General features: G+C 36.9%; 4 protein-coding genes, 1 long non-coding RNA gene and 2 pseudogenes across 9 annotated transcripts; 3 read left to right on the top strand and 4 right to left on the bottom strand.

The window, feature by feature from the left end:
- Positions 1-2,657: 2,657 nt before the first annotated feature.
- LOC147518364 (protein FAR-RED IMPAIRED RESPONSE 1-like) lies at positions 2,658-3,209 on the top strand. The gene has a single exon (XM_086593897.1). The coding sequence runs from the start codon at positions 2,658-2,660 to the stop codon at positions 3,207-3,209; it is 552 nt and encodes a 183-aa protein (XP_086450023.1).
- A 35,787-nt stretch (positions 3,210-38,996) lies between these two features.
- On the bottom strand, positions 38,997-39,975 carry LOC147518363 (protein SLOW GREEN 1, chloroplastic pseudogene; annotated as a pseudogene).
- A 49-nt stretch (positions 39,976-40,024) lies between these two features.
- LOC147518362 (protein PELOTA 1 pseudogene) lies at positions 40,025-42,052 on the top strand (annotated as a pseudogene). Of its 3 annotated transcripts, XR_015211774.1 has the most exons (3): positions 40,042-40,163; positions 40,369-40,468; positions 40,746-42,052. The product of XR_015211774.1 is annotated as a protein PELOTA 1 pseudogene, transcript variant X2 (transcript). The 3 variants fall into 3 exon arrangements; XR_015211773.1 differs by lacking the exon at positions 40,369-40,468 and having other exon boundaries at positions 40,025-40,163; XR_015211775.1 differs by lacking the exons at positions 40,042-40,163; positions 40,369-40,468 and adding an exon at positions 40,275-40,299.
- Positions 42,022-47,647, top strand: KU80 (Ku80 family protein). 2 transcript variants are annotated; one of them, XM_086590213.1, is made up of 12 exons: positions 42,022-42,146; positions 42,215-42,307; positions 42,373-42,424; positions 42,505-42,636; positions 42,710-43,113; positions 43,368-43,654; positions 43,798-43,993; positions 44,103-44,309; positions 45,527-45,694; positions 45,785-46,099; positions 47,067-47,197; positions 47,288-47,647. In XM_086590213.1, the coding sequence occupies exons 1-12, from the start codon at positions 42,135-42,137 to the stop codon at positions 47,346-47,348; spliced, it is 2,058 nt and encodes a 685-aa protein (XP_086446339.1). In that variant the 5' UTR covers positions 42,022-42,134; the 3' UTR covers positions 47,349-47,647. The 2 variants fall into 2 exon arrangements, with proteins under 2 accessions (XP_086446339.1, XP_086446338.1); XM_086590212.1 differs by lacking the exon at positions 42,022-42,146 and having other exon boundaries at positions 42,153-42,307.
- A 998-nt stretch (positions 47,648-48,645) lies between these two features.
- On the bottom strand, positions 48,646-53,709 carry EOL1 (ETO1-like 1). The gene is made up of 5 exons (XM_086590211.1): positions 52,923-53,709; positions 51,136-52,848; positions 50,750-51,041; positions 49,889-50,198; positions 48,646-49,135 (listed from the first exon to the last, which is right to left on the bottom strand). Exons 1-5 carry the CDS (start codon positions 53,045-53,047, stop codon positions 48,915-48,917), a joined length of 2,661 nt encoding a protein of 886 aa, XP_086446337.1. The 5' UTR covers positions 53,048-53,709; the 3' UTR covers positions 48,646-48,914.
- An 8,550-nt stretch (positions 53,710-62,259) lies between these two features.
- LOC147518359 (uncharacterized) lies at positions 62,260-63,295 on the bottom strand. Its single transcript, XR_015214049.1, has 3 exons — positions 63,155-63,295; positions 62,630-63,049; positions 62,260-62,540 (listed from the first exon to the last, which is right to left on the bottom strand). It is a non-coding gene; the product is annotated as an uncharacterized LOC147518359 (long non-coding RNA).
- A 742-nt stretch (positions 63,296-64,037) lies between these two features.
- Positions 64,038-67,744, bottom strand: LOC147518358 (uncharacterized). Its single transcript, XM_086593896.1, has 4 exons — positions 67,569-67,744; positions 65,572-65,637; positions 64,254-64,775; positions 64,038-64,160 (listed from the first exon to the last, which is right to left on the bottom strand). The coding sequence occupies exons 3-4, from the start codon at positions 64,545-64,547 to the stop codon at positions 64,038-64,040; spliced, it is 417 nt and encodes a 138-aa protein (XP_086450022.1). The 5' UTR covers positions 64,548-64,775; positions 65,572-65,637; positions 67,569-67,744.
- Between the last annotated feature and the right edge of the window lie 4,345 nt (positions 67,745-72,089).

Genomic DNA, 72,089 nt, shown 5'->3' with positions numbered 1-72,089 from the left:
GTGAGAGAGAATGCATGGGTTAGAATGGAGAGAGACCGTGAGAAAAGTAGAAGTAAAAAGTGGAGAGAGAGAGAGAGAGAGTAGGTCACGTGAATTTGTGAGGTCCGGATTTTATTTTCTACGGGAAGTCCGCATAAGAGCATTTCTATATATATATATATACATATATACCTTTAGCCCAAAACCCTCGACTACATCTCATTTCTTTTAAACTAATAACATTGTTTATTATATACTAAATACTTTGTTCCTACAATATGGCCCTAACCACACGTACACACCTTTATGCCCCAATTTAAATCGTCATTTTTTTCTTGGCATCAACAGAATCGTCGGCAGAAGAAGCTAGCTGCATCAGCAGCAAAAGGAGGAGGAGCCACGACATCATCATCATCGCCATCGCCAAATCAAGGAGGAGGAGCTGCAGCATCATCATCAGCAAAAAGGAAGAGAAGTAATTTTTTTTCTAGATGTTGTTTTGTTGAAAACTGAATATATACGGCCTACAATATGCCAGGTCCAATTGATTACTTAACGACCAATCTTTATGCCCTAATTTAAATCTATTGATTCCTTAGGCTACATTGTTTTGTTTCCCTCTTGAAAACTGGATACTTAAGGCCTACAATAGACTCACCCCACGCATATTGATTGTTTAACAATTAACCTCGATCTACACTCAATTTTAATAAATAAAAAAATTTCCTCGACCACATCGAAATCTTTTATACTAATATTGTTTTATTGAAAACTGAATATTTATGGCCTAACAGTAGGACTCCAACATAATATTGATTTTTGTTTTTTATTAAAAATATTTGACAGAGAGCCAAAGTTTTATTAAATATTTGCACATGGACTTAAATATCTAAATGTAAGTCGCGATGTGAGATTCATAAAATTTGAAGAGTACTCTAATCGGAATGATCGAAACTGGATTTGGATGTAAATCTATATGGCAAAAAATGAATGCTATTGAAATGTTTTTAAATTAATGCAGTTGAAAATTACTGCCAATTTTTAGTCTGCTTTTAAATAAAATTAGAGGTTTTCTTCAATGCGCAAGCCCTCAAATAAATTCCAATGTGCACTAATCTCAACCCCACATCTGATTTTTGCTTTAAAATCCAAAATCTAAAACAAACTTGCTAACTAGACAAACTGGTTTGGAAAAGGAACAAGTACATGAAATACCAAATTTACCCAAAAACTAATCCAACCTAATAACCATCGAAAATGGAAAATATTGAAAATGGAAAGTGGAAAGGGCTAGTTCGAAAAAAAAAAGGGAAACAGTTAGCGCCAATATGTCACACTTTTCGACCCAGCAGTTATGATATTTCCACTAAACTATTAAGTTCATCTCCACTGTTTCCCTTTCTCACTATCTTCCAAGAGAAATCCTCTGCATTTCAAACTCTGGATTGGGCATCTTTCAAATACTCCTTCAGGTTTGGATATTAGTTTATATAGAGTAGGTGCTGAAATTTATTAGCTTATTGTTAAATTTCTATAATAATTTACCACAATAATTTAAGGTTTTAATATGGGCATAATCTTGTTGTTTTTCATTTTACTGCTAGTTTCTTTTTACTTGCTTCCGTCGCTTAAATTATTGTTACGCATTACTCACCTTCGCCTTTTGTCCATTCATGACACAAAGGTGAATCTTTTAGTTGTTTATTTGTGAACCTAAAATGCTATTGTTTGTTTTATTTTTTATTTTAAAATAAAATTTTAACTTCAAATTAACGTTGCTTCACGTGTATGCTCTTTATTTGTTGTTCATTTTATTTTCCACTTATAGTGCAAGAAGTAATGAATGTATATTTACATTATAGTGATCAAGTGATGGTAGATATCTCTAATGAAGACGGGGATTGGGCTACAAATATGTGTAATGACGCATGTCCGTATGAGGAAATTGATTATTCAGACACCGAAATAAATGTTGGTGAAGGTTCAACCAATGTGAGTTTGGAAGATGAAGATGAATCAGATGACCATAGTGTTAGTGAAATTGAAGGTTTTGAACGACAGTCAAATGAAGCAGATGCAAGAAGTGAACAAACTAATGAGAACGATTTCAATCTATTTAGTGGTAAGTTGGGAGGGGGAAGATCTAGATGAAAATGCAATCATGTTTTCAATGTCTTTTAAAACCAGCAACGAGGCATGTGAGTTCTACAACGAGTATGCCAAGGTTGTTGGGTTTAGTGTACGCAAGGGTGTATACCAATTTCATAAATATATCCCGGTTAAAATAAATTTTGTGTGCTCGTGCCAAGGGGAGAGAAAGGCGAAATATTTGAATATGGAACACAAAAGGAAACAACGTGAGTTGTCTAGATGCTAGTGTCTTGCGATTTTTGAAGTGATTTTTTTTATTTTAAATGTAATATGTGGGTTGTTAATAAGTTTGTTGCTGAACACACTCATCCACTTGTGCCTTATCCTAGTTCGAAATTTGGTCGCTCACATAGAAAGATGGGTAGTAAAGATGCGGCTTTGGCAAAGAGTCTAATTGATGTGGGCATTAGACAATGTCAAGTGATGGATTTTCTTGTTTATAGGGTTGGCCAGTTTTGTAAAATTGATTACATAAGAAAGGATTTGTATAATTATATGACCAGGATGAGGAAATTAAAATTTATCATATGAATGGAGATGCTAGCACACTTGTTTCCTGCATGAAAAACAAGTCGAAGATTGATCCAGAATTTTACTACTCATACGAGTTGAATGAACTTAGCCAATTGGTCAGATTGTTCTGGGCAGATTCAACGTCTCGTGCAGATTATAGTTATTTTGGTGATGTGTTATTGTTTGATTCAACATACCGGACAAATCAATACAAAATGCCAATTGTCGTATTTGCTGGAGTGAACAATCATAGACAAACTATTGTATTTGGTTTTGCAGTTATGACTAGTGAGTCAGAGCAGTTTTACATTTGGGCGTTAAAGCGTTTTCTTAGAGCGATGGGCAATAAGGCACCTAAGTCAGTCATAACAGATGGTGATCATGCAATTTGCAAGGTTATTAAAGCTACCTTACATAGTGCTAAACATCGCTTATGTGCTTGGCATGTTCTGAAAAATTGTATTGACAATGTTCATGTCTCTGGGTTTCAAAGGGACTTTTGTTCACTCATGTTTATGAAATGTTCAGAAGAAGAGTTTGACCAAATATGTGGGAACATTTGTTAGAAGCACACCAGGTCCATGACCATGAGTGGGTGAAGAAGATATACAAAAAGGGATGAGGTGGGCAGAGGCATATCTTCGAGGCACATTTTTTGGTGGTTGTAGAACCAACCAACGTTGTGAAAGCATGAACTATGTTATACGGCTTCATGTAAATCCTGGTTTAAAAATGGTTGAGCTCTATGGAAAAATGGAGCTAGCACTTGAGAAGATCCGGCACCGTGAGCACGAAGAAGAAGTTATTACTCTGACAACCAAGCCGGTAATTGTGACCCACCTGACTAAGTATGAAAATCAGGCGAACTCCATCTATACACGGGCGGCGTTTAATGTGTTTAAGATGCAATTGCAGCAAGAGGCATTGTACATTGTTGATTCAATGAAGGATCATCAAGGTGACAATATTCATTACTACACTTTGCGTCGTCATTTGTATAGGCACTGCAAGTCTGTTGTGGAATACAATGTTGTTGATCAAAACGCTAACTGTTATTGTGGTCTATTTAAGTCATTTGGTTTTCCATGCCGACACATAATTTCCATCTTAAAAAATGAAGACGTCGCTGAAATACCCTCTAGTTGCATTTCATTGAGGTGGACGCGACATGTGGAAACGGTCATTCCTATTTTTACTTCGGTTAATGTTCATAATGAAGCAACTAAAGCTATTTGTTACAGTGAGCTTATGGGGATTTGCAAGAATATTTGTTTGAAGGCCTCCAAAACTGAAGAAGCTAGTGAAGAGTTCAAAGATTTCGTACATTCTTATCTTATGTCAAAAGAGATCCCATCAACTGTTGACAAAAATCCTCAAGTTCCCGTTGAGGAGCCATCAGATACTCACAAAGATGTGGCCCACTTAGAACTGATTCGTGATCCACCCCAAGTAGCACCTAAGGGTCGACCAAGAAGAGTTAAAGGATACAATGAGACAAGGAAGAAAAGTTGCGGCGAATGTGGTGTTGTTGGGCATACAAAAGCCACGTGCTCAGAATTACATCGAGAAATTGGGGGTAACTAGTTATGTTCACCGCTAGCTTTAGTTTTTCTAATACAAGTATCTATATTTTTGAAGAACTATAATTTTTAAACATGTTGCGTTGCTAGTACTTCTATTTTTTTTTAATAACTACAATGTTATGTGTGTGTAATAGGTTCAAGTACAAGCTCAAAACGTGTGAGAAAATGTGCTCGATCAGTTGATTTGAGCGAAGAAGAGGAGATACATTCTACGAGTGGTAGATATTGCCTTTTGCTCAATTTTGGTTTCCAAAGCTCAATATAATTCTCAATTTTTGTTCTAATATAAGTGCATGCAGTTTTGTTGCTACGGAGAATTCTGATAAAAGGAAAGGAAGATCTCGAATCAGCAGGTGTGGAAATTGCAGTGAAACAGAGCATACGAAGACTACGTGTACATGGCCTAAACCTCAATCACAAGGTAGGTACTGTATCGAGTGGTATATAGAAGGAACATGCACTGAGGTGGTTAAAACATATTGAGTAGTTATATTCATTTTATTTACCCTCTTTTACCGTTAATTTCTTTATTTATCTATCATTCATCCATATTCACCATATACCACCTTCATCTCAATATATACCACTTGTTTGCAGGGTAAACTTCTCGATAGGCAACTGCTTGTATCTGCATTTTAGTACATATATAATTCTACTTATTTATTCAATACATAAAATACTTAATAACTTAGTATATAATACTACTGTTTGTGAATGGCCTCACAACTTCTGAAACTTTATCCATATAGTGAAAGTATCATTGAGTATAGAAAGGTATTTCAACATCCCCGAGATACTCTACCTACAAAAAACATCTAACTATTCAACGATTTTTTATTTTATTAATTCCTACTTAATCATAAAAACCTTTACACGAATTTACCTTATATTTTCTTTTCATTGTCTACTTCATCGGTCCAGGAGTGACGGGTGAAGCATCACTAGCAAGTTGTTGCATAGGCACAGGGGTTTGGTTTGGTTCCACTATGTCCTCCGTGAGATCTGTAATATTTGCATCATATGCAAATTTCATTTTTTTCTTTAATCACCTTAATTCTTTTCTCAATATTGTTGATATGGGACACTATGCCAATAAAAGCATCATCAAGGTACTCTTTTATTGCATACAAATTCATCTTCAGACCAGCCACCTCCTCCTCTAGTCGATCCATTGGAATTTGAAAATCTAAGAGAAAAAATAAATAAATAAACATTTAGACCTAGGACAACATCAGCATTGCATATACTATCTGGCGAATTTTTAGCACTGTAAAATAGTAAACTAGTTACTCTATTTTCTAAATTAAACCTTTACTAGTTACAGAGCTAGATTTTCCATTACCATGGTCAATGTCTCTTGTCAAATTGGTCACTATAACATAGACAACAAACTAAAAAAACCACTTACAGAGCTAGATTACATTTTTGGGTAATATGTTATGGTCTTGCATGCATGAATATCAGAATATTTGTAGAGACTAATTGAGGATATGTAAGACCCCTATTTTATTTTTACATTATTTTCATAACAATATTTAGTATGTCTGTATTTGATTTTATTTTCTAGTCAACGTGCTAGTATGTGAGTTTGACTTTTGATAGAAAGAGAAAGGAGGGAATACCAAATAGTAATTTCGAATAATGTTATTATAGGAAACTAGTATTTGAATTTTGAATGTTGGGTATAGATTATATTTAATTTTTGGAAAGTTTTAAATAAGAAGGAAACAAGATATTAATATAAGGAACTTAATAGATATAGTACTTTTAATAGAAAATAAGATTTCTATAGTTAGGAATAAGGATATTTAGTAAAATTGGAAGTTAAGCAAAATATATGGTGTCTCCGGAGAAAGTAGTTTTTCTCAAAAACACAAACAGCACACTCAAGCAAAAACGAATAAGAACGGCGGATTTTGTGAGTTAGCTGGGATTGGTTCTCGCGTAGTCTTCTTCGATATTTCTTTTTCACGATAACAGAGAGGTGAGTAGTTTAGTTTCATTTTTCTCGTCTATACACAAAGATGACTTTACTGTAGTACCATGTTTACTACATGTTTCCGTTCATTTTCATTTTCTGCTCATTTCTATTCAACAATGATTCTTCTCATTAATGTTTAAAACTTGTTAGATTGTAGGACTGTCGAAACCCTTAGGTGGTTGTAAAGGGAGGCGCGAGCCCCAAACCTCCTCCCCTGTAAATATTCGAATGGTAATACTGTGATACTGAGGGGGTGTGGATATTGTATTTTTTTTCGTATTTTTTGAACTGTTTTGTTTGTGTTGCGGGTTGGTTGTTTGATGAATGGTGGTAGGGGGGAGTTTGAGGGTGGTTGAAAGCTTCAAGGGAACGTTAATGGCGGTCGGATCTATGATTTGAGAGGTGTTTCACCCACACAAATTCCGATTGGTTATTTTTGGGTGGTGTGTGAAGGTTTGGGGGTGGCTGGAAACTAGCTGCTGGTGCTGGGAAGGAGATGACCGTGAGAGAGATCTAGTGCTCCCGGTTGGTGTGTAACAATTTTAGATCTATGAATAATTAGTTGGGCCAATTCTTTTTATCTTTTGTTTTGGGCCAGTTTAACATGTTTATGTGGGCTGGTCCATAGAATATTAAGTGGATCACATAGGTCGGGGTACATAATATTAAGTTGGGCCAAATCAGTTTATGGGCCGGGGGTACGGCTTAAGTTATGGAACCGAGTCAGCTTAGCCAAGTCGGTTAGGACCAAAGTTTGAATTGTTTTAAATATGGGTTTGGGTGAGGACCAGTTGGGATGACCACCGATTAGGACTGTTGACTGTTGGGTTTGACTGTTGACCCGTTGACTGTTGACTTTTTCCAAAATGTTATAGATTGAATTTTACGGACCAATCCGACGATAGGATGTTGGTGACACTTGTATAAACTTGTTTGTCAGTATCTAATATAGATTTGACGTTGATCTTGTGTGAATATTGACACGTGAAGAGAGGGAAATTTAAGATGCATAGATGTATACATTTGAATAAATTACGTAACGAAAATCCTAGAACCTAGCTACCACAACTCATGTGATTAACCCTGTGTAGGGAGTGTGCAATTTGATTGGCCCTTCTAGCGTTTTAGTGAATCTGAATGGCCCTTATGGCGTAGCCGAATAGTGGCTTGATTATCTCGTTCGCAAACTTTAGAACGAGACGCGCATTATTTTTATGCCAAATAGTGGCATTACTCATATAATGGCTTCCGTGTGAGGGTTACCCAATATGTGATATCCCGCTTAGGGTAGTTACGCACGGAGTGGTCTAGTATGTAAGGAGAGGCATGTGGATGTACATGTTCGGCATTGGGTAGCGATTGTGGTAGCTAGCCAGGGGAACTAGGTAAAACATAGAGACAACGTGTTATTAGGGGCACTTGATAAATGTTACTGATATGATATTTTCCTTCGGTATGGTTATTGATTTAAGACTTTCAAGTTAAGTTTCATTTTATGCTATGATTATTACAAATTGCTTTGCAGGAGAGTGAGTTAAACTAATTATTCTTGCAGAGAGGACCCACTCTGGGATAGAGCATGCATAAAGGTAAGTACTAGGATACCATACGTTTGATTTACTCTTAGTTAGAAGCTAAGGTGCATTTATGAAGGAACTGACTACCTTAAGCTAAGGCACCTCGGTGGAAGAACTACCTGCCATATAAAGAACGAAATTTTATGTATATCTAAATGGTTTTTCTAAGGCTACTCATACCAGCATTATTTATAATGTTGACCCGATTTGCATGTTTGCTAATCGGGTGTGTTCTTATATAAACATAGTCGATCAGCCTGGACAGGGTTAGCTGATGTTCGAGAAGGTGGCGTGCTGCTCGTGATTGATGTTATTAGCATTTATTTTTAATAAGATGTCGGTTCATTTTTCCTCAGAGATGTAGTGGAATTTGTTGGGGACATATGTTTTAATTTATTTTATGAATTCTTAAGTGAAGAAGTTTGTAACTTAATTTTGATCGCAAGTTTTCATAATGATAAGTTATTGTTAACAATATTTTATTATTTAGATTTTTTTTCCGCATGTGTTATTATTTTCTTAAGGGTTATGTAATAGATTGGGTTTTGAAGTTGTTGTCACATCTCAGATATCGAGGAGTCGGATATATATAATTTATATTATCTGATTTATTGAAATTCGGGGTGTGACAGGATAATTGATAACATGTGTTCATTAATTAAACATGAAGAACTAAAGCATAGAACATATAAAACATAGAAAATATTACCTTTTAGTGTTGACACGAGAGCTGAAAAAGAAACAAAGCAGAGAACAACTATTGACTGTTGATGGTTGATGTCTCCAATTGGGAGGGGAGATAATAAATTGAGCGGAAATAGAAAATGTGTAGATCCATTCGAAAGTGGAGGAGGGAAACATGGTGATCGTGGGTTTGGACGTGGTGTGTGGGGAAGCCGGGAAGATAAATTCTTTAATTTTTTTTAAGTTTTGAAATTTTGAAAATTCAGATAAATTGAAACAAAATTTAAAATTGACTTCATTCGAAATGTGGGCAACGGGGCAATATCCACAAGGCCCAATTTTTCCATATCTGCCGATATTTCGCCCCCACCCAAAACCGAAATATATCGGTATATATCGATATTTAAGAGATTCTAGTTTTTTTTTTGAAATAGTTAAAATTTCGATATATATCATTATATATCTGATATATAACAACATATGTCGGAATTATCTGTCAACAATCAATATAATCGGTCAAACAGTCAACAAGTCAATCGATATATATATATATATCAAATATATCGGATATATTGTTGATATATATTGGCCCAAAAATGAATCAAAATATCTAATTGAAATATCACATTATTTCCATATCGTGTACCCATATTTTGATATATTGATATATCAGACGATATTTTTGGCCTTGGTTGAAGAGAAAAAGAACTAAGTTAGGGGTTCAATAATGTTTTTATTTTTCAATTTTTGGTTTAGGAGGGAAGTAAAATCAGCTTATGTGTTTGCTCAATAATCCCAAATAGATATGAACAATGATTGTTCATATGAACAGTGATTGCTCATAACTCATGTTGAGGTATGAACAGTGATTGCTCATACTCATGTTGAGGTATGAACACTCATTGTTCATACCTAAAATAGGTATGAACAATGAGTCTTCATATAAACAATGATTGTTCATAGCTCAGGTTGAGGTATGAACCCCCCCAAATAGGTATGAACAATCATTATAGGTAGGAACAATTATTGTTCATACTCATAGCTCATGTTGATATGATGTATAGTATGAACAATGAGTATTCATAGCTCATTTCGTCCTTAAGAGTTATTAAATTTTAAAAACTGAGTTCGTGGGCTATCTAAATGTAGAGATTGGGTTTGTGAGTGATTATAAAAAAAAACCATATCCTTAAGACTAGACAATACCATGGTGGTTTCTCAAGCTTGTTGATTGCATTGCTAGCTCTGGTGGAGTCAAATTCCAATTCAACCTCTTTATTGCCTTCTTCAATACATCGACCTAAGTATATATACTTCAATAGCTTTTAGCTCTTGCAAGTAGTTCTTTATGTCTCTTACCTTCTTGTTATAGACAATTAAAGCTGGCTTAGATGTTTGTTGAAATCTTCGAGCATTTTTTTTCCTTCCAAATTAAATGTCGTCCACTGAAGCTCAGATAAAGACTTTATATATCTCTCCTGTAATGACAAATATCCTGGATTTGAAATAAATTTTTTTCGATTTTGCATTTTATGTCATTTTGGTAATTGTTCATACCCAAATAGGTTAACATACTTCATACACTATGTTGATGTATGTTCATACTCCAAATATGTACGAACAATGAGTATTCATATAAACAATGATTGTTCATAGTTCAGGTTGAGGTATGAACCCCCCAAATAGGTATGAACAATCATTATAGGTATGAATAATCATTGTTTGTACTCATAGCTCATGTTGATGTGTAGCTCATTGTTCGTACTCATCGCTCATTGTTTATGAGTGATTATAAAAAAAAAAAACATATCCTTTAGAGTTGTTTTGAAACAAACTTGGGCCCTGGGCAAATTTATTATATTTAGAATATATTGCCTTGGCTTGACCTAATTTGACTAAAGTAATTTCATTATGTAATCAAGTCAATTGTTGTTTGGTAATACTCAAGGTCTCAAACGGACTCTAAGAGGTAAATTAACAAGGTAATTGATGAGGTTAAACCTGGGTAGTTTAAGTGCCAATTAATCACTGCTTAAGACCGATTTTCGAGAAATAGGTATAAAAAACAAACGTCGCCTTAATAGGTCTGCAGGTTTTGTTTGTTTGTTTGTTTGTTTGTTTGTTTGTTTGTTTGTTTTTATTATTTTTTTATTGTTATTTATTTAAACAGTAATGCTACACTAACCCACTTATTTGACCTACTATTTGAACCTACGGATGTGTCAAAAGTCCAAATAATTGATTTACATAGAGATATGTGTCTGTGTGTATTGCAATGCAAACCAACATTATCCAAATAGTGAGTTCAATAGTAGATCTAAAAAGTAGGTCAGTGTAGCACTACCCAAATTTAAGTCCACAAAAAAGCCCAAAAGAGAAAAGCCCACGAATCCATATATTGAAAACGTTGACAAGGTAAACGAACTCAAGGTAAACAGACGCTAGCTAAAAAGAAACTGCTGAGGTTATTTTGGAGGTATTTCAGAACTCCCATCGCCCACGTTCAAGGTTCAAACCCCTAGGTCTCTAGTCGTTTATTCACTTCTTTCGTCTTCAACGATCATTACCCTAAGAGGTGACAATTTTATTAGCATTGGTTTATTAAAGGATATCAGTGGACTTCACATTTCTGAGGTATACACGTATCCATTTCCTGCTACTTAGAAGTTTTTAGCTTTTCATGTTATTTTTCTTTTTGTTCCTTTGTTTTGTTGCTTAGTTTCACTGTGTTTACCAAGTAGTAATTCTTGTGTTTTTTCTGATGATACCAGTACCTTCTTCTTGAGAAGTAATAGAAGTGCCAATCTTGTGAAAGGCTTATTCTAATCATATTGACCCGACCCAATTCTAACTTCCAAGGTATGTGTCGTTTACTTGGAGGTCACTTCTAGCATCTTATGCTTCTTGTCATGTTTTCTCTTGTTGCATATTCTTTTGCTATGTGGTATTGTGCATGCATTATTACTTCCAGTTTTATTGGAAACTTATACTACGTACAGTATTAGTTTTACTTTCATTCAATATTACAAATTGGTTTTCTTCCTAATTGTTTGATTTATTTATTATTCTTACTCACTGATGGGTGTTTTCACTTATATTAGCTAATGAGTGTTTCCTAGGTGAGTTTATGTATTGTATTTTTAATCTTAGTTGGTTTTCCTATCACAAATTGGTAACATACGACATATAGCCTTTCTTAAGCATTCACAAACACTAGCCCAGTTTGATTAATTGTTTTCTAAATTTTGCTATATTAGTTTTCATATATTCGTGCACTGATAAGCATCCAAAACTGTAATATTAAACCCCGAGAGACATAGCATTTTGGTCGATTATGTGTTTAGTAATCATGTAATAATTATATTTTCGTACTTTTACAGGTTTCCGCATTTAAAATAAATATAATGATAAAACGTGCATCAAAGTACGAGAATACTGGAATATTTGAAGTTTCCCACTCAACCCTAGTGAAGCCCAACAGAGCCTGACTAGAGCCGAAGTTTCCAAAAGAACAGAACCAGTACAGAACGGGTCCATATATAAAGAAGCAGCAAACTTCCGAAGCTCAAACCAGATAAATCGGGGTGCCGACGTTGGCTAGTGAACTGCCAGAGCGACCAGGGTGACAAACTCTACGCAAAGACAGAAAGTTGTAAAAATGCCAAAATCGGCGCCACCACTGGACATACTAAGTGGACCCACTCTCTGTAGGGCCCGTAAGGCATAACGAGTCAAAGATAGGCAGGTGGCAAGTGATGGTTTTAATTTGGTGCCACCTTGCAATATAGAAGATTATCGCACTCAATTCAAACCAAAGTGGTTTGAATTGAAATTAGCTAAAGGACGAAACCTTAATAAGGTAAAAGACAAAATTAAAACGGATAAAAACAAAACTTTGATTCTCAAAGTTTTGAATGTTTCAATTAGCATAAGGCCAAAACTCAATTAAATCATTCACGGGTAGGCTTCATATATCAGCCTATATATATGATGGGGTGGCCTTCATATATTTTCCTTCAGCATTTTATGCTCTAGCTTCTGTTTAGCAGTAGTTAGTTTTAATTCAGCACTTACATTCCGTTATTTACTTTCCAGCAGCTTAAATACTGTAAGTCATTTCACCCTTAATAACAGTCATTTATTTTCTAGTGTAATTCATGTCCTGCACTTATTTACTTAATGTATACAGCAAGTTTTATTATTCCTTCAATGACCATGAGCTAATCCCCCCCTCAGGGGGAGGGTTCTGCTGCTCGTATGAGAATCCGGATTGACTCGTTAATATTCTAGAATCACTACTTAGGAATTAGGCATAGATTAGACATCCGGTCCCAAAATGACTTAGACTGTACAAATTTGGAGTGCTGATGCTCTAGAATAGTCTCGGGCGCGACCCAAAATGTCTTACGCGCGACTCTATGGTGTCAGACAGCTCTCCAATTTGTCCAGCTGATGTGGAATCGAGCCAGGAGCTGAAACGATATTCTAGAGATGAAATATTAGTTCAACTTCTTACGCTAGTGTGATGCGGCTCAGAGATGTGGGCATGCACTAGGGATCAATACTCGACGTCGTCTCCGAACACGAGACGAATTAGAGATGTAGTGATGTGGTAATATAAACTGTTAAAAATGATTCTTGCATGAGTATGATTAACTTTCTCCCTGTTTCTCTATTTTGGTTTATCTACATATAATCACCATAGTAATTTACATTATTTGCATTACCGTTAATTTAATTAAAACCAACTAAAAAACTTAAAATCCTACTCACCAAAAGTTGTAATTCCAGTTGTAAACCTTTTCCGAGCCCTAAGGTTTGGACGATCCCTTACTCGACCTATCCTACTAAACCCACGTGAGTAAGGTAACTTGACTAAAACGTACGACTATACGGATGTTGGACTTTGGACTTTGGACTTGGGTCTTTGGACTTCGGACTTTGGACTGTGGACCTCGGACTTAAGAAAATAAGTAACTGAAAACAATAAACGTGTATTATGAACATTTTATCAAATGGCGTCGCTGCACGCCGAAGGACTCTGGACTTAACGTAATAACTGGAATACATCAAACATAAACCCCCTCCCCTACCTCTTCATTTTTTAAATTTCCATTTCTTTTACGATACTAACGTGTTACGTAACTATTTGCCTTAACTTTTTCTACTAACAAATATATGTGAACCAAGTTTTGTTTATTTTTATTAGCACAGTTTAAGTATTCCGTAAGAACTTGAAGTACTGAACTGACAAAAGAGTCTTAGACGAGACTAAATTAGTAGCGCGAGAGACTAACCTTGAGTATCAACACCGGGTTTCAGTGTACGTGCCACTTTCCTTTTCAAGACTTTTTGGACTCTCTTGTCCGGTTTTAGCAAGTAAGTTCACAAGCTCGGGAGTTAGTTCGATCGTGTAATGAGGAATCAGGGGACACCGTGTTTCAAATCCTTAAACTCCTCAAACTTTGTCGAGGATATTATTTGGTTGTTACTATAACATGTTTTACCTTGCATGTTTGTGTGTGGCATAAGAACTCTTTGCATATAAATGTGGTTCGTCATTACATATTCACGTTAACACGATCAATATGATTCGAATATATTTGGATGTATGTGTAGTTTCAAACCACCTGCTTAGAATATTTTTGTATGTGTATGTTACATCAATTCACGTACGCGGTATTCATCTATATGAGTTCGTTCTCGACATTCTCCTAGCTAGCGTATAACTTACATATAGTTGCACGTATAAGTAATATAGATTTGCATGTGTAGACTTTCTGCGTAAACTAGTATATGTTAATTAATTTCTATTTTGGCATATATCATTTTTAATTGCATATTTCGTAATCACGTCTCCATAATACATTAATTACGTAAACAACAACAACAAAAAATAATAATAATAAAAAAAAATCATAGTAATTAAAATTTTCATCTAAATCATCTTAATAACACCCCACATAATACACCATCATAAATCATCATCCTATTCCATCAGTGCCTAGGAAACTTGAAAAAAATTGAGGTTTCCTGATTAAGAAACGTGCTAGCATGAACAACCTCCCTCAATTATCTCAGGTGACCTGGCTGCTGGAATATTCACATGTTATCCTAGCTTACCTGCTCAAGTTAGCAACAGCTCAGGAAGACGTGCTTCACCTTCCTCTTTCCTTAATTCTAAAACCTCCAGTCATAACTCGTTCCTTATGAACCTTAAATTAAAATTTATATTTGTATGAGACTACGGTCTGGTAAATATAAGGAATTAGAACTTACATATCGGCGTCGAAAATACAATAAACAATTGCTTATGCTATCTCCTAGACATAGTTCCTCCTCCGTAAACCAACCTCGTCAAACATCTCCATTGCCGTCATCTCCCGTAATTATGGCCTAGGAAAATCCCACAGTCGATAAACCCCTTTCGGATTTCTATACTGCCTTACAAGAAGGACCTGCTTCTTGCATTAAACTCGATGCTATTGTAGGTGATTTTCGAATTCCCCCAAACATTTTCGGTTTGTTACCTGTTTACCATGGTCTAGACTACGAAAAACCGTACAATCACCTTCGTCGGATGCAACAAGTAGTCACCACTTTCCGCCATCCGATTGTTACCAATGAACAAGTCTTGCTTAGGTTGTTTCCCTTCACCTTAGCTGATAAAGCTTCAGTTTGGCTCACAGGCGAAGCGCCGCAATCCATTGACACATGGGCCAAACTCGTACAAGCATTCATGATAAAGTTCTATACTCAGAAGAAAACTACAGAAATGCTTCAAAAGATTCAATTCTTTCGCCAGCACCCCCAAGAATCCTTTTCGGAAGCATGGAGCAGATTTACTGATTTGCTTCTCGAATGTCCCCATCATAAACTCGACACCGTTGTATTAGTCCGTTTATTCTTTAATGGTCTCTCTGACCATCAAAAGGAAACCTTAGATATCATGAACGGCGGTTGTTTCATGGACAAGGGCGCTACTGAAGCATACACATTTCTTGAGAAACAGGCTTCACGAAGCACCCATTGGGGAAACACTGATTCTTCTAGATCTTCTAAAGACACTCCTACCAAAGTTACGTCTATGTTCGAGGTCAAACCCGATCCGAATTAAAACTCGATCGAGTCCCTAAACAAAAGGTCGATGCTCTTTCGGTACAAGTAAATGATCAAAACCCAAACAGTCATGGCTGCCAACGCTTCCCCATGTCCTCTTTGCTTAAGTCCGGAGCACGCCGATTCTTATTGTCCTTTGGTATACGAGTGCCCTCCCCAACCTTCTGAAGAGGCTTGTGCTTTCAACATCCCTAATGCACCTCGGCGACAACATCCGAATTTAGGTTGGGCGCTCCCTGCCCAACAACAAGCTCTTCCGGGTGTCAACAAGTCAACAACGTTCCTGTACAACCACCCGCGAACTACAATTCCTATCGTCAAGGAAATTCTCCGCAATTCCAGCAAGGGTAAAATAATTTTCCAAACAATGCAAATATAGGGTACCAAAACAACCGCAACCTTGTTCCCGCTAATCAAGGATATGGCTACCAAAATCAACCCGTAAATAATAACCGCCCAGCACTAGTTCCCCGCTGTTCACTGGTACAATCCAGTAGATAAAATAGTGAAACTTTTCTAACATACATGAATCAACGTAATCAAATCCTAGCTTCCATCCAATGCCTCTTCACCGTTAGCTCAGATAAAGTCAAAAGTGGCGTTCCCCGCCAAGCGCCCCAAACCCTAAGCCTACAAACACCGCTTTGAACTCAACAATGCACCAGGACCTAGTAATCCAAGCCAGGGTGAGGTAAATGCCATTACCACTCTTCGTTCTGGCCGAACCATCGACAATAAAATATGTATGCCAGACGAAGAATCGACGGAAACCACAACTGACGTCCTTCCAACTCCTACTTCGCAACCTATAACGGACGAAGTTGTACCTTCCAATTCTACACCCATGTCCCTAGGGAAAGACGCCACTAATCCTTATGCGTGATTCCGCCCAAAAGCTCCGTTCCCTGCCTGTTTGGTAAAGAACAAACGTGACGAACATTTCGATGAGATCTGTGAAACCTTCAAAAATTTGATCATAAACTTACCTTTCCTAGATGCGCTTAAACATTTACCCAAGCATGCCAAGTTTTTGAAGGACATGTGCACCACCAAACGACGTACGAATGTTCCTCAACAAGCATTCCTCATCGAAAGCGGTTTCCCTCGATTACCACTACCAATGGTGTGGTAAAGTACAGGACCCTGTCGACCAACCGTATTCATGCACGCCATGACAAGTATACCGCTACCGCACTTTTAGACCTAGGTGCCAGTGTTAACCTATTTCCCTACTACTTATTTAAGCAGTTAGGTCTTTATGAATTAAAACCTACCAATATGACTTTGCAACTTGCGGATCGCTCCATCAAGTACCCAAAGGGCATAGTAGAAAACGTCATAGTCAAGGTCCAAGATTTTTACTACCCAGTTGATTTTGTCATTTTAGATATTGAAGTGGCTTGTGACTCCATTCCTATCATCTTGGGACGTCTTTTTCTTGCAACTACTAACGCTCTCATAAATTGTCGGGACAGTTCAATGATATTGTCTTTCGGGAACTTTTCTGTCGAACTCAACGTATTCAAATTAATGACACAATTTCCCGTTCCTATAATGGAGGGCGAGATTAGTTTGGTTGATAGACTGGAACATGATTATTTCACAAACTCTTTTCCCCGAGACGAGATACACCAATTTATTTCTTTTGATAATCCTGAGTTTGACGATGACTCGTACATAAGGGATGTCCACGCATTATTAGAGTCGGTACCACTATTTGATCCTACTACTGCATTGCAAACTGATTCAGAAGAACCGGATTCGCTCCGTTCCATTGAAGAGATGATCCCTCTCGAATCCTTGATCCCCAATCCTCCAACTCCGGATTTAAAACCTCTACCCTCTGATTTGAAGTACGTGCATCTTGATCTCGATGGTAGTCACCCTATAATAATTTCTGCTCACTTGACTACCGACGAAGAGGCACGTTTGATTCATGTCAATCGTGAACACCGCTCCGCTATCGGATGGTCCTTAGATGATATCAAGGGAATAGACCCTAGCATATGCACGCGTCGCGATACATCTCGATGACGCACAAAGACATCGCGAGAACCCACAACCGCCTTTAATCCCGCCATGAAGGAAGTGGTGAGAGAGGAAGTTTTATGTTTACTTGATCGCGGGTATCATATACCCTATTTCGATAGTGATTGGGTTAGTCCCGTCCACGTTGTTCCTAAAAAGTCCGCATTCAAGTGGTACAAAATGAAAATGGTGAGTGCATCTCCACTTTCGTATTCCATTAAAATGGAGAATTTGCATTGACTATCGCGAAACTTAATGCAAGAACACGAAAGATCACTTCCTCTCCCATTCATTGACCCGGATGCTAGAACGTTTAGCGGGTCATGCTTACTACTATTTTCTTGATGGCTATTCGGATACTTCCAAATTGTCATCGATCCCGCCGATCAAGAAAAGACAACTTTCACGTGTCCCTTTGGAACCTTTGCATACAGACGAATGCCTTTTGGTTTTTGTAATGCCCCAGGCACCTTCCAACACTGCATGCTTCACACTTTCAGTGATATGGTGGAACGTTATATGGAAGTCTTCATGGATGATTTTTCCATCTACGGGAATTCCTTTGACGATTGCCTATCCAACCTTTCTAAAGTATTAACGCGTTGCGAAGAGAAAAATCTGGTACTCAATTGGGAGAAGTGTCATTTCATGGTTACCAAAGGACTTGTTCTGGGTCATATTGTTTTGAAAGACGGGATAGAGGTTGATAAAGCTAAAATTGTTAAAATTTCTTCGCTACCTTTCCCACGTACAGTTCGTGGTATCCGTGCCTTTTTAGGCCACGCTGGGTTTTACAGGAGATTCATTCAGGATTTTTCTAAAGTTGCTCGACCTTAACCGATCTCCTGCTTAAGGATGCAGTATTCGAGTTCAATTTCAATTGCAAACAAGCTTTTGATACTCTAAAAACCGCTCTGACTACTGCTCCTATTATTCAACCCCTTGATTGGTCTCAACCATTCGAACTAATGTGTGACGCTAGCGACTTTGCTATTGGCGCTGTACTAGGCCAACGACGTGATGACAAACCTGTTGTCATTTACTACGCTAGTAAAACTCTTAATGACGCTCAACCTAATTACACAACAACTGAGAAAGAGTTCCTAGCTGTTGTCTATGCTTTGGATAAGTTTCGCCCTTACCTAGTTGGAACATCCACCATTGTATATACTGACCATGTCGCACTTCGGTACTTATTCGCGAAAAAGGACGCAAAACAACGATTGTTCCGTTGGATCCTTCTCTTGCAAGAATTCACCCTGGAAATCAAGGACAAGAAAGGAACCGAAAATGTCGTGGCCGACCATTTATCAAGGCTGGTTGGTGACATTGATAGTGATTCTGAAGCCATCTGTGATTCCTTCTCAGACGAATATTTGTACTCTATTTTCTCATCTCCATGGTACGCGGATATCGTTAACTACCTTGTTACTGAGGAAGTTCCTTCCTCTTGGTCACGTCCTGATTATAAAAAATTCTTATCCACTGTAAAATATTATTTTTGGGATGACCCCTACCTCTTTAAGTATTGTTCCGACCAACTCATTCGTCGCTGCATTCCCGACTGGGAGCACACCGACGTATTATCCTTTTGCCATGAACAATCTTACGGAGGTCATTTCAGTGGAAAGAAAATTGCGGCCAAAGTATTACAATGTGGTTTTTACTGGCCTACCCTTTTTCGCGATGCACACGAACATTGCATAGCTTGCATTCGTTGTCAGCACCTAGGTCAAATTACCAAACGAAATATGATGCCCCTAAATCTTATCTTGATTGTGGAAATTTTTGATGTTTGGGGAATTGATTTTATGGGACCTTTCCCTATTTCTCAAGGTTTTCTATACATTTTAGTCGCTGTAGACTATGTGTCCAAATGGATTGAGGCCCTCGCATGTCGCTCAAATGACCATAAGACTGTCGTGAAATTTGTTAAAGAAAATATTTTCTCTCGTTTTGGTGTCCCTAAAGCTATCATCAGTGATGGGGGTACACATTTTTGTAATAAATTTTTTGGGTTTTTAATGAAAAAATATGGAGTTACTCACAAGGTTGCTACTCCATATCACCCACAAACGAGTGGCCAAGTGGAAGTCTCCAACCCAAGAGATAAAAGTCTATTCGGAGAAAACTGTCAACCCATCAAGAAAGAATCGGTCTCCGGCTTATCGGATGCCTTGTGGGCATACCGAACAAAGATTTAAGACACCTATAGGGATGTCTCCTTACCGCATTGTTTTGGAAAACCTTGTCATCTGCCACAATAACTTGAGCATCGTGCCCTTTGGGCCATCAAAAGCCTCAATTACAATATCATCGAGGCAAAGCGAAGCGAAAACTGCAATTAAATGAGCTTGAGGAGATTCAGAGTGATGCATATGATCTCTCGAAATCCTACAAAGCTAATATGAAAAGAGTGCACGACAAGCACATTTTGCGTAAAGATTTTAAAATTGGCCAAAAAGTTCTACTTTGCATAACTCGGATTACACATTTTTTCCCCGGTAAATTGAAAACACGATGGTCTGGTCCTTTCATTGTGTCAGCTGTGAAACATTATGGGGCAATCTCTTTGCTTAATCCACAAGATAACAACGAATTTCAAGTCAATGGACAATGCCTAAAACATTACCACGAATTACGCTCACCAGATGTTGAACAAACTCTTCTTCAGGATCCGGTCTACACAGACTAGATGTTTCGTTTGGCGTACTCAATCTTGTTTCTATAGAGGGTACGCCATTTTGGTAGCCGGGCCATCTTCTATCTCATGATCTCCATAGTTCTTTGAAGTGTGTAGTTGCAAGCGCCGGAACCTTAGTCCACAAAAACTCTATTTCAGAACTGAGTATAAATGTCTTCTGCAACACGAGCAAACGTGCTTTTCGGTAAACGATGGGTACCTAAAATTTCACCTCCTTCCTACTCTTCCATTTTCTACTCTCTACCTCGTGAACTTTAGCTAATCATTTGGTGATATCCAGGAGCAGTTAGCATCCACGGGAGCTCGTACTGCACGACGTCGCAGGACTCCTGGTTCTTCTTCTGCAGCCCCCGAGGATTCTGCTACAACCCCTGAGGATCATCAGTAGCTAGTTTATTTTTCCAGTCTTGTATAATATTTATGTCAGATATTTGATTTACGTGTTTGCATTTCCAGCTTAATAGTAGGTTATTTCCTAAAACATTTTACCTGGATATATTAGTTATGTCTAATATTATATTATATAGGTAGGAACATATATAATAATATTAGTAATAATAATTTATATAGATATATATAATTATATATACATATATATTTTAGATGTCACACTTAACAGCAAAATTTACCGTAATCTAACGTTTTATTAAATGGTCATGAAAATGCACAAAAAACGGTCATGAAAACGCACAAAAAATGGTCAGAAAACGGCAAAGTTCTTTCTATAAATAAGTTCAACACTTCCTCCACATTCACTCATTTCATTTTCTTCCCTCTACACTTCTTATTCTAAAATATCGTTTTTAGTCCGCTCCAAATTTCAAGCTTCATTGATGCACTAGAAAAGTTTGAGCAACGGCAAATTGAATATGCTAATCAAGTCTTCATGCTTGTTTGTTTCATTATAGTAATGTTGTTAATGTGGCATATAGTTCTATCTAATATTTAGGTTTGTATTTCATTTCTCGTATCATTATGTTGTGTTTCCATACCATTGTACATTCTTACATCTTATTGTGATAGTATATCTACATTTTCCTTGTCCTTCTTCTTACGCTATATATATATATACACTCCTTGTCACATGCCCCATTCTTCTCATCAACACTAAATCCACTTTTGCGCATATCTTAGAAGATACATGTGGTCTAACTACCCTGTGACACCTCGATCCGTATCTTTTACTTTTTCGGATTGGTGCCTATTTATAACAAGGATAGACACCTCAAAAATCTAACTTCCTTTTTTCCAAAAAAAAATTTCACCACTCCATCTTTAATGGCCCTCACTCGAAGTTTCGTGCCCGAGCAAAATTTTATAGAAAATTTCTAAAATGGTCTTTTTCATCCCTTTTTTGACATAGAAATATCACGTCGAGGATGGCACCCTCTTTTACATCATAAGCAATCATTTTATTCCAGAGAATTGGTCTTGTTGTTCTATAAAAGCGGTTATTTCCAAAACGGGCAATTCTTTGTCCGTGCTAACGGATGCGAGCGTGAATTGACTATGGAAATCATTTCTGAGGTACTTCAAATTCCTATTACAAACCAAGGAGTACACCTTCAGGATTCACTTTTCGACAATATCAGGCATCTGATGTTTGCAACTATCCTTCAGGGCGAACCATGTCGGTGCAGAAACCGACGAAGATTGTTCCGCTGACAACATCTTCACTGAAAATGCATTATGTAACGTATTTAATCCCATGGAAGGGATTCGTTTAATGCAACAAGGACTGATGACATTATTCAAACGTCAGAACATTATCATCAACAGTCTTCTTGAATTTCAGGACCTGCGGACAATAAATGAAGAGGAACAAGCATAATTCTTGCACAGCCACAACCAGTTCTTGGCAAATCACACTCTCATAATGGAGAACCACGCCGAGATTTACCAGACAGAGAGTGAAATGTTGCAACGGGCTGTTGCACGGATTGACGACATAGAAAATTTTATAAATGGATCCCTCCCACAAAAGGATCCTTGCCGTCACTTGGGCCAATGCGACCATTTAAATTTAGCAATTTTATATTATTTGTCATTTTCTTTTTAGTTTTTAATGGTAATTTGTTTTTACTTAATTATTCTCATCATACTCTAATATTTGTTTATCCTTGTCTAAACAGGTCACATTTTTTTTCAAATCTTCTACAATGGAAGCTCCAAAGATGATTCCAGAACAATCTTTCCATTCGTTGCTGAATTCTCCGGCATATGGACATCTTTTCAGAGACTACATCACTCAAGTTGGTTGGAACTCTCTTATTCTACACCCAGAGCAGACATACTCCCCAGGTTTGGCAACTTATTTTTATGATCACATGGAAGATCTACCAGCTGTCCAGGGTTTCCCTTTGAATGGTTTTACACTACGTATTGGTAACACCAGACACTCTTTTTACGAGCCAACTGTGATATGGCCCTAGATCTTCCTCCTCTTCAGCCAGACCTCCCAATTCAATACATGATAGAGAATGAATTTAATGACTATATTAGGGAAGATTTTGCTGCCCGGTATGGCGATGGCATTGCCCACGTCAGAGAACGTGCCGAAGCTAGCCGATGGCCAGACTTCACTATTCCACTAGCCAGTATGACCATGAATGTTGGAACTGCCATGTTATTTATTCTTCTGAACATTATGGGGGATTGGCATTTTTCCACTGCATCAAAGTCAGCGTGTAAGACATTCCATGTATTGGCCCAGCAACATACCGCCTTTGACATTACAGACCTAGTAATTGAGAATCTTAAGAAGGCTCGGTCTTTTCGGCAAAGACTATATCACCCCCGCCAGCCACAACATACGGGATAGTGAGGACGTATTTCCACACGCTTTTTCCACCTTTCGGGATGGGTAAAAGGTCGACTCTATGTGTCCAACAAACAAGATAATTCGTTCTTTTGCGATTTAGGACATGGTGACGCCCTGCAAGGTATCTAAAGAAAGTTCGTTCTTTCCCTGATCATGATAAAATGATAGCTCATCTAGACAATGCAAAAAAGAGGAAGTGGAGTGAAGTCTGGAAAGCTATGATAGATTGGCGAGATGCAAGGGAATGACATTTCTACAGGGACGAGGCAAGGATGGACTATCCCCCAGTTCAAGGTTGGGGCAATGTGAGTTGATGCATGTACATATTTGTTTTACGCTTTGATGTGAAATAAATAAATAACCTAACAGTGTGCTACTCTAACAGTGTGCTTCTACTTTTATGATGTATAATATATAGTGTGTTACAATAAATTTATGTGGAAGATGTCAGCTAGATTTTTGCTCAAAGCCTCTCAGGTATACTCTTTCTTCCTCTTAACACTTTGAGGACACAGTGTCCGACTGTTTGGGGGTGGTGAGAACCTTTTGCAAAAATTAGGCATGCATAGTTGTATATAGTTTACTTAATGTCTAAATAAACGTATTTAGTGACAAATTCTCGTTTCTCTTCTATGATGAAAAATATTTAGAAATCTCACCCTAGCATCAGAATTAGGACTTGTTCTTAGAAACTTAATTTAATCATTATGCAATAGTTTTACATCTTTTCATGAGCATTCATGCACCGACTATCATTAAATATACACGCTAAAGAAGTTTTCGGGACCCACGGTTAGACAACTTAGTTTCCATATCCCGTAAGAATCTAACCAAAAGCCTCAAAATGTGTGATATATGAGTAATGACACAGAGGAGTAGTTCTTCCGAATAGAGAAGTTCACACGTCTACTTACTTGATCACTACCCAAATCCTAGGCGAGAATTTAGGCCTTCTTTGGATCGATATAAGCAAAAAATTCACACCTGTAAAAAAAAATTACCGCTAATCGCTCCACTGAACCTTTCATTAATCCTTTCTACTTCACCAAAAAAATCATTACTCATCTATTAACCACAAATAAATAAGCCTACCTAGATGATGAGTATGAGAAATAGGATGAAGTGCAAAAAAATGAAGAGAAAAACCTTGTCACAAATCAAAATCAGTTACCTGTTTCAGAAGAAAAGAAAAAGTAAAAAATAGAAATATGTTTCCAAAAATCAAAAGAAATATCAAGGTTAGAATTCTCTCCAAAAAATCAAATCAAAAGGGAATACAAAAGCTTGAAAAATTCAAATATGGAAAACCCATGTTAGAAGCAGGAAAGAAAATAAGGATTCTCTAGTATAAATATCTCGAAGACCTTATTCTCTCATACTTATCATTTTTGAATTTTCCATTCCATTTTTTTTTTCTACACTACTACCTAAGCCCCATAACACCTAATAAAGACCTCTAGCTCAATTAGGAATAGGATAGTGTGATAATAAGTAGTAGTTGTGACTTCTCGACCTCGGCTCCTCTGACTGTCATTGAGTATGTGAGGAAACATGTGCCCACTGCACACTGGAGATAGCAAAGCTTGAGTGGAAAAATAAGAGAGAAATTGTGTTTTAACACATACACCGCGGAGAACCTACTTAAGGACGCTATCCAAAGGATCCAAACGCCCCCGCCAGACATTTCAATATTAGATCACTGCATGTATGCCCATACGTAGATGTTTTGATTATTGTATGTATATTAACTTGAATTTCGAAAGAATAAAATCCTTGTTTCCCCTGCTAGTGAGATGTCTAGATACCGAGATTAATTAAGGAAACAAGCCTTTGTTACCGAAGTCGTTGTAGTATAAAATGAAGTTTGTGAGTATCTTCTCGAAAACTCTCACGAGACTATAACTCGTCCACTAGGGAATTCCTAGTGGTTCAAGGCCTTGTTGCATACGGTCAATGCAACCGCACTCTGCGAAATGAGATTTAGCTCAGGACAACACATTTTTTACCACTTATCATTTTGATGTCTCTTCTTTGCTTGAGGACAAGCAAAATGCTGTTTGGGGGTGGTGTGATAAACACTCAAAACTGTAATATTAAACCCCGAGGGACATAGCATTTTGGTCGATTATGTGTTTAATAATCATGTAATAATTATATTTTCGTACTTTTGCAGGTTTCCGCATTTAAAATAAATATAATGATAAAACGTGCATCGAAGTACGAGAATACTAGAATATTTGAAGTTTCCCACTCAACCCTAGTGAAGCCCAACAGAGCTTGACTAGAGCCGAAGTTTCCAAAGAACGTAACCCGATCTGAGCATTTAACGGGTCCACATATAAAGAAGCAAAGAAACTTCCGGCTCAAATCGGATAAATCGGGTGCCGACGCGTTGGCTAGTGAACCGCCAGAGCGACAAGGCATGGCTTACAAACTCTACGCAAAGACAAAAAGTTGTAAAACGCCAAAAATCGGCGCCACCATCGACATACTAAGTGGACCCACTCTGCGGGCCCGAAGGCATGACGAAGTCGGATAGGCAGGTGGCAAGTGATGGTTTTAATTTGGTGCCACCTCGCAATATAGAAGACGCACTAATTCAAACCGTGGTTTTGAATTGAAATTAGCTAAAAAGATCTAAACCGTAATAAGGTAAAAGACAAAATTAAAACGGATAAAAACAAAACTTTGATTCTCAAAGTTTTGAATGTTTCAATTAGCATAAGGCCAAAACTCAATTAAATCATTCACAGGTAGCCTTCATATATCAGCCTATATATATGATGGGGTGGCCTTCATATATTTTCCTTCAGCATTTTATGCTCTAGCTTCTGCTTAGCAGTAGTTAGTTTTAATTCAGCACTTACATTCCATCATTTACTTTCCAACAGCTTAAATATTCATTTTACTCTTAATAACAGTCATTTCTTTTCTAGTGTAATTCCTGTCCTGCATTTATTTACTTAATGTATACAACAAGTTTTATTATTCCTTCAATGACCATGAGCTAATCCCCCCCCCCCCTCAGGGGGAAGGTTGTGCTGCTTCGTGTGAGAATCCGGATTAAATCGTTAATATTCTAGAATCACTACTTAGGAATTAGGTATAGATTAGACATCCGGTCCCAAAATGACTGAGACTGTACAAATTTGAAGTGCCGATGCTCGTATCAGCCTCTGGTACCCAAAATGTCTCACGTCATGCGACTCTATGGTGTCGAATGACTCTCCCAATTTGTCCAGCTGATGTGGAATCGAACCAGGAGCTGAAATGATATTCCAGAGATGAAATATTAGTTCAACTCCTTATGCTAGTGTGATGCGGCTCAGAGATGTGGGCATGCACTAGGGATCAATACTCGACGTCGTCTCCGAACACGAGACGAATTAGAGATGTAATGATGTGGTAATATAAACTGTTAAAAATGATTCTTGCATGAGTATGATTAACTCTCTCCTTGTTTCTCTATTTTGGTTTATCTACATATAATCACCGTAGTAATTTACATTATTTGCATTACCGTTAATTTAATTAAAACCAACTAAAAAACCTAAAATCCTACTCACCAAAAGTTGTAATTCCAGTTGTGAACCTTTTCCGAGCCCTAAGGTTTGGACGATCCCTTACTCGACCTATCCTACCAAACCCACGTGAGTAAAGTAACTTGACTAAAACGCATTTAACTATCTGGGACGTTGGACTTTGGACTTTGGACTTGGGTCTTTAGACTTCGGACTTTGGACTGTGGACCTCGGACTTAAGAAAATAAGTAACTAAAAATAATAAACGTGTATTATGAACGTTTTATCATGCACCTTCTTGATTGCGAGTCAAAATGAATGTCTAAAGGATGTTAAGGGTCAATTGTTATGCTTGACTAGAGTTATCAATATGTCATTAAAGCCTCAAATATTAATATGTTTCTTTATTTAGTTTTGATTTTCAGGTTCCAATGGAAAAACTACAAAAGGAGGTGGTCGGCGTGAAGCTAGATTTATGTGCAATGAAATCGTATCTTGATGAGACATTTAAAGGTTTAGTGTCTCATGCAACAAAATTGAGGATAGAGTTAAGTTGCAAATATCAGCAAAGAAATGGGAGAATGATCCTGAGACAGGACTTTTCGAAGTTGCTATAATGGAACTAGAAAATACTCCTGTGCCAATTATTAGATAATGAAAACAAAACGGAAGGTAAATTCATGCTAAGGATTTTATGATTAAGTAGAAACTATGTTAATAAAAAGAAAAATAGTTGCATAGTGAGATGTTGTTATGCCCTTGAAACAGTGTGTGCTAGAGATTCTTTAGCCAATACCTCCACAGTAACAAAGAAAAGGTGCATTCACATAATACTCATTTTACTTGTTACAAGCACGAAGATAACCATTTGTTATTGTTTTAGGTTGAGTTTGATAAAGATATGGGTGATTGCTCCTTCTATCGCTATCTGGACTACTTCCTAGAAGTTGTACACTGGCTACAAACTACATTATATGGTAGTCCTAGTAGTAGCTTAGGACAAGTTTTGATAGCATATGCTAATGAGCTTTCAACCTTACGGGTGGACACAACATTCTTCTGATAGCATATGCTAATGAGTACCTAGTTATCTCATTCTTTTGATTCTTTGACAATGTGCATTCTCTATGATATTGCAGGTCTATCTAATATCGTGTTGCAGATGCAACAATATTAAGGTTTATGGTGGAGGTTTGCTGGGCTCCAATGCTAGTTGCATTCAGTATGACTATTGATCAGAGTGATGATAAGGTAGCCACATTTCAATGCTTACTAGGGTTTTGACATGTTGTGCATGTCACTGCAGTGATGGGAATGTAGACACAAATGGGATGCTTTTGTAACTACTGTAGCGAAATTCACATACCTTCATAATGCTGCAGATATGAAACAAAAGAATGTTGATGGCATGAAGGTACACATTTACACATGCATTTGGTAGGATTTTTCTTGTACATCTTTACAGTTTCAGCAGAGGAAGACCTCTTTATTTCATTATGGTAAAGATGTACCTGTTGAACATGCTTTACCATAGTTGTTTTTAAAGTGTTTGCATCCTGTCCTCCTACTTGTGTCCACCATCAATGGAACTCTTTGGCTACCTATTTTTTCTTTCTTTCTGTGTGTCTGTCTCTCCCTAATGGTTAGGTTACACTAGCTACATATTTTTTCTTTCTTTGAGATTCTTGATTCCCTATTTTAGAACTCTTTGACTAATAGGCTTTGTTATACATAAAAAGTTCAACATGTCGGATAAGCATTGTTTTCTTCCCTAGATACCATATCTAAAAGATGGTTTACTACATATGTCCTCTTTACAGGCAATTATCTCGATCGCTATCGAAGATGGTAATTACCTTCAGGAAGCTTGGGAGCACATTCTGATGTGTCTATCTCGATTTGAACACTTGCAACTATTAGGAGAAGGTGTACGTTCTGATGCATCATTTTTCATAGGACATCGATCCGAAGCAGAGGACAAACAAAAATCCTCTGGTTTTCCATCCTTGAAGAAGAAAGGGAATGCTCTTCAGAATCCAACTGTAATGGCTATAGTTTGAGGGGGTTCATATGATAACACTACTGTTGGAGTTCATACCTCAGGGATAGTAACTCCAGAACAGGTTAATAGTTTTATTTCCAACTTGAATCTGCTTGACCAGATTGGAAGTTTTGAGCTCAGCCACATCTATGGTCATAGCCCAAGACTGAACAGCGAGGAAATAGTAGCTTTTGTTAAGGCCCTATGCAAAGTTTCCTTGTTTGTATGGAAAATGATGAATTCATAAGACATCATAAAGCAACCTTAGTTTATTTTTAATAAAGGATCTGATGTAAATATGTAATGGAGACTTTGATGTTATATTGCCCAAGAGAGAAGATACATAAGGCTTGAGGCTCTTCAACATGAAAAATTATTGGTAACGATTATTTAAAATAATTGTTATTAGATTTGTTGATATAAAAAGCTCTTGCAAAGATTTTCAAATGACAATTATGGTTGAAGACAAACTTTGAAAAGAAAAAGATCATTTGTCGTAGGCATGTGAGATGTCCTGCGTACCAAATCTTAGTTAAAAGATGAAACCAAAATTGAGAAGAAATCAAAGTGAAGGCTGAGAGAGAAAGAGTACCTATCAAAGAACTCGTGCCTTCCTAATCAATCTAAAAAGGCATGGCTCCTGTCTCTTATTTTAGGGTGGAGAGTGTTTTTTTATTTTTTGGTGAAGGAGGAGGGCGATGGAGGATGAGAATGAAGAGTGATTTCTTTCTTCTTGTTTTAAGTATCAGGAAACACGTAGAGATTTATGACTTGGTTGTTTCGAGAAATAAAAAAACACGTAGAGATACTCAAATGGACTCTAAGAGGTAAACAAGGTAACTGATGAGCTAAACCAAATCTAATTAGTTAAACAGGGTTGACAAGGTAAACAAACTTTAAAAAGAAACTATTGAGGTTATTTCGGAGGTATTTCGGAACTCCCAAACCACCCCCACAACAAGGTTCAAACCCCCACGTCTCTAGTCGTTTTCTTCATTTGTTTCCTCTACAATGCTCATTACCCTTAGAGGTGACACTTTTATTAGCATTGGTTCATTAAAGGATATTAGTGGACTTCACATTTCCGAGGTATATACCCATTTCCCGTTGCTTAGAAATTTTTAGTTTGTCATGTTATTTTTATTTTTGTTCCTTGGTTTTGTTGCTTAGTTTCATTATGTCTCCCAGGTAGTAAATCTTGTTTTTGTTCAGATAATACCGGTACCTTATTCTTGAGAAGTAATAGAAGTGCTAATCTTATGAAAGGCTTATTCTGATCATATTGACCCAACCCGGCCAATTACTTCCAAGGTATGTGTCGTTTGCTTGGAGGTCACTTCTAGCATCTTATGTTTCTTATCATGTTTTCTCTTGTTGCATCTTCTTTTGCTATGTGGTATTGTGCATGCATTATTACTTCCAGTTTTATTGGAAACTTATACTACGGTATTAGTTTTACTTTCATTCAATATTACGAATCAGTTTCCTTCCTAATTGTTTGATTTATTTATTCTTACTCACTGATTGATATTTTCACTTATATTAGCTGATGAGTGTTTCCTACCTAGGTGAGTTTATGTATTGTGCTTTTAATCTTAGTTGGTTTTCCTGTCACAAATTGCTAACAGACGACATATAACCTTTCTTAAGCATTCACAAACAGTAGCCCAGTTTGACTGTTTTCTAAATTTTGTTATGTTAGTTCTCATATATTCGTATACTGCACCTTCTCGTTTGTGAGTCAAAATGAACGTCTAAAGGATGTTAAGGGTCAATTGTTATGCTTGACTAGAGTTATCAATATGTCGTTGAAGCCTCAAATATTAATGTTTCTTTATTTAGTTTTGATTTTCAGGTTCCAATGGAAAAACTACATAAGGAGGTGGTTGGCGTGAAGCTAGATTTATGTGCAATGAAATCGTATCTTGATGAGACTTTTAAAGGTTTAGTGTCCCACGTCAACCAAATTGAGGATTTAGTTAAGTTGGAAATATCAACAAAGAAATGGGAGAATGATCCTGAGATGAGACGTTTCGAAGCAGCTTTAATGGAACTAGAGAATACTCCTGTGCCAATTATTAGATATAAAGATGCTTCACCTATCACTCCTGAGCTTATGAAGGAGACAATGAAAGCAAAACGAAAGGTAAATTCATGCTAAGGATTTTATGATTAAGTAGAAACTATATTAATGAAAAGAAAAATAGTTGCATAGTGAGATGTTGTTATACCCTTGAAACGGTGTGTGTTAGAAATTCTTTAGACAATACCCCCATAGTAACAACGAAAATAATTCTCATTCTACTTGTTACAAGCACCAAGATAACCGCTTGTTATTGTTTTAGGTTGAGTTTGGTAAGGATATGAGTGATTGCTCCTTCTATCGCTATCTGGATTACTTTCTAGACGTTCTATAACCTTTAATTTTGGATATTGAAGATCCAAAGGGTGATGACAACTGTGGATTTAGGGCCTTGGCCATGGCATTGGGGTATGGCAAAGAGGGCTGGGTCTAAGTACGAGTTAATCTAATTTCAAAGTTGCACGCAAGTAAGGAAGAGTACATACGGATGTTCGGTCATGAAAACATGACTCATTGTGAGGGAAGTCTATTACACTTTAAGGGTGATGCTCCTAAGGAGAAATGGATGTTGCCACCTGAACATGGTTATCTTGCAGCGTCAAAGTATAGTGTTGCGATTGTGTATTTCTCAATGGCAGGTTGTCACACTTTTCTGCCGTTAAAGTCAGCATTCAATGAGAATAACTATAAAGTCATTGGTATTGGGCTTGTTCCAAACCACTTTTTAAAGTTGAATTTGGAAGCAAATTGTCCAATGCCAAAGATCGCGACGTTTTGGGGAAAACATCATCGTGAAATCGCAGATGAGTGGAAATCGTATTTCATGTCTTGCTTTGATGCATTTCCACTTGTCTCTTGTAGATATGATCATTTGGGCGACCATGTGATTCTGAGTGATTCATACTGACTTGGTAGGAGGCTACATTTGTTGAAGCTTTCGCCCTATTATGGCTATAGTAGACTTTAAGACCTTGGAATCAAGTAGCCAATGTTCTTTCTCAAGTTTAATGTAATTGTTTGAGTTCACTTTAAATTTGTGTAGAAAAAAATAATATGTTCTTCATAATTTTGGATGTTGTTTGAAACAAGTTATTGCTTCCTCTTAAATTAGTAATGCACAAGTAAAAAACTATCGAATCCAAAGCCTAGTGTGTATGTAAAATCATGAGTGATGTGATTTTGAGTTGTAATATGATCATGAATAGCTGCAATATTATCTTAAGTTGTAATATGATCATGAAATAGATGGAGAAAGAGAAACAAACAAAAAAAGTGTGCCTATTTCAGATTAAACAATTAATTAGAAGTGGATCCAGATGGATTCGAACCTTCAGCCTCTCAAATAATGAGCGCTCTTACCCTTTTGAGCTTATGGATCCATTAACAAAGACAAACATTCACCATATGATGAGTAACAAGTTCAGAGAAATCAAAGCACTTTGACTGATTATATTATGTCTTCTATGTCTCTTATATCTTAAAATTACCTTCAGAGAGCATGTTTGAGACAGACCAGTTTCAGTCATGATAATCAGGCATTTTATATTGTGCTCGTTTGCATATTCATACTGCTCTATAAGGCTTGGGTAGGACATGGGAACAAACGCTGACTACACGACATTATTATGCATTAAGTACTTATTATGCAGTGAGTACTTATGGAAGTCAGGTAATAATACCCCAACAAAAACAAAGTTCTACAAAATAACCATAGCAATGAACCAATACACCTGAATAACATGTGAACAATATTGAAAACTGTAGGAACCGTTATTTCAGAATGTAAATTTCTACAAACCGTGAAAACCATGCGCAGCGGAATTAATGGGTTCTCACGATTTTGATTGGGAAACATACCTTTGAGATTGGCTAAGATAACTCTGAGAATCCAATAGCTATGAAATCAACAACCTCTTGATCTTCTGTTGTATTCCTATCAATAGATTGGAAGTTGTGTGGGCAACGATCTACCAACCCCTTTCTTTCTCTCTTGGCCTATCTCACTCACAAAGCTAGAAACGAATTCAGATCTACTTTTCTTGCCTCTCTTTTTCAACCAATAAATAGTGAATTCGGCCAGGAGAGAAGGGTTTGTTTTTATAGGCTACAACAGGGACCATGAGGAGAAATTAGGGTTGGGCCTCCTAACGGGCTTGGGCTTCCCATGTTCGTCCAGAACACACAGCCTAAGTCCGTCAACAAATGGCTTATTCCACTAAAGGCCATTGTTGCACTACTACCTAAATCCCAAATTACGGGTTACGTTTATGGGCTCCATATTATATGCTCGTTGATCTCCCCGTGTTTAAGATATCGAATGCCTGTTGGTTAAGTCAAGTTACTGACAACTACATTAATCAGTTTCTTATGTCCTTGAGTAGTACCACTCAACCTCATTGTCATGTCGGATCAAATCCACCTGCAAGGTTTACATGACAATCCTTATGAGCTCCTCAAGGGGACATCATTAGCCTGACTTCTTGCGGGACACGGATTCCTTCTATAATCAACAGCACACCTTACATACAATGTTATTACCCAATCCATCGAGTTTGTTGATTCACAAATGAATCTCACTCATTGATGATTTAAATCAATATACAATGCACGTAAGTGACCGTTATTATATCCGGATTAAGAGGACAAGCATCCATAATAACAGAGGCGTTTGTTCTCTTATATAGTCAGTATAAAGAGAAACCACCTCACTTGGTCATGTTCAATACACACAAAGTATACTAGTGTAATCCTATAGTCAAGATAGACTAATACCAGATTATACTACAACCGTACTAATGGTTTGTCCAAATCCATCTAGGTTGTGAACGATTACTTATACTTTATAAAGTACTGATGATATGATCTTCTGTGTGTCACCACACACCATATCATCTACAACATAAAGTATTAGACACATGCATATAATTAATAACATATATAATATGTATAACATTTGCCCATATGATTCTCATTCAAAATATAAAAATTAGAGTTATTACAAGTAATGCTTTTAGTATATAACCCTATAAAAAACGTCACCATCTTTTCCAAACCCATAACATAGAGATTTTGGTTTCTCCTCTCTAGAAACGCCTATTTTACCAATCAGACAGAATACGGACATCTCACATTTTGCAACTGAAGATGAGTCACTATTTCTGGCCAGGAGCAAAACTAATCAATTTCAGACCCACCACTTACAAATCCTTCACATTTCAGCCCAAATTGTTATAGTATTTAGAATATTTTGACTTGGCTTGACCTGAATTCACTAAAGTAATTTGATTGTGTAATCAAGGTCAACTGCCTTTTGGTAAACAAGTTGTAAGTTCTTGCGCATCCCTTGGTAAACAAGCAAATTGAGCAAAAGTAAGTGCAAGTCAGCTAAATTTAGTTACAACTTACTTCCCTCAAACCCATATGTTACATGACAAATAGGTTTGTCTCTTCACAAAAACTACATAATAGTCATAATATTATTGCACAACATTCCAACTCAAAAGGCGTCCTCTATTTAATATAGTTGAATGAAATGGTCAATTTTTGAGAAGAAACAAACTAAATAATTCGCATACGGATCCAGATGGATTCGAACCATCAACCTCTCAAATAACGAGCGCTCTTGCCCTTTTGAGCTTATGAATCCATAAACGAAGACAAGCACAAACTGAAAAAACAAAAAAATATCTATGAAATATGAGTAATATACCCCTAATTCAAAACAAAAAAACTAACTTCGAGTCAATTAACATTGGACCACGACTTGAAAGAATAAAAGCACGCCAATAATGTACTCACAAATATTCTAAACATTCACTCCATCCTAAACAAAAGGAAAATCAGTAAGGTTGTCGTCGAATTTCATTAAGACACAAAATATAGAAAAGTGCAACATGTAGGAATTAAAAGGCCAACAAAATGGAACCTAAGAATGTTTCAGAAATAAAAAAAAAAATGTCAATAAGAGAACACTTTTATTTCCTCATTATAAGGTTAAACAATGACACTTACTAAATAGAACACTAGAAGCCACCATGGTGTACTTTAGTCTAATTAACTAATTAAGTAATCAGTGAATGTTAATGCACTATTCAATTCTCCAAATTCAAAATTGTTCGGCTTAAACAACTAATGAGGCAACATTAACAAAATGAATTCAAGTCCTTACTTTCTGAGTTGTATTTAGATTCATGATTGAAATTTGAGAGTCTCGACCATCAGCAGTATACACAGAAAATAACTTATGTCTATATGGGTGCCATGTTATATCTTCGGTCCACCTCCTTTGCTTTGTGGACATGCATTTCGTACTACTTAGTAAAGAGGCACCAGACCTGCAGTTTCAAAATAAAAAATGACATGTCTGCAATAAAAAAACAGAGAAAAAAAAGGGAGCATATATTCAACCGAAATGGTAATAGAGATAATGAACGCAATAAACAATAGTTTTAAAATAAAAAATAAGAAGGGGGGGTGCCAGTATGCCAATGCACTGTTACAATTATACTCAAAACAGAAAAGGAAGACTCCAACACTTCCAAAATAACCACCAAAATCCAGCTAGAGGCTTATGGACTATGGTAAATCAGCAAAGAAGATCCCCATCTAAACTATATCTCGAATTATCAAGAGGTGAATGTGTCGTCAATTAAACTAATAATGTGACACTTTGCTAGTTGGGAAAGGCAATATTCATGTCATAATTCATGATTGATCCCAAATAAGTGAAATAACGAAATCACAAGATGAAAAGATATAAAATAACCCAAACTAGTTATTACGAAGTTATAAGTATGAACCATTTTCTCAAGATTTCAGACACAATGTATAATCCACGTAGAAATGAAATTGTGAAGCCACCATGTTGTGCAAATCACTATATGTCCCTTATAAATTTCAGGATGGGATACTGGGGGTTCGTATGGATGGAAGTCTTTCTTTCTTCATTAGCTAAAATATACTAAAACATATGTTTGTAAACAATGAGGCTGGAGGAACAAAATAACCAAATTAACAAGTAGTAATTAAATAAGAAAAGAAACAAAAACTAGAGTCAATAATGATCGAGTTGTACTTACTCTTGGTTTCGGAGTTGCAGAGCTTGCCATGGACTATAATAGGATCATTGTCGTCGGGGAAACCTCGGGAGGCGAAGAAGGAGAGTAGGGATTTCCAAGTGAGGGAAGAAGAAGATGATGACACACTGCCTATTAAGTGTTTGTTGAGCTTGACAGTAGCCACACTAGTAGGGCCCAAACCGAAGAAATGAGAGATGAACCCCATGTCCACCTTTTCATCTTCTGACACCACTACGTCTTGTACATAGTGCTTTGACACAGACGGACACAACAGCTTCACAATTCTTCTTCTTCTTCTGGTGTTAGTTTGGATGAATGCTAGCAATTACAACCTTACAGAACGGGAGTATATCCTTTGAAAGAAATCCAGCATTCCAGATGTAGGGAGGTGATCAAGTACATCTGTATAATCCTGCGAATCAATATCATAATTGATGAGAAGATGATAACTAAATTCCAATCGTTTGATGAAGAATTGAGAAGAGAGAAAATATTTTGAAATTTGAGGAAGGGTTCAAAATAGTGGGAGAGAAAGAGAAGAGAAACTAGGAACCTAAACAAATTTTCTGCGAGTTTGCTTCCAGTTTTACCCTTTACATATTTTCTCATATTTATAGTGGAAGATGACATATGATCTATGCGCATTAGGATGCATTTCAAGCCATGCGCATTGTAGATTTGGTAATAAAATTATACATATATTTGTTTTTTTTATAAAACTAAATAGTTTTAGCAACGTTGGCATTAATATAAACCAGATTTTGGGTTTAATCTCCCTGGTTGATACATAATCAGCATAAAAACCCCCTCATTACGTACTAACCCATAAAAACCCCCTATTTTTTTAAAATACCCAAACAGACCAAAATACCCCTATAAAAATCGGGCTGACGTCATCCTATGTAAATTTGTATTTACATATGACAATATAAAATTACACAGTCTTCTTAACTTATTTAAATTTAAATTTTCATATAAAATTTTTTTTCATAAGAAAATTTAAATTTAAATTTACATATGAAAATTCATATTTACATAACCTGTGTCACCTGTCAGTTGTCAGAAAAAATGTCTATGAAATTTCATATTTGCATATGTAAATTTGTATGCACATATGTAACTTCATATTTACATATGTAAATTCATATTTTCATATTTCCAAACCATCTTGATCATCCATTTCAATTGCCTCCTCATGTACATCTTCAATCTCCTCTTTTATAGGAATAGAGCTCACATTTATTGACCCGTCGACCACAGATATGGACATACCATTGCTGACATTATCTTTATGTTCTTCCTTCAAACTTTTGGGTTTTGATGAAGTTTGAGGAGATGATGAGCTCTTTGAAGCGACATTGTTCTTTGGTGGTTGTGTTAGGTGTTGAGCCAGCAAGTGCATTTCTTTGTGTTGGCCATGAGTGATTATGTTCAAGTATAGGTGATTACCAACATGTTTGGATCGGTTAGACTTCGTTCTACTTGTTTCTGGCCGAAACCTTTTCGAGTCTTTGCATCTATAATATCCCTGGATCATAGTTTGTGATATTACAGCTTAAATTAATGAATGCCCGAATACTTTGTAATAGATGATCGAAGAAAGTAGTTACGTCTTAATTCATGAACTTAAGAGAATAGTAATAGCTGGCTGAATGAGATGAGAATGCATGTTTGGTGTTTTGGTCACAAGAAAAAAAAAACTGTTATATTTGTTCATTGGATACTTTACAAATTAATTAATGTGACATTCGGAGGGTATACATACCTAGGATAAGGAGAACCTTTGATTGGTTTTCGACCATACTTTCTCCATGCCCGAGGTCGATGGAACAACTTCTCCACTTGGCACCTTTAATCGTTAGCAATTTCTTTGGTGGTTTGGAATACATACCGCCTTCTTTGCACGGCTTTTTCTGCAAAATAATTACAAAATAAGTTACTTCTGCATGCTATTTCCCACAAAGAGGGGAAAAACGAGAAAAATTTGTTCATTGAGCATTTGGCGCGGGCACAAGAAGAATAGAACAAGCAAAACACGCCAAGATTTTTTTTTTCCTTTCATAATCTTGCTTCACTCGCAAGGTTCAAGACGCATACTAGCAAGATTTTACTTAGAGAATTGAAGCACTCGCCAATCAATGTATGTTTCTAAAACTACATAACAAAAAGTGAAATGAATCAAGATCCTTCTATTTACTCTTAGTACTTTCGATCATTATTATTCGATCTTCCATGGATAATAATTCTCAAGGAAGAAAAGGAAAACCAAATAAAGCCGAAAGTAAGGCAAAGATCCAATATCAAATGAACAGGAGGATTGACTACATGAAAGCTATGACTATGCTTACTACTGTGACCCATGAATAAGGAAAGCCTTTTTACATGTAGATTGATGTACTGTAGTCCCAATATAACAATGAACTTTTGTTGTTCATATCATATGCTTTTATATAGTTAGTAATCATGAATTCATGATATTTTTCCAAGTACTTAATTATGAACATAATTTTTCTATTTACATCAACCCTTAATCCACAACTTCTGATCTAGATCGAGTACTTAATAATAAGTAATAATTAATTTACATTATTCACATAAAAACAAAGATAAAAAAAAATATTCCTTGATTATAAGAGTCACTGAGAGCATATAGGGATAAAAACAAAGATAAATGTGCAAGTCTCATGAGCATGAAAGTTGTAGCAACTCACGAACAAGATCTTCACAGCTTTTTGTTACATTCGGAAGTTAAACACATGCCTAAATCCTAATGAAGCACACTCTGTCTCGAGAGGGGGAGGCGGCCATACACCAACGAGCTAATCCTCTATCTATACTATTGCTTGTAAAACAAAATCTTCTTGGGCAATAAACGACTTCGGTCGACTCTATCTCAATATAGTTTACATCACACATATTTTCTAGCCAAAAATGTAACGTATTCACTCGAGACTAGCGATGCATTGCAAGAGTAAAGAAAAAACTTGTTGAAGCGCTAAGAAGTGCATGGAGATTTCAAAAGCTTCAAATTACATCAATGAAGCAACATATTATTAGAAAACAAGAAGTATCCTGAAAAACAAGCTCCATTTTACAACTCTCCAATTATGCTATCATTGAGTTTTGAGGGCATGCCATTATTTCTAAATTAACACGAAAAAGTACATAATAACAAAATTAAACAAAGGCAGACATGTATAAAAATGCCTCAGGTAGTACTCACCTCCAATTATTATCAATACCGAAACAATGCTCTAAAATCAATTATCCAAGCCTGACCCAAAGAGTTTCGCTCTTGATAATGGGGTTTGCACAAATCCTTCCACCTTAAAATCTTTTGGACAAACTTCACGACACTTTGCAAACTGTGCCTTCACCTCTTCATTCCGATCAAGCAAGCTATAAATCACAAACTGATAAAAATAAGGTCGGTAGTCGTTGGGATCCTCTTTCGCAAGCTCTTCATAACTACTCAACGCCTCATCAACATTCTTCTGAAGATACTTAATTTGCACCATAATCAAACGAACGTTTCTCGCATCATTCTCCTTACGCTCTTCCGAGCAAGTACCAATTCTCTTCAAGCAATCGCAATGCAGCTTGTCCTTCTCCACATTGGTCCATCAACAATGCATTTTGAAACAAGGCTTCGAAACACAAAGGGTCTTGAACTAATATCTCTTCATAAACCTTCCTCGCTCCGTCATTTTCGCCCATTTCATTATACAACCTTGCCATTAAAAATTTCCATTCTAACTCCAACGGTTGGGCTGAAATAAAACGTTTCAAAATCTGCAACGCTTCTTCGTGTTCTCCGTCTTCTAGTTTACGTTCTAGTAAAGACTTCAATGCATCAATTGCCTCTGAATGTGATTCAAGAAACTCAGAAAGTGGGGATTTCTCGTTTTTCACTTCTTCTTCAAAAGAAGGCTGATCCCCATTTCTTGGTTCTTCTTGGTCGAAATTACAATGAATATGGAAAAAGGGTAAAATGGATAATAAAATAAAATAGGAAATAGAAATCGGACTGGAATTTCGCTGTTATTGGAAAGCAGGGAGTTTTTGTGATATGGGCCGATAGGAAGGGTTCAAACCAATGGGCTGAGCCCCATTTCTTGTAATATAAACTCGGTAAAAATATGGTTTACTTAATCTCTCTATCAGTGGAGTATCCGTTTATACCCTTAAATTAAAAGAATGTATATAACACATTGAAAAGTGGGTTTTGTGTATAAGTAAAAATAATTGGAATTTATGATTGTTTAGTAGTCTATTATTATTTTCCCGTGAAAATCTACAGGTATCTTCTTTAATCCCTCCTCTTATTCTTCATAGTTATGATTTCTCTGCTTTTGAGATATTTTAGATATATCCTAGATTATGAAGCAAAGACAGAAACACTTTTTGATCGTTGATTCAATGATTCCTTCTCCTTAGTAATTTTTCTTTATGATATTTGTCACTTCCTTTTCCATTGATGTTAAACTGTACATATGGATCTGCAGAAAGCTTCAAATAGCTCAATGTGGAGTTGTGCATTATCTTATGTGGGAGCTCTAACTTCATTATGCTAAAGTGATAAGGACATAACAACTGAAATCTGGAGTGCGTGCTGTAACTGTTGTTCGATAAAAATGTTTATATACAATTATCAATGACACGCTTTTCAACTTTTATAGTTTTGTAACTTTTGCACTGTTATATTAATCTCCAATTTTGTCAGTATAATTCACCCCTTGCAAAGTGGTTCCTGTGTTTATATTTGAATCGATTTATAGATTAAAGTAGCAATTTATCGTTGTGGCAACAACTATCTTGGCGAGAGCTGAATTTGGTGGTTTAGTGTATATTTGACCGTGGTTTTTCTCACGTTTACTTGTAGGATGAAGATAGTTCGTAGAGATTACATAAGAAATGGACCGGGGTATGTTAGAATGATTCCAGAAGAATCAGATGATTTGTGGGTTGCGTATAATTTAATGGCGGTAGGGGACTTCGTTTTAGCGGATACCGTGAGGAAAGTATTGCGAGAGGCAGCTTCTGGTGGAAGAGATGCAGAACGTGTGAGACTCAAGCTCGAGATAAAATTGGAGTCTATAGATTATGATAAAGAAGGGTCGGTTTTGCGTTTGCGTGGGAAGAATGTAACGCAGAATGAGCATGTGAAGGTTGGGCAGTATCATACTTTGGAAATTGAAATGCATCGTATGTTTACTCTAAGGAAGGAGGTTTGGGATTCTTTGGCTATAGATTTATTGCATCAAGCTTCTGACCCTGCTGCAAGTGCTGATCTAGCTGTAGTTTTGATGCAAGAAGGACTTGCAAATATATTTCTTGTTGGTAAAAGTGTGACAACAACTCGTTCTAGGATAGAAGGTTCCATTCCACGGAAACATGGACCTGGGATTGCTGGTTACGAAGCTGCTTTGACTAAGTTCTTTGAGAATGTTTTACAAGCTTTCTTAAAGCATGTTGATTTTAATGTTGTCCGTTGTGCTGTTATTGCAAGTTCAGGTTTTACAAAAGATCAGTTTCACAAGCACTTGTTGTTAGAAGCGGAAAGGAGACAGCTGAGACCTATTATTGAAAACAAGTCACGTCTACTTCTTGTGCATACAACTGGTGGATATAAGCATAATTTGAAAGAGGTTTTGGATGCTCCAAGTGTCATGAACTTGATAAAGGATACAAAAGCAGCTCAAGAGGTTCGAGCTTTTAAGCAGTTCAACGAGATGATGTCGAGTGATCCAAATCGTGCCTGTTATGGGCCAAAACATGTTGAGGTTGCTCATGAGCAAATGGCTATTCAGACACTGCTGATCACTGATGAACTGTTCAGAAATGCTGATATACCTACGCGGAAGAAGTATGTGGACTTGGTCAGCTCTGTGAAGGATATTGGGGGAACTGCTCTAATATTCTCTTCTATGCACGTCTCTGGTGAACAGCTAGCTACGCTGACAGGAATTGCAGCTATTCTGCGCTTTCCTCTGCCAGAATTGGATGATATTGAGATGTAATTGTAGGTTTATTTTTGTAATGCTTTTATTTATCGTTGTATCTTAGTGATCATTTCAATCATAAGTGCAATCTTAATTGTGAGACTATTGGAGTATATATACAGTGAACAGCGGTGTATCAGATAAATTTGTCTGCTTTACAATTGAGCAACTAATAAGTTAATTAAAAGTTACTCCAACTCCAACTGATAGTGGGACCCCTTTTACAAATGTATAAGCCCTAAACCTTTTTCTCAAATCTTCTCCAACAAATGGCTCGAAAGGTAAAATTTCGTTTGTTAAGTAAAATTGAAATTGGAAATAAATGTTTTATTTTGATGATGTGAAACAGGAAGCATCAGTATTGTTACTTGATGTCGGTCCATCTATGCACACTCTTTTACCCGAAATTGAAAAAGTCTGCTCGATGCTCGTACAAAAGAAGGCAAGAATCTTTTTTTTTTTTTACTTTTTTTATTCATGTCAAGTAATCTTTTACTTCAATGCCAGATGATATACAACAAAAACGATGAACTAGGATTTGTCTTATTCGGCACCCAAGGTAATAATAATAATAATAATTTACTTGTACTACTAATAACTCACAACTGCCAAATTATTATTCACTGATAAATGTTGCAGATACTGACAATGAACTGACCGAGGAAGTGGGTGGATATGAACATGTGGTGGTTTTACGGAATAGTAAAGTAGTCGATGGAGATTTAATTGAAGCTGTGCAAAATCTTCCTCGAGGGACAGTTCCTGGTGATTGTATCCGAGCTCTTCATATGTGTTAGGATATTTAACTGTAAATGTTCATATTGAGTCCTTGACCAGTTTCTAGTTCTGGATGCTATTGTGGTTGGAATGGACATGATGATTAAGAAATATGGAGCAGCAAACAAGGGGAAGAAACGTATTTGTCTTATAACTAGTGCGCAGGATCCTATTAAAGTGCCATTTGAGGGGACAAAAGAGGAACAGGTTGACACCATTGCAACGCAAATGAATGCTCATGGGATGAAACTGGACTCCATAGTTGTCCGAGGAAAGCTTACTGGGAATGCAGATAAGAGAACATTGGATGAGAACGATTTTCTGCTGAGTCGATTTTCTACGAGTGCTTGCGCAAAAACAGTATATGTTGAAAGCCCAACTACATTGCTAGGTGCCTTGCAAACTCGGAACATATCACCTGTAACTATATTCCGGGGTGATCTTGAGATAAGCCCAAAACTAAAGATAAAGGTATGGGAGATTAGTGATTTCTTGCATGGTAGTGTTACGTTAAAAATTATTCACAGATATGGTTCGTTCCTTTTATCTAGTCTTCAATAAAAATCTTTCAGAAGGAAACATATGTTTTTTTTTCCAAAAGAGTAAAGTATTTGTTCTCAATTTCTCATATACCGATCAGAGGGGCAAAACCTCTTAAATGTATTTTGACTTGCATCAATTGCATCAAGGATGACAAATTTATTTTTTTGCTGACATTAATCTAGGTATGGGTTTACAAGAAAACTTCTGAAGAGAAGTTTCCTACACTTAAGAAGTATTCTGATATAGCCCCTCCATCTGATAAATTTGCTACTCATGAAGTCAAAGTAGATTATGAGTACAAAGGCACTGAAGATCCTAACAAAATTGTGCCCCCAGAACAAAGGATTAAAGGTTATCGTTACGGACCTCAGGTGGTTCCTATTTCATCTGCCGAACTGGAGGCTATCAAGTTCAAACCAGAGAAGGGTGTGAGGCTTTTAGGATTTTCAAATGCTTCTAATATATTGCGGTAAATATTAAGTGCATATACAGAATCAGCATTAGTCCCCTGCACTGTTTCCGTTTCTTGTGGACAATGATATGTAATGTTTTGCATTTTTTGATTGTTATTATCTAATGCTTTCTGATCCTTATTTGTCATTGACCTTGCAGACACTATTATATGAAAGATGTGTACATCTTTATTGCTGAACCGGGCAATATGAATGCGGCCGTTGCAGTTTCTGCTTTCGTAAGAGCAATGAAGGAGATGAATAAGGTAGCCATTGTGCGCTGTGTATGGAGACAAGGCCAAGGAAATGTAGTTCTTGGTGTTTTGACACCTAATATATCTAATCGGGAGAATATTGTAAGTTTCTACAATGTGGCCGTGCAATTTCAACTTTTCAAGACACTTCTGGTTTATAATTGACCTTATTGTAATGATTTTTAACATGGGCGTTGGTTCTGCTGAGCAGCCAGATTCATTTTTCTTCAATGTACTTCCCTTTGCTGAGGATGTTCGAGAGTTTCAGTTCCCCTCCTTCAGCAAGTTCCCTCCATCATGGCTTCCGAATGAGCGGCAGCAAGAAGCAGCAGACAAATTAGTCATGATGCTTGATCTTGCACCGCCGGGCAAAGAGGAGGTTTTGCTGCCAGACTTTACACCTAACCCAGTCCTAGAGGTTCTTTACTCAATGACTTTCTGTTGTTCTGTTTCTATGAATTTGAGTGTCGCATGTTCTCAAGGAATTGACATTTCTTTATTTTTATTTCCTGTATAGTTTTTTTTTCCTTTGCTTCAATGATTTATTTATAAAAGAATATCATCATCAGCGCTAATCGATCTCCGTCTTGGGAACTGCCAACTGTGATATAGTCGTATATAACATTTTCCTTGTTTTTTGGACGAAAGATATGTTCACATCTTTGATTTTTTTTTCCTGTATCTCATCTCCTGCACACATTAGATTGAGTTTCAATCGGTTGTGCTTTGGTTACGTATTGATTTCAAAACTGAGCTTAGTTAAAATTTATTGCATAGAGATTTTTCTTGTCGGGCTCTGATGTACTTTAGCCAAGTTGCAGTTTTATGGTGACAAACACACAATGGAGGGTAAATTCTAAATCCATTAAAAAAAAATGTGAAAGTAGCAACCTGATCGCCAACCCTAGCTTTAAGGTACTCCTTTGTAGTGTCAAGACAGAACATGACCATTGGTCTTTTCTGTGAAAGTGTCAACTGGTAAAGTATTTATTTCACCTCAACGTGTTATATATTGTACAAATGTATCTTGCCATCTTTTCTAACCACCAAATGTTCTTGTTCTTTTGATTCGGCAAGTAACACGGTATATCATCTTGCTATGACTCAGACATATAGCTAACCTGGTTCCAAATAATGGGCCATGCAGATTTTAAAACTCATTGCATAGTAATAAAGCCTTAGATGTAAGCTATCCTGTTGTTCCGTGTACATAACCTTTGTTCTTGGTTGTTTTCTTTAGGGGATATCCATTATTATAGGCATACAACCAATACATCTAGTTTATGCCTTGTAGCAAAATGCTCTCACATGAACAACTTAAGGAAAAAATTAAAGGCCAAGAGACTCATGACACAATATACTGAAGTGAGCCAGGTGTACTCATTCATCTGGATGCGCTTAACCCAGGGTTTTCTTGCTTCATACATTTATATGGTAACTCAAAATATTAATGTGATGTTCAACTTCAGTTAATATAGTTTATTTGCATTGTTTATGACTTTCTGATCCCAAATGTCATTATAATACATTGCTTTTTCTTTAAGTAATGAAGGCATAGCTGGCATTTGTGTTGATTGTTTTTTATTGCATCAATTTTGCTAGTCAAACTGGAATATCTGTTTTCTACTATTTCAGCGCTTTTATCGCCTTCTCGAGCTGAAAACTAGGAAGCCCGATGCTGATGTGCCTCCACTTGACAATACTTTAAAGCGAATTACGGAGCCTGATCCAGAACTTCTTTCTCAGAACAAGGCTGTCATAGATGAATTTCGCAAGCAGTTTGAGCTGAAGGAGAACCCAAAGGTCAATCTGTTTTCAATTAGATTGACACATATTTTTTGAACTTCATGTTCAAGCCTCATAGTCTTTTCCAAAAATTGTTTTTCATTTCAGCTTAAGAAGTCATCTAAACGATTATGGAGAGATAAACCCACAATGTCTGATGAGGAACCAGATGGTGCTCTAGATTTTGACACTCAAACTGTCAATGAATCTACTGAAAAGGTTGAAAAAATTGGAAATTCGACTCCCGTACAAGATTTTGAAGCTATGATGGCTCGCAGGGATAGCAAAGTGTGGGTTGACAAAGCAATCAAAGATATGAAAAGTCATATATTTGACCTTGTGGAGAACTCCTATAAAGGGGACACATATGACAAGGCACTGGATTGTTTAGTTGCGCTTCGCAAGGGATGCATTCTTGAGCAGGTATGGATCTTTCTGCGAATTTAATGGCTGTGGCTTATAGGGCCATTGGTGAGTATTATTATATAGAGTTTGTGTAGAGGAAATAAGCACGGGGTTTCTGGGCAATTATGACACCAGTGTTGTAGTATACCAGAAGTAAGTTCGAACTTTACTCGTTCTGTAGGTGTAAATCAGCCTCTCCTCCATGTACAAGGTATTACAGTGAAGGACTTCTTAGAGTCAGCATTCACAACTCTTTAATCAATTTCTACTAATGACCTGGGGAGACTTATGTGATTTTTTGTGGTGTGTTAAATCCAATTTCAAATAATTAGGAAGATGCAATCAACTTTTTGGAAATCGGTTATTACTTGGAGGATTTAGTTACTTATTAGTAACTAGGCCCCTAGGGTATTAAAAAGGAAAAAACCTTCTGTTAGTTTTCAGCTCTGTAGTTCCATGCCTGGTGAGGGATACTACAGTCGTTTCACATCAACATTCAGTATATACTTGCTTATTCTCTTTTCTCAGAGCAATGGGTCATAGAAGAATTTCAGTTGGAATGGCATGCCATGTTTCTTTTTATTTCTGGGCTGGCATTTGAGTTGTCTGACTTTGTCTCCCTTCTTTTTCTATTGACATATTGTAGTTCGTTTTGAGATTCTTTTTCTGAAGTGTTTTACTTGCTTGAAGTTTGTCACCAACCAAGGGTCATGTAGTATATAAGATGTTTGATATCATAAAAAAGAAAAAAATATGCTATTCTAATATAGTTGCAATCAGAAAGCAGGTTGACTCGTATGCCATGTTTTTTTTTACTCATTCCCGTTTCCTTTAATGGTTACCATGCAATATGAAATATTAGGTTCAGTACTTTTTCTTGAGGCTTTGAGAAACTATATATTCTTAGGTGTGAAAAACCTATGGACGCATCATGGTTGAGAATTACTCGTCACTTCTAGACTCTAATGCGATTGTGTTAGTGCAGGAGCCAAAACAGTTCAATGATTTTCTGCGTCATATAACTAAATTCTGCCAGGAGAAAGACATACGCTGTTTCAACGAGTTCCTTGCTTCCAAACATATCACTTTAATCACGAAGACTGAAGCCGTGGACAGGTATGCTCCTGTTATTCTTGTCCGCTTGGATGTTCCTGCATTACATACTCCAATCTCTTCTATTCTTCACCATCTGCAATCTTTGAGCAGTGACGTGGGAGATGATGAGGCCCGAAATTTCCTGGTCAAAACAGAGCCTGCACTTGACTAAGGGACCTACATTCTATTTGTCAAAGTTGAACCTGCTTATGAGAAAGCGACCAATCTGAATTACTTGGAGTATCTGTTCAAGATCCATAGGCAATTACAGTCTTGTGTAAGAACTAGTTTCATATGTTTTGCGGTATCAAATTCTCCTTTGGAAGGTTCAATGTAAGTATTCCATGTAAAGATGCATTTTCGTTGTCTCCAACCACTCCAATTATGGTATCCTTTTTCTATGAGAAGCAAGAAATTGAAAAGGATGCCACATTCTGTGGACAGTTATAAAGTACCTACGCTTTTACCTTTTGTCATATTTGTACTTTTACCCCGAGTTACTTTATTTTCGTTGTATGTTGAAGGACCTATCTGAATGCCACCTTTTGATCCTGTTTGATACAAGGGTAAAGTTGCAGTTTGGACACTTGTGAGAACCGTCATATATAGTGGACATCACTTCTGCCATGTGGAAGATATTTGAAATAGGTTTACCTCTTCCATTTAGCATTTAAGGTGACAATATATTCTAGCTTGCTTGATACTGGGAAGTATCGATCATGGATATTGAGAGTCCCAGATTGAGTTGGGGTCCACTGGCTTCCATGCCTTCTTGCCTAACAGCTTAAACAACTGTGGTATTTTATCAGCGAAAAAAGAAAAAAGATTAAACGGTTGTCAACTTGTGCACCATACGACTCAGTAGAAAGATTTTGGTTATTTATTTATTTATTCCCAAACTAAGATGCCTGTGATTTTCTTCAGATATCTTGGATGTCAGATGTTCTTCAAACTTTTTAAGCTCATCAAACAAGTCTAATTTGCTTCACTTTCCTTGGTCAATTGGAATCACATTCGGATACAAAAAAAAATGGATATTAAATCGGATGTTGACCTTGATTGTTTTGAGGATTTCTTATTTACATCCTCATTTGATGTTTGCATGACAGGCCGAGTGCTCCTTGCGTCCCTTATGTGAGGCAAATTCAAGAATGGTAGGCAAGTATGTAACAGACTATTTCTCTAAGATCTAGACAGACATTCATCTTTAGAACCCAATCATGCTTATCCTTCGATCACATTCGCTACTGCCCAGATTTCATTGCTTTCTTGCAGTGTGAACTGTGAACTCTGAGGGGGGGTGGTCTTTATTTTTCTTTTTTAGGGGGGAGGGGGAGCCAAAAAGAATAAAACTGAACAACACATCAGTAGATATAAATTCATCTCGCACACCACAACAGCAATATCTATGGTCCTTCAACGGCGAAGTGAAATCACTTCCAATTTTGGCATCAACATCAGACCCAGCATTTTTCAGGTCAAGAACAGCATGCAGAATTTCCTGATTGTTTATTGTTTTTTCTACATTTTCTTTCCATTCACATAAAAAAAAAAGTTACATAAGAAGGAAGAATAAGGCAATTGGGAATAAATAAAAACAATGAAGACTTTAAAAAATAGACTACAAAAATTGCGGAATGAAAGGATTACAAGGAGAAACCAAAAATAGATATAACTTGTACATCATCATCATATCTAAACTAGTGTACACTATATTGCAATTGCTTCTGATCTCCTCTTACGGTTCCTGACAGTTTACACGGCTGTGAAGCTCCAGCATTTCTGGATGGTTTGGGTCAACAGAGAGTGCAGCTCGGCAGTCACGTAAGGCTCCTGAGACATCTCCAATGTGCTCGTGAAACGCAGCTCGTAAATGCAACAGATGAAGGTCAGCTTTAAAGGCAATAGCTCTTGAAAGCTCTGCAATCGCTTCCTTTTCATTGTGGCTATCCATCAACACTGCCCCACAACCAGAGAACAAAAAACCAATTTCATATTAGCAAAGTTGCAAGAGCACACATGTCAGATGCACATTAAGAAGGCTGAATGAAATCATTCTCCAGAATTAATAAGTGCGCATTCTCACTGTCGAAGAGAACATATTGCCAAGAGTATAATTGCAGCGTAGGGTGAACACAATTTAGGATGATTATCTATTAAATTCTGCCCAAGGGAGGACTTTATTGCATTCATGAAATTAAGCATTTTGATGATTTTTACAATAATGTTGCACTTGTCTATTGTTTAAAATGAATTATTTTTTAGGATATTTTGCGTCTTTATTTTAAAAACAACTTGATTCTGCAAACTTCTCCAAGAATTCACTCATATTTTCCAGAATGCACATAAATTCTCAAAGAGCTCCTCACTACACTTTTCATACTATAAACAGATGGATGGTGGTTCACGAGTACTACCTCAAGCACGCACACCATGTATACAGATTTTTTAATCATACTATAAAGGATTTCGAAGGATTAATAGTATACTATGGTTCCCATATCATTACAGAAGTTTATGCATTCACAGATTTCCATGTGAAATGCCCCGTGTGGTCTCATTCAGTGCAAATACCAAAGACAATAGGACAACATGAACTTTATAGAACATGCAACCTTGGGTCAATATTTTCTCATGAAAGGAGACCCACCACACGGGTCTTTCAAATAATTGTGAAAAGATCTAAATATAAAAGAAGGAAAGTGATCTGACCAGCAGCTCGGTATCTGTATGGATAAACTCGAAGAGGATCTAGCTGGGTGACCATTTCCAGATCCGCCTTTGTGAGTTCACGTTCACAGTATTCTGACCTCTTCTCATAGGCCGATGCATTGTTGCAAGCCTTTTCGATTAGCTTTGTCATTTCCTCATACGCAGCATTCCGGTCACCTCGAAGAAAATAGACACGGGCAAGGCCCTGATGAGCTCTGGTATGGCGGATCTTAAGGGCACTGATGTAGCAATCTGCTGCCAACTCAAGCTTTCCAGAGTCAACATACACACTGCCAAGGTTGTTAAGGGCCTGCAAAGCGGAAATTATAATGATAGGATAGCTTAGATTCTTCCTGGAAATTAATTGTTAGATCATTTCTGAGGATACATTCTGGTGACTCACAAAGTTGAAACAATTAGCGAGTTACAACCTTTTTTTTGGGTCAGTAACAAAACCTTGACTTAGATCAGTAACAAAATCAGTGTTACATCTACATCTGGATAGAAGCCAAATACTTTTAAGTGGACAGCCCATAAATAATTTCCTAGTATCACGCTTTTTAATATGGTACAGATTCTCCACAAGACCTATTCCAGTTGAACCCATGATCAGGACTGAGGAAATGGTGGTTTACTAAGGACAGTTATCACATTTAACTGCAAAAATAGAAGTTGTTCCAGTTTTTTTTATTATGGATATGGTTTACCATGCAATTGGTCTGTTACAACTTACAATTCCTTTGAGGGAATTAAAAGGAATTGTGGTGGTAGTGTTGAAACACTGGTTTGCTAAGTGAATCGTCAAAGTAAAAATGCACAAGATTGAGGAAGGAAAATGAGATATGAAGGAAACAAACAAACCTGCCCTTTCCGAAGTCGGTCCGAAGGACACTTCAAAGCATCCTCTAGAAGTGACACCACAGTTGAGGAACATAAAGGATCCAGACTAGAGTCTGCTAAAGCATAAGCTTTGAGGAAGAAAGCCTCGAACGATCTCTTAAGGCTGATTGATTCCTCTGCTTTCCGAAGCCCTTCTTCACAATGACCTGTGTCGTATAAAATCCAACCTTCATAAACTAAACGTTCGTGTTCACTTGCAGCATTGTGGCGCGCCAGCTGTAGACTTCGCATCGCTGCTTCAGGACAGTTCAACCTGATCAGAAGCATGTTATGGTACTTAATAAGCCTCGACATAAAAAAGTTAAATGGACAGAATACACAAATGAGTCCAGAGCTGTTGCTTCTACCTTAGGAGAAGCAAAGACTGCCTAAAGTATAGCACGCCTTTAGCTGCATCAGACTCAAGCATCTGGTATATAACTGATAGGGACCCAATATCATCAACTGAAGACCACCGATCATATAGTTGTAACCAACAATCTGCAGCTGTCCAATTGTCAACATGCTCACGTACAAGTGTACATAGTTGGGTAGCAGCCACCCGTCCTTCAAACATCCTATACTCGGGAGACAATGTAAGAATTGCCTGAACATCGCATAAGGCAGCTCGGTAGTCCTCTAGTGCCAGATAGAAACAAAACCGGAGTTCCAAGCATTCCAATGCAAGCTTGAAACCAAGAACACGGTTTATTTCTGCCAGAGCAGCTTCAACACTTTGCTTCCTCATCAGGCATGCAGCCCGATACATGTACGGGTAGTTAAGTGTTGGATCCAATTCTGTTGCCTTCTCAAGATTATCACACTTCTTCTCGCCTTCACAGTATAGTCCTCTCTCCTGATACATCCATCCAAGAGGGTTAAAGGAGGAAATAACAGAGCTGAGTTTGTCACAAGACCGTTGTTTCCATCCCTTGATGAAATCCAGTCTAGCCAAGCCAGCAACAGAATAAACATGGCCTGCTGACACAGCAGCCTCAAATAATCGTTCAGCTTCGTCATATTCTTTCCTCAGAAGCCGGGTGCATCCTAGCTGATGAAGAGACAACTGCCTCTGCCTGCCACCGACTGAAGATTCAACTAACTGTTCCAAGAAGTAAGCTGTAATATCTGAACAGGGATCTCGGGCCATGGCAACCTCACTTAGCAAACAGTATAGCGAGAATGAAGCAGACCCAACCATGATTGCTCTATGTTGTCTATTAGCGTCTCTGAATATCCTAACTACCCGATCATCACTCAAACAATTGGGAAGATCATGAAGGAACACTTGCAGACATGAAGCAGCAAGGACATTGGAGTTTTCTGCAAGAGCATATTCCATGAGGTCCACTGCTTCTTCTCTTGAAGTAACAAAAGATGAAAGTTTCCTGTCACAGGCATCTTTGAGCCTTTCACAGCAAAATTTATTGGAAAATATCAATAATTCCAACAAAAGATCAGGACAAATTTCATTTAGACTCCCAGTCTCACTAAAATCCTTGATTGCCCTCATACCCGATGGAGAGATGCCATTTTTGGAAAAATCTATGTCTTCTTGAAGTGATTCAGTAAAACCGCCATTAAGCATTGCATTAAATGGAGCTGATAGTGCGGCAATCTTCTGCCGGTCACAGGCTATTCTCTCATCTTCAATTTGAAAGAAGACGATTCTAGACACCCGCTTCTTCTTTATCCCATATATTTCAGGGGAATTAAAATCCAAATCAGTGTGAAGCTGTGAGGCAATGTCTATTGGCCCAAACTCCTGAGCACATTTACCGCAAGAAGCAAGTAACTCGGATATTAGCTCCTCACCTAGCTTCTCGTACTTTAACCACGCCCCAAAAACAATTTTCTCATGAATTGTGCTTGCTTTCTGCCAAGCTAAAAGGAGACTCCTCCGTAACAGTTTGACTTCTTCAAGCCCTCTAAAGACTTGGAACTGTAGCAAGTAAAGGTTCGACCTCTCGTGAGGAGGGCAAGACTCAAGTTCTTCATGAATTTGAGCTAGAACTTCTACATAATCGACAGGCTTATAAAATGGGAGAACAGGCGGTTCGGGGACCTTGATGAGAGATTCTCTAAGAACATAAAAATGAAGTCAATATCATGAAAAGGAAACTAAGCTAAATAATAAAATAAAATAAGTACTTACATTGAAGAAGGGGAAAATGGAGGGGATTTAGTAAGCTTTCCTCTCTCAACTTGAAGCCATGACTGTGGATTGAGTGCATGGAGTTGGGTTTCTTTACAAGCTTCTGGCAGAAAAATATTTCTCATGGGGCATAACAGAAAGAATAAGTCTCTGATCTCCACAACTCCAAAACTCAAAAAACAAACTATATTAAATTATATCCTTCCTTGACTCACATATCACAATCTTCAAATCTTGTAGAAGAACCATCACTGTCAAGACTCAATATCATTCATTGACTCTCAAAATGGGTATTCACTAACAAGCTATAATCTCTAAATGAAACACTAAATGCATTAAGAGCTAGTAATCAATCCATCCTAAAAGTTGTGTTCTTTGCACTCTAATATGAAGAAAAAATCACAAATTAAAAAAAGACAAAAGCTTAAATCAGCTAAAAAGAAAACTAAATGACCCACCAAAGGATTACGCAAGATCTTACTGAAAACACTACCAAATCCACATCAAAGCTAACAGAATCTTAAAACAAAACAAAACAGAAGAAAAGAGTGGCATGGATTATAGACTAAGTACCTAACAAAGCTTATTTGATGGATTCGTTATAACTAAGCAACTCTTTCAAACTATAATACAGTGTGTTGAAATCATGAAACTGATCAAACTGAAAGACTTTCACTTTACTTTTGTTTGGTAAAAGGATTTTTCTTTTCTGTTTTTTGAGGTAATGGAAACTGGAAAGAGAGTCGTTGGAGAGAGTGGGGAAAAAAAGTTTACAGTAACTGTCTGTATTTGGTAACTTTGCATTGACCTCCTTTGTATTTGATAAATTCATTATACAGTACCTAAACAAGTGACTAAGTACGTTGACTGTTGACTCAAAATTATTTAAGCAGTTGTCAAATTGGCATAGAAAATCTTGTTATGCATACAACGGCAGTTCATTAAATTTCCACGGACCACATCTTTATTTAGTCTTTATGCAAAATCTAGATTACGCATGGTATATGTGTACTCTCCCAGATTTTTATATGGGCTTTCCACCGTCAAAAGATGAGGGTGTATTGTAGGACAGGGATCGGATCGGATCGGATATGGTTATATCCGAATCCGAATAGTTTCATAATATCCGAACCCGACCAAATCCGACTAATCCGAACGGATAATACTAAAAATTCTAAAAATATATCGGAATCCGAACCTGAATCCGACCGACTCGACCCTGACCTGAATAAGTAAACAGATATAAAAATCGATCCAAATCCAAACTATTCAAATTCGGGTCTGATCGGGTTGGATTCGGGTCAAACCCAACCCGATTCTCTACCCCTGTATTGTCACATAGAAGTTTTGAATCTAGAGTTCTGATAATTTGAGTATTTGACAACATGACTTTTAAAACCTAATTTTATTTGACAATCTTAAAAGGTCAACAGTCAAGGGGGTGGAGCATAAGTTTTCCACTTTTGCTGTATCAATAATATTTGAGAGATGTGAAAAAGCACATGCTCATTAATTCATTATTTCGGCTTAAAATTCTCGCGTCAAAATTAACCTTTCATTAGGCAAGTTCGGTTAAAAAGAGGCCACCACAATCACGCCAGTAGATATATTGGCCATTTAGCCTGATTATAATTCGGCAGATTATCCCAGTCACTCCTCTTTGCAGATTATATCATGGGCAATTCAAGCCTCTAAGGACAACAAAGTACCAACTTTGCTCGAATATCAAATGAACTATTCCTCACCTATCAAATGAATTAATGCAACAATGATTTCGTCATGATATATGGTGTAAATGGATTGATAAGGTCTGAGGGTAAATTCGAAAGAGATGGCTAGCTAAGAATAGTCTTCTAGTATTGGGAAGGTGAAATGTCGAAACCACAGCAAAGCTGAAAAAGAAAAGAAAATAACTTGAAAGGGGAATGTCTGTTGTCGTTTGTCTAATCAGGACTCAGGACTGCTTTTTTTCAGCTACCGTGATAGTAAGTCGGGTCCCCTTTCTTGTACTGGCCAGGGACCGCGGATCCAAGATTGCTACTGGAGGGGGCTGCTACTACTATCATACACTATAAATATATTTTTTTGGGTAAATTATACATTATTATAACTATTATTTTTATTTTCGACGGAAAAATTGAGAGTTGCAGCCACCCCGCCCCTGTGTACTACATTCGTCGACACGGTGGTAGCGCCTTTCTAGTGTCTAGATTTGTGATATTCGAGGGCAACTACTCTAACGTATTCTGGCTGAATAAACTTTTAAGATGCTAATGAACATGCTTTGTTTATTAAGATCTTATAAATTTTAATATAATTGAGATTATGATGTTTGATATTGGGACAAAATTCATATCATACAACAAGTATTCCATGTATTAATTGAATGTTTGTTTGTCAAATTGATTGATGGTTTATACTTCCCATCGCGAGATCTCATATCAAAGCAATTTTTACAAAAGATGAGAGGTAGATGTAGAGAGGCTAGGAGAGAGAATGAGTGGGATGGAGATGTGGAATGGCATCATTCGAAAATTGTTCTTTCTCTCCCAAAGAGTTGAAAAGTAGGGAAAACTGAACGGATATGACGAACTTTGGTGGATGTATTAGTTTTTTGAAAGCAAAAGAAGGGGGGACGCCAATTATACAGTGACCCTTCAGAATAATTGAGAGATCTTTACCAGAAACAACACTAATAATTCTAATATAGACAACAATACACACAACTGAATATTCATATAAAACAAATTATTATTTTAGATTTGGATAATTCTTATTAAGGTGGTCAGATGACAGCATGTCTAGAATCTGGCTATGCAATAACCGGGTACCGGATCCCAAAACGACCCGATAACAGTGCGAAATCAGATGCCATATGTCCTAACTGCTTAAACAAGTTTTCCTTTCTTTTTTCCATTTTTCAACAATAAAAGATGGTGATTCCATCGGGCACTCATCAAATTGGATTAGGCAACCCCTCAATTTTTTTTTTTTTTTTACAAATTTGCTATATTACAAGTTTGCCATCAAAGCCCAAGTCTAGCAACCAATTCAACCGGTATTGCCAAAACGAACCCTCCGGGTCGTTTTATTCTATTTCAAACGGCGTGGTCACGTAGTTTGAGTGTATACACAAACGACTTGGCCAAGTCGTTTGAGTAGATACACACAAAACGATATGACCCGCCACGTTTGAGTGTAAACTCAAACTACGTGACCACATCGTTTGAGTGTATACTCAAACTACGTGGTCACATCGTTTGAGTGTTAGTTTGAGTTTGAGTTACACTCAAACTACATGGCCAAGTCGTTTGAGTGTATACTCAAACGATATGGACAAGTCGTTTGAGTGTTACTCACACTAACACTCAAACTACGTGACCACATCGTTTGTACATGTCGTTTGAGTGTACACTCAAACTACGTGACCATATCGTTTGAGTGTATACTCAAACTACATGACCAAGTCGTTTGAGTATACACTTAAATGATATGACCACATAGTTTGAGTGTTAGTGTGAGTAACACTCAAACGACTTGTCAATGTAGTTTGAGTATACAATTAAACGACTTGATCATGTAGTTTGAGTGTACACTCAAACGACGTGGTCATGTAGTTTGAGTATACACTCAAACGATATGACCGCGTAGTTTGAGTGTTAGTATGAGTAACACTCAAACGACTTGGACATGTAGTTTGAGTATACACTCAAACGATTTGGTCATGTAGTTTGAGTGTACACTCAAACGACGTGGACATGCACTCAAACGATTCCAAACGCACTCAAACGCATCCAAACGCACTCAAACGATTTCAATTGAATTAGAAAAATTGAAATCCAATTTAAAAAATTGGGTTAGAAACAACAAAATTACATAAATAAAACTACATGCACTCTGCACTCTTTATCTGTTATGACATAGTATCTTTATAACCAAGTTAAAACATGTAATCAAACATGCTACATGTAATCAAACATGCTAAAATCTAAAATAATAATTTGTTTTATATCTAAACTTGTTATTATTATTATTTTTTCAATTGTGAATCAGAAACTAGTTTGGGGTTTGGAGTTCAGGGTTTAGAAATTTCGTACCAACATATTTCACTTAATTATTTGAAATAATAATTTGTTTTATATCTAAACTTGTTATTTTTTATTTTATTTTTAAAATTGTGAATCATAAACTAGGTTGGGGTTTAGGGTTTAGAGTTGTTTACAAATTTCGTACTAACATATTTTACTTAATTATTCAAAATAATAATTTGTTTTATTTATAAACTTATTATTTTTTATTTTCTTTTTCAAATTTTGAATCATAAACTAGTTTGGGGGTTTGGGGTTTGGGTTTAGGGTTTAGGGTTTACAAATTTAAATGCACACATAAAAAAAAAAAATTAATTTCAAACATATTTCACTCAATTATCCAAATCTAAAATAATAATTTGTTTTATATCTAAACTTGTTATTTTCCATTTTTTTTTATTCAATTGTAAATAATAAACTAGTTTGGGGGGTTTAGAGTTTAGGGTTTACAATATATTTCACTCAATTATTTGAAATATATCAAAATTTCAAATATATATAGAATACTCATTCACTCAGTTTAGAGTTTAGGGTTTACATAGAATACTCAAGTTTCTTTACATACTCAAGTTTCTCTACATATTATAATACTTAAGTTTCTCTAAATGGAACATGAAGATGAAGAAGAAGTATTTGAGGTAATGTTTGAGGTACAACAACAAATTAGAGAAGAACAACAAATTAGAGAAGGAGAAAATAGAAGATATGTTGAAAGTGAAGAAGTGGAACAAAATGTTGAAGGTCAAAGTGAAGAATTTGAAGATGCGACAAGTCGAGCAAATGAAATGCCAAGAAATCATCGACGACAAAGTGCAAACCTAAATAATGAGGTAACACTTGATTAAAATGAATACAAAACACTTGATTGATTGAATGAATGAATGAATGGATGCAAAACGAATGAATGCAAAACCGAGAGCCAAACGACATGGTCGGTCGTTTAGGAACACTATAGAACTACATGGCGGTGTAGTTTGAGAACACTATAGAACGACATGGCGGTGTAGTTTGAGAACACTATAGAACGACATGTCCGGGTCGTTTGGTTACACTATAGGACTACATGGCTGGGTTGTTTGGTAAAACTATAGAACGACTTCTCCGGGTCGTTTGGGGACACTATAGAACTACATGGCCGGGTCGTTTGGACCCTCTATGAAACTACATGGCTGGGTCGATTGGACTAAATTTAATTAAAAGTTTTTTTTTTTGTGACTTTGAAACTAAATGCAAATTGTTTGAGACTCTTGTTTTATTCTTCTATATGTAGAATTCTTTGCCGTTATCCGGGAACCGATCCTCTGCAAACTCGAATGATGTGGATTGTCAACCGATTTTAAGTGATACAACAGAAATTTTTACTACGGAAGAGGTATGATTGAGTAGGCATTGATTTCATTTTTTTTTTAAATTTTCTAAATGTAATTTTATTAGTGTATTAATAATAGTTGTTGTTTTTTATGTGTTTAGGTCTTTCATACACGTAGCGAGGCAATCGGTTGGGCAACCGTTAGAGGAAGACAAGTTAATGTTGTTGTGGTCATTGAAAAGTCGGAGTGTGCCAAAGGAAACCGAAAGTAGCAAGATTGAATTTGGCTGCGAGTGCTTTCGGTGTGTATCGGTCACACAAGAAGGAAGGCTAAGAGAGGGCTAATAAGAGAAGGTCGGGAACCAAGAAATCGGGATGTCCATTTAAGTTAAAAGGTGTTTTCCAACGCGGCTCTGTCGATAGTTGGAAAATTGTCGCATTCTTAATGGTGTTCACAACCATCCATTGGCGAAGACCCTTGAAGGACATGCATTTGCTACTCGACTAACCGTTCCAGAGTTCGAGTATTTGTCAGAGATGAGTAAGTGTGGAATAAAACCTAAACAAATATTGGATTCCATCAAGAATAGGTATCATGATAACATCTCTAGTATATCCCAAGTCTACACCGCAAAGGCGCGGCGGTGAGAAAATTGGATATGAATGGTCTCACACAATTGCGAGATCAAGGTGAGTTGTTAGCAAAAGAACATTATTTTGAGGAGTTGAGACATGATGAGAATACCGAGGAGATAACGAGATTGTTATGGGCCCATCCGGAAGGTGTTAAGTTGGCTCGGACTTTTCCAACCGGTTTTCATGTTAGGCCGCTACCTACAAAACTAACGGTATCGGTGGCCTTTTCATTATAGTTTGTTGGGGTGACTTCAACGCGTGAAAATCTTTCACCGTGTGTCGTGTTGCTTCCGATTATGAAACAACGGTCGACTATGAGTGGGCCCAGATCATTTTTAGTGGCTTGCTTGGTGACATAAACCCATCTCGTGATCGTGGTTGCGACGGGGACTTGCCCCGATGAGTGCGGCCGACGAGTTTTCCCCTAACGCACACAAGCATCTATGTAGATGGCATATCGCTACGTCGTCCCTTCAAAATGTTACGATATTTTTCCAACTACGAACTTGTAGAAAGTCCCAGTTCTTCGTGGAACAACAGAGTCAAATCGAAGACGAGGTTATTTTCAAGCGTAGGTGGGATGTTTTGGAAAAATATTACAGGGTTGAGTACTCCAATTTTGTTTGTTATTTGCGAGAGACTTGGTTTCCTCACAGGGATCGATTCGTATGTTGTTGGATTGACCAACACATTCACTTTGGGAGTACAACGACCAATAGAGTTGAAGGGTCTCATGCTTAGGTGAAGCGTGTACTAGGAAATGCAAACTGTTATGATTTTTTGAGTATGTTTAGCTTAATCCACCCGATTCTAGAGATCCAGATATCCGAGATTAGAGCTACCTTCGAGAGAAGTATGATTGTAACTCAGCACCACCACCGGATTCCTTTGTTTCGTGAACTCAGAGGCCTTGTCTCACGCAAGTGTTTGGACTTGTTATTTGAAGAAATAGATACCCGCGTAAAGCGTGTTAAAGATGGAGAGATAAGGTGTTGGTGTTATTTGCGCATGAGCCATGGACTGCCATGTGCTCATGAATTAATTGAGTTTGAAGAGCAAGAGCGGTCCATCCCTTTGACTGCTATCGACCCCTTTTGGAAAACATTGTCTGCTTCTCCCAATGTGTCAGTGGGTGTTGGTCCCGATGTTGCACCTTCGATGGACTTGTTCATGAATATGTTTGCAATGGTTTCTGAAGAAGAGCAGAGGGTTATGATTAGGAAGCTTATGGAGATTGCCTTACCAGAAAGTACATGGCTAGTACCGCCTCGTGAGGAAGCAAAAACCAAAGGTCGGCCGAAAGGTAGCTACAGCAGAAAGCTTCCAACTGTAGATGATAACTCTTCAAAGCGAGATCCATCTTATTTTGAACATTCTCAACGTGACCATGAAGAGTGGGTCTCGTCACAACCAAACACTACGCCCACCCAAAACACCCACACCACACTAAGAAAGAAGTCTTCTCCAAAAATACCAACCCAAAACATCCACACCACACTAACAAATAAGCCTTCTCCAAAAACACCAAAAATAACCACACCAAGAAATAAACCTTCTCCAAAAACACCAAAAACAACCACACCAAGAAATAAGCCTTCTCCAAAAACAGTCACACCACGAAATGTGAGAGATGGCTTAGACTTTGGATATTCCTGAAGAAATGCATAAATACATTGTTAGAGTCCATGACCCTGTTGGCGATGGCAACTGTGGTTATAGAGCTTTCTGCATTGCATTAGGAAGAAGTCAAGAAGAATGGCCACAGATGAGAAGGGAGTTGTACGAAGAGCTTACTGACAACCTCCCCCTTTATTGTACTTTGTACAATCAAAGTGAGGTTTTTTATTCGATGAAGGAAATCCTACATGAAGAAGGTTACACACCCTTAAATAAGTGGATGAGCATGCCCTTTGCTGGATACTTATTTGCTTCAAGATTTAATGTTGTCCTTCTGCATTTAAGAGCTCGTCGGTGCTTCCTTCTCATCATGCCGAGAACCCAAGCAAATCCCCGAGAGAGTGACCTAAGTGTTGGATAAGCATGTGTTGGTGGAAATCATTTTGTCAATGTTGAACTTGTTGAAGATTGTCCGGTTCCTCGATGTCAAATGGCTTAGAGCTCGATATGATATTCTTGAAAGTTGGAATTTGGCATTGACAAAGAAGGCAATTGCAATTTATGGCATTGAACATTCCAAATTTAATATGGGAAAACGAGCTTGTTGAAGACCCAACAGTACATGTTATCGACTAAGTTGTTTGTATGTTGTCGATATGATATTTTGATGTAATTTGTATTTTGATGTAATTTGGAACAAGTGTAATTTGATTTGATTTTTATGTTATCAATGTTAGGGCTTTTATTTGATTTGATTTGAAAATCGAGTAATCGACTAAGTTGATTCGGACGGCAATCGAGTGATTTGGAAATCGAGCGATCGACTAAGTGATATATTGATGTAATTTGATATTTTGATGTAATTTGGAACAAGTGTAATTTGATTTGATTTTTATGTTATTTGAAAATAATGTTAGGGCTTTTATTTGATTTGATTTGGAAATCGAGTGATTGACTAAGTTGATTCGAACGACAATCGAGTGATTTGGAAATCGAGCGATCGACTAAGTTGATTTGGACGGCAATCGAGTGATTTGGAAATCGAATGATCAACTAAGTTGATTCGGATGACAATCGAGTGATCGACTAGTTGATTTGGACTGCAATCGAGTGATTTGAAATAATGTTCGTATGTTGTCAATAATGACCGAAACTACACAGTCAAGTCGTTTGGCTTTAATCCCAAACGACCCAGCCACATCGTTTGGGATTAAAGAAAAACGACATACATAAGTCATTTGTATTTTATACCAAACGATGTGACCATGTCGTTTGGTATAAAAGTCAAACGATCTAGCAAAGTCGTTTGGTATAAAGGCCAAACTACTTGACCATGTCGTTTGACTTTAATCTCAAACGATGTGGATGGGTCGTTTGGGATTAAAAGAGAATGATCTGTCGAAGTCGTTTGGTATAAAGGGAAAACGATCTGATGAGGTCATTTGGCCTTTATGCTAAACGATGCGGCTGGGTCGTTTGGAAAAAAAAAATTCAAAATTCATTTTGTTTTTACAACAATTTCATATTCATCAAATTCCACTTAATTCCATTCAAACATCAAATATCAAACACTCATTCATCAAATTCATCTATTCATATTCATCAAATTCCATTCAAACATTAAACATCATTCATCTATTCAAATATCCAACATTCATTCAAACATCATATCCATCTATTAATTCGAAGTTAACAAAATTACAAACCCTAAACTAAAACAAATTACATCCATCAAACTAAAACTGAAACAAAGTTAACAAAGTTTCAAATAATCCATCCATCAAACAAATTACAAAGTTACAAACCCTAAACTGAAACAAATCATGAACTATAGCGCCCACCAATGTACTTGTACCTAGTCAAGTTGTACGCCTGTTCGAAGGAGGACCTTGCTTCCTCTGGCATATCATTCCCAGCCAATTGTAGACCTTTCTCTAGCAAACGACTGGTTTCATCGATGATGTCGTTCTGTCGAAAAAAGAAAAATCAAGATAAGTTACCAATCGAATGCAAAAAATCACAGTTAGAGAAACTCAATTAAAAATCACAATACTTACAATCGGTGAACAGTTAGGCAGTGTCTCCAGGGAGGGATGAATAGGAAGAAGCTCAGGGTTCACCAAAACTACATGAGAATTCCTCGCATACCAAGTCATGAAGTTTTGATGACACTCCCATGGATAAGACGAAATAGGTCCTCGGCTGCAGGGTTGGATCACGTGATTCTGCCACGACTCTCAGTAAAGTGGCCCAATATTGGTCCAGCTCACCTCATACCCGTGTCCTGCCACAGTTCTTGTTCTCCAATTTGGTATTGGAGGATCTTTAGGTACAAGCTGCACGTGACCCAACTGACACACCACCCTTGCGACAGCGTAAAGCTCGACAATGTTGAAAAAACATAGCAATCCCTCAAAAAATGCAATGTCATCAATCGGGTTTGTATCTCTGATATTTTTGTAGGGATGCCAAACAACCTGAAACAAAATCAAATGTGTCATTAATGTACTCCAATGATCAATTACTAAAAAAAAAAAAATAAACAAACTTAAATACTTACATACATTGAATTTAATACTTACATTGAACTCATTCAAATCATCAATTATCGCTCGATAAAACTGCAATGCATACGTTGTATTGTAATAGTGTGTAGCGACTGGGATGTGTCTATGAGCACGCGGCTGAGACGAGATATAGTTGAAGTTTGGGATTGTCATGAATACCGGAAAATACGCATAAATCCACGCCTAGATATACACAAATAGTTAACATATTGATAGAGTAATAAAATTAACATTAAAAAAAATAAACTCTAAAATACTCAAGTTTTACGTAGAAGAGTCATATAGCTGTAACCCCTTTCACCTTCGCCCATGTGGTGGCGGCCCGAGACCTCTATACAAAAACGCCAAAATTGCCGCTTTCCCCCGCACCCCATGCATACTCTTCTATCTCACTTTGAATTTCAACAACGGCCTCGGATAACATATAGGCACTCCAAATTCCCCCGGACTTGTCGATAAAAAACGGCACATCCAAAGAAAAAAAAGAATAAAAGCTCTAACAGTTCGTTGAACATCCTGGAAACTCGAGGCCTTCTCCACCACCTTCCCAGCAGCGTCACATATAGGGCTATCATGAACCTTGTTTGCAAAATGCTTCCGATGAATTCTAGCCTTACTTTTGAAGTGAACTGTTAGATTTCATCTCCTTCCTAATCAAATCAATAGGGAGCCCCGACATCAAGATGTAGGAGATTTATCGATTGTTGTAAGTTCATTTCATTTGTCCCCTTTGCACTCTTTCCTCTAATCGTGACTCTACAGATTTGGACAACATCGTCCAAAGTCACGATCATCTCCCCTTAACCGGCATATGGAAGGTGTTGGTCTCGGATGCCATCTCTCCACAAACGCAGAGATCAATGGTGGATCCATATGCTCGTAATAACCTTCCACGAGATCAAACAACCCAATTTCTCAATCTTGCCGCGGCAAATCTCGGAGACCTTTCACATTCATTTTTGAAATCCCATTGGGATAACTTCGCTAAGTGTGAAACATACTTCAACGCTCCGCGATCCTCCTGAAACAACCAAGCACGCATTAGATATATATGAACAGAAACAAAAGATTTTGTAAAAGAAAATCAAAGTACACAAGAAAAACAAAATATTACCCTTCTCTCCCAAACATCGCGAGCGACATGCACCGCATAGTCATACAACAACTCTGACTCATACGGGCCTCCCCCATACACACCTCTTTGAAACTCCAAATCATCATTGGATTTTCTTACGAAATCCAATACTGGAGGTGCTTCTTCCACTGGTGGTACGTCTTCTACCACATATTCTTCCACATCATCATCCTGCTCATCCTCCTCCTCATCCCTCTCCTCACCCTCCTCCTCACTCTCCTCTTCTACTATACTCTTCCCTTTGTCCATATTTACATCTAAACCTACATACATTAGTATCAATATCTATACTATCTACACTATCTTCACTAGACGAATCAACCTCAGGAACCTCTTTTTCCAAATGGTCCCCTCTACGCGCTGATGCCGTTAAGCCGTCTGCCCTTTGTCTTTTTCTTTCAACTGCGTCACCACTAGAGGAACCGCCACCAAACAATTTCTTAACACCCTTGAATGTAGTTTTCGCTACATTCTTCACATTCTTTGATCGAGGACCCATCGCTACAAAGAAAAATAAAACAAGTATTAGTAAACCATATTTAAATAAACAATGTACAAAGAAAACCACTAGAAAAAGAGATCATCCCGATCAAAACTAACTAATATACTTATAAGCTTGCTATGATAACTCCAAGTATATATGAAGAAATAGAATGAGGCATTACACCATCCAAATTCTATCGAATTTTGGGCAGAGTTTCCTTTGTTTAGTCAACATTTCGTATACTTAAACCTGTCATAACCTGGAAATCAATAATGACATCCTTCCAACAACCATATGTACATAACACCCTATAAAATATTCAACCCACAATACAATTTCTAGCCACATAATAGGTGGACGCAAGTAGAAGGAAAAGATAGACTTCCAAAAGAAAAGTTTTTGTTCTTTCAAAACGCCATGGTTATATGTCTTGTAACTTGTTAACAATATTAACAGTATTAAGAAAGGACAACCACTACAAGTTACAAGAAACTATTAACAGATGTCAAAGAGTAAATATTAGGAATACATTGATCGAACAACTGATTCTTTATTGACATGTGAGATCGAACAACCATATATACATATAACCTAATTTTACACCGACAAAGTGAAAATGTATATATATACAAGATCAAGTTTTCAGATGAACCGTCATTTATGTACATCAAGTATTACAACAAAATAACTGGACTCTCTTTACAACAAAATGAATTTAACTCTGTCCCTCGTCAAGCATAGGGGAAACCACCCAAAAAAACCACCTTGATTGTACATTCAGTAAGTTTGATAACCAAAGAAAGAGCTTCTCACCTATAATGTTTTACCGCTTCAGTTTTGTTCCCCTGTATCCAGACCTTAAGCAAGTACTCGCAAAAGCTGCATGTAATTAGTCAAGACTCAAGAACATAAGCAGTATGAAATGTGAGTAACAGAATATACAGAAACACTAATCATAAAATGGTAAAAGTATCTTCTCTTATAACGGGGACCTAAAGATGTAAACTATATTTTGTTGGCTCTACATGGCAACAATTGAAGCAGACGACCTACAACCACTTGATCCATGTGTTGAAAAAAATACCCTCAAAATCCAAAGATCAAAAAATTATTTGTACAAAAAAATTAAATAATGGAACCTGTCATTGTTGATTCATTAGTCTAAGAAGGCACAACCTACAAAACTGAAGAGTTTCTTCATCAAATTTGGTGTCACATGGGTTGTTAGCTTGGATTGGCATTGCTGCAACTATTGACACAGGCCTGCTTATCAGTTACTCGATATTCTTACACGATCTGGCATTGTATCTGTGCAACTTTGTTTTTATATGTTATCTTATAAACAAAAGAATTACACCTCTGTTCAAGTTTTTCAGTCTGTTACTGGGGTACGAGGGTTCAAGATGCTCTTTTTATCAGTAAATGATTATCATATTGATATAGCAGAACTACTACATCAACACCAAAAACAAAAGCAAAGCGAATGTTCAAGGACCAGGTCCAAAACCCATGTACACCCCTAAACCACCTAGCTCACAATAGCAAAGTTACAGACATACCAACAACAAAAAAGGATGCCAAAAAACAGAAATAGTCCTAAAACCAAAGTTCCACCACCAAGATGGCACTAAAGGCACTTCAAGGACCAAATACCACCAGCAGGGATCACCTAACTACCTCCCCTTCCCCCTCCATCCATTGGGACTATCCGTTCCTAGTCAATATTCCACTTCCTTTACCCCCTCCAGAATAATTGAAGTCTAGTCTATCGTCTTCTTCGCTCGTTAAACACCAGCACGCGTCTCCCGTGTCTTCTTTGTACTGCTTAACATCACTCAATTCCTCTTCCCTTTAACTCATCCTCATTCCTTGACATTTCATATAATAATTCAAGAATCTTCCCTCTACTGAGGGTGACGTTAGCACCCCACACCTACCGAACTCTACACATTACCGAGGGATCAGGATGCTAGCACTCCTTTTTAGGTGTTTGAGATCCTAAGCCACCAATCCGGAAAATTCTTGGTCGTAGTTCCTTAGCTGCATCAAAATGTAATGCGCAACAGGTTTTGAAGAGCATCATAGGGTATCAATCAAACTCATGGGCCCTATCACCTTTTAAAGTTCAAAGTATGTCGGATTTCTTCCTTAATGAAAATGCTTCAAACTCTCCTACAAGTTATAAAAGTTTGAAACCCCGCAGCAATGCTTCGTTGCATTCATTCCACCAAGTCCCAAGGAGAGACATACTAATTGCATCTTGGAAACACACAAGTGAAAATCGAAAAGGCTTAGGCTTTGGTTTACGATATCAATCTCATCAAGCATAGGACAAACTAATGCATGAAGCATCTCAAATTTGCAGCAAACAAAATGAACATATGAAAAGGAAACAATAAATCTAATATACAATAATATAAGACAAAATGTTATAGCTGCTATCTTTTATGTGTTATTAAAGCCAAAACCATAAGTACCTAATAACAGAACTCTAGGTACTTAGATACACTCTTATCATCGATGCTCTAGACAATCATCTACAGTCTCTAAGTCTAATCAAATTGGAATGGCCTAACATGATAAAGTGGAATACTTGGGATCATGAAATATGTACAAGTGTACAACATCACTTGGAATATGGTTCTTGCAGCAGAATATAGGATTAAGTCATAAAGAAAGAGAGGAAGTAAAAGCTCATGAACTGTAAAGAAACCCAACTACTTCTCCTTAACACAAAGATTCAAACATCAGAATATCATAAACAAACAACAAAACTAGAGAAAACAAAAGTTAAGATTTATGTAATGTACCTGAAAAACGCAACGACCACTGGGTTCACCAGAAATTCTCTTAACACCTCTTTGATAAACTATTCTAGTTGCACGCTCAAAATTCTTCCCAAATAAAAAATGCAAACTGCATAAACAAAAAACAGCCAACACTTTAAAACGTTCTACATATCTTCTTTTTTTCCTTCTAATTGACGTGAAAATTAAGAGAAAATAAATATAACTTGGGGATGTGTAAATTCTTTTTATATAAGCCCCATTTTAGCTCAAGTTTCAAGTAGTTTTCATTGGTAGTTTATAGCATGTACTACATTATTGAATATAACTAGTTTGGGCATTGTAGACTATTGTATAAATCTGCAACATAGAAAGCAATTAAGATTCAAGCATTCAGTAGAAGCATGTTAAAAGACTGCTTGTCAATTTAAGCATTGCCCATTGCAGCCTCGAGATTTTTATTTTTTGCCTCGACAAAAAAAGGTTAAAGTTAACGGCGTGTTGAGAATGCACAATAAGCAAAGTTAAAGCAAGGACTGAAATTAAAGCGGTGGTAAAATGAAATAAAATAGTTGTGACATTGGTGTTTGCATTCATTATCACAGTCGCGAAGATGAAGAACTAAATCAAATTTCGCGAAGAACTAACTTTGTTTCTTTGGGCTGTTGGTTCTTAAGTTCTTCAATCCATCAATTTTCGAGAGATTGTTGTTGTGATAAGAACTAAATCAGTTCAATCGTGAAGAACTAACCTGCTCAAGTTCTTCAATCCATCAAATTTTGAGAGATTGTTGTTGTGAGAAGAACTAAATCAGTTCAAACCAATAAACAATAGATTGTTTATGTTGTGAGGTTGTAATTACTAGTTCAATTTCGCAATTGTTTATGGATTGGATTGCGAAATTGATTTTGGGTTTTTTTTGTTAGGGTTTTGCAATAATTTTGGCAAGGGTCGAAGGGTTTTGCGCGAGAGAGATGACCGAACGAATAGGTTTTCCTGGTTTGCGATTTGGGGGTGTACTTGGGCTTTGTTATTTGGGCTTGGGCTGGAGGCTGCCCAATCTAATTTTAGTGGCGCCCAATACAACATTCTAAAGATTAAAAAAAAAAACCCAATTAATAAACCGCCTCCCTCCCCCCACTTCGTCTGCCCTCCTCCAAAATCTCACATCTTGTCTCTAGAAATAGAAAAATAATAATAATAATATATATAGCCGATTTCACATTATATATATATATATATATATATATATATATATATATATATATATATATATATATATATATATATATATTAGAGGTTTCTAATGAATTCAAAACAATTTTTTTGTGGATATGATATATTTATCATAAAGAACATCTCCACAAAATTTTAGCTCATTTGGAAACCTCTAATCTAGATAAAATATGATTGCAAAACTTCGATATTTCTAAACCGTTAGATTTCTTCTTAAAGATGACATCAATTTTTACCTAGGTTAGAAGTTTCCAAATGAACTGAAATTTTGTGGAGATGATCTTTATGGTGAATATATCATATCCACAAAATATTACGTTTGAATTCATTGTATAAGTGAAGTTTTATTTACGTACTTATTTTAACTTAAAATAAGTATGTACTTCTAAGATCGACTATATATATATATATTGAACAGGTTCCGTTTACCATACTTTTTATACCATAGTTTATACCATGCCCCATAATTTTATCTATAATATGAATTGTAACCTAGTTTTTTGTGGATGTGTTCAACTAACCATGAAGATCACATCTATAAAATTTTAACTCATTTGATAAGGTTTAACTGTATCAAAAGATGATTGCAAAATCGAAAAATCTGAGCCATTAAAAAAAATTCAAAGTTGACAACGATTTTTAACTAGGTTAGAGATTTTCAAATGAGATGATTTTTTGTAGAGATGTTATCTATGGTTAGTAGATCATATCTACAAACTATTAACACTTAACTCATCTTGTAAAGTGTGTAGTATAAATTATGGTATAAAAAGTATGGTAAACGGAACCTGCTCGTATATAGCCCGACTCCTAAAAGGGGCTTAAATAAGGATTAAATCTAAAACAACTACAATTTCACCTATAAAATGATTTAAAACCTAATCTTTTATGCATATGATCTATTAACCGTAAAGAACATCTTTACAAAAATTCAACTCAGCTCGTTTGATATCCTCTAACTTAGATAAAAATTGTTGTTCATTTTTTAAAAATATACAACGGTTCAGAAATGTCTAGTTTTTGCAATCATCTTTTGCCAATATTAAAAATTGTCAAACGAGTTGAATTTTTGTAGAGATGTTATTTATAGTTAGTAGATCATATCTTATAAAAAATTGTTTTTAAATCATTTTGTAAATGAAAATTATCAGTTGTTGATTTTAGATTTTATTAAGGTCCCTTTTTTAGCCGGGTTGTATATATATATATATACACACGAAAATGAAAACAAAATTGTGTTTGTCTTGAGAGAAAATCTGCTTTGTTCTAAATTATTCAGAATGTTTTTTTAGAGGGAAAGATCAAATACTTGAACAACCCAAATATCTTTGTCAATTGTATGTAGTATATATTTGACAACAACCAATAAACATATCAAAATCAACAAATAGACCCAGTGTCGTCTTGTCCATAAGGCGAGTTAGGCAACCACCTAAGGCCTCTCATTAAAATAGGCCTCAAAACTCCATAACTACTCTTGTACTTGTTAAGAAATTCAGTTCATGTATGAGTAAAATTAAGAAAAAAGAGAAAACGGTTAATCAATCATTATTGATTTTCTTTTCATAGTCTATAGCTGTATGCCCACACAAAATTTGGGAGAAAAATTAGGAAATTGAAGTACAAATCAAGTAGTCCACCACCAATGAGTGTTGCATCTAGAGAACTATAACAAGAGACCGGTTCCTCTGTAATCGGGTACAGAGATTGATCTCTGTACCACACACACACACATCTCGTATCTCGGCGCACACACACACATCTCGGAGCACACACACAGATATCGAGACACACACACATCTCGAACTCAGATCAACAGCGAGATAACACGGTTACAGAGATGATCTCTGTACCGGTTGTAGAGATCTCGAGTCCCTATAACAAATATAATGGCATTAAAAGCAGCAACGGTTTGATTTTTTTGTGAGAGTATCTATACTAGATCAAAAGTTTTCCTTGATAAAAAGGATAAAATAAATGAAAAATACCCCACGTTTCTCTAACATCTCTTTTTATTTTCTACTTCTATTATTCTTTATGTCTTTCTCTCTACCAATATGAGAGCCAATGAAGAAATTGGCTTGTTATTCTTCTTAAATCACTCTTCACTACATTTCGATTCTAGTTTTCGTAAGTTTAGATACTATTATTTTTTGTCACCAATATGATGCTACTATGCTAGATTCATTGTTTAGAGTTGACCGTGATCCGAAACCCGCATAAAGGCTTAGATATGAAGCCTCGTCATATGATTTTCGTCCAAGGCCTCAACCACCTCAACTTTGGTTGAGCCGGCCCTTAATAGACCCATCAATCTCTTCTTCTTCTAGCATTTTTTTTCTCAACTAATCTCTTATTACATACCCACAAGAGCACAATTTCTTTTATTTTTCTTTTTCGATTCCTTTTTTTCCATAAGAATCCTGGGATTATTTGGAGGTCGAGGAAGGGCCTTTTTAGTTCGTGAGTTTTTTTGTTTAAAATAGAAAACTGGAAAAATAATGTAAAATGAATAAGAAAGCAGAGGGTTAACTTCTGTTAGCTGCTTGGACAAGTGGCCTTGGATTTTACACGTTTACTGGGTTTCGATTTATTGCATAGCCAGACTCCCATTTCTAGACGTGCCCTACTCGCCTGTACCTCCTCTGGGTATATTCATGTACTTAAAAAGATCAGTTTTCTCAACAAGTTCAAGCGTAAACATGGATTTGTTATGGTATCAAAACTTTGATTTTAAGTTGTCCTACGTTCTAGTCTCTCATAAGACAGATGGAAGAAAGTTAACGTAAAATCATTTGTGGAGGTAGTGGAAGTTATGATACAAATGCTCAAGAAATAGGTTAACCTGGGCTAAAGACTAACTTGGGCTAGAAGAAAGGTCCTCGTGTGCATATCGTCAGGTCTCTAGTGATAGTTTGCCTGGCGTCACAACTGGTCAGTTCTGATTGAATAAAAAATGTTTTTAGTTAAAATCTAAGTAAGCAAGATCGACATATACCCTATCTAATACCCTACCATTCTACTGACAGAGAAACATTTTACCTCGAATCACTCTGGCTTCTATTTTGCAGCTAAAACATTTTCACATCCCTTACATCACTCTATCCTGGACAAGTAAATTAATGTGATTCCAAAAGTGTTCTGGAGGGAAAAGAAGCGCGCACACATCTAGCCCATGAACCGTGTCCATCAGTTGGACCTTGGAATTCAAACATTTGAAGACATTTGAAGGGAATGACGTGCAAGATAACAGGATAAGACCACCACTAAAATTCTTTTATTTATTTTTTCCTCTTCTTTCTGCCATGA

Source organism: Coptis chinensis, chromosome 2 (assembly GCF_015680905.1).
Source record: "Coptis chinensis isolate HL-2020 chromosome 2, ASM1568090v1, whole genome shotgun sequence".
NCBI lineage: Eukaryota > Viridiplantae > Streptophyta > Magnoliopsida > Ranunculales > Ranunculaceae > Coptis > Coptis chinensis.
Note: the sequence above shows the minus strand (reverse complement) of the source record. Positions and strands in the feature narration are given on the sequence as shown.

Bases quoted from the DNA above. Each gene is read 5' to 3' on its own strand.
- LOC147518364 (XM_086593897.1), top strand. From the start codon at position 2,658: ATGAATGGAGATGCTAGCACACTTGTTTCCTGCATGAAAAACAAGTCG.
- KU80 (XM_086590212.1), top strand. From the start codon at position 42,188: ATGTTTTATTTTGATGATGTGAAACAGGAAGCATCAGTATTGTTACTT. The intron at 42,637-42,709 runs GTATCCGAGCTC...ACCAGTTTCTAG, and splicing joins AGGGACAGTTCCTGGTGATT to TTCTGGATGCTATTGTGGTT. The intron at 43,114-43,367 runs GTATGGGAGATT...ACATTAATCTAG, and splicing joins GCCCAAAACTAAAGATAAAG to GTATGGGTTTACAAGAAAAC.
- EOL1 (XM_086590211.1), bottom strand. From the start codon at position 53,047: ATGAGAAATATTTTTCTGCCAGAAGCTTGTAAAGAAACCCAACTCCAT. The intron at 52,849-52,922 runs GTAAGTACTTAT...TTATGTTCTTAG, and splicing joins CCATTTTCCCCTTCTTCAAT to AGAATCTCTCATCAAGGTCC. The intron at 49,136-49,888 runs GTCAGATCACTT...GTTGTGGGGCAG, and splicing joins ATACAGATACCGAGCTGCTG to TGTTGATGGATAGCCACAAT.
- LOC147518358 (XM_086593896.1), bottom strand. From the start codon at position 64,547: ATGTATGTAGGTTTAGATGTAAATATGGACAAAGGGAAGAGTATAGTA. The intron at 64,161-64,253 runs GTAATATTTTGT...TGGTTGTTTCAG, and splicing joins GCGATGTTTGGGAGAGAAGG to GAGGATCGCGGAGCGTTGAA.